This window comes from Miscanthus floridulus, chromosome 7, assembly GCF_019320115.1.
Source record: "Miscanthus floridulus cultivar M001 chromosome 7, ASM1932011v1, whole genome shotgun sequence".
In the NCBI taxonomy this organism is placed as follows: domain Eukaryota; kingdom Viridiplantae; phylum Streptophyta; class Magnoliopsida; order Poales; family Poaceae; genus Miscanthus; species Miscanthus floridulus.
The window spans coordinates 82,066,066-82,137,386 of NC_089586.1; the positions used below are offsets into that span (position 1 = coordinate 82,066,066).

Sequence of the window (71,321 nt, forward strand, 5' to 3'; positions counted from 1 at the left end):
ATCCCTGATGAAGACCGGGGCAGGCGCGGGTCTGCTCTTCATTTCGCCCCTCGGAGTACACATGCGCTACATGGTGCGGCTCTACTTCGCCGCCTCCAATAACGTGGCCGAATACGAGGCCCTCGTCAATGGCTTACAAGTCGCCATCGAGCTTGGGGCACAGCGCCTTGACGTCCGAGGCGACTCGCGGCTCGTCATAGATCAGGTGATGAAGGAGTCAAACTGCCTCGACCCTAAAATGGAGGCTTACTGCAAAATGGTACGACGCCTAGAAGACAAGTTCGACGGTCTCGAACTAAATCACGTCGCGCGAAAGTATAACGAGGCCACCGACGAGCTGGCAAAGATGGCCTTGGCATGGGCCCCGGTCCCCCCAAATATCTTCGCCAGAGACCTTCACAAACCTTCCATCGGCTGCACCTCGACAGTAGAGGAGGGCCCACCTGGGGAACCCATGGCAAAGCCCGACGCCCCCTCCACTACCGAGACCCCCTCGGCCGAGCCCGAGGTCATGGAAGTCAACGCCGAGCCTCCGCAGACTAATCAGGACGCGGATTGGCGAGTCCCGTTCCTCGATTGGCTTGATCGGGGGGAGCTTCCCGACGACCGAACTGAAGCACGACGGCTCGCACGCCGAGCCAAGACCTATGCCCTCTACAATGGCGAATTATATAGGCGGAGTCCCTTAGGTGTCCTTCAATGATGCATCAGTTCCGAGGCGGGCCAAGCTCTGCTTTGGGACTTACACGCAGGTGCCTGTGGGCACCATGCGGCGCCTCGGACGCTTGTAGGGAATGCTTTCCGCCAAGGGTTCTACTGGCCGACAGCGGTCACCGACGCTACCCAGCTAGTACGCTCCTACGAAGGATGCTAGTACTATGCTCGGTAGACACATCTCCTGGCCCTGGCCTTGCAAACCATCCCCATCACATGGCCGTTCGCCGTGTGGGGGCTCGACATGGTTGGGCCTCTGCAAAAGGCCCCCGGGGGCTACACCCATCTACTAGTATCAATCGACAAGTTCTCCAAATGGATCGAGGCCCGTCCGATCAATCGAATCAAATCCGAGCAGACAGTGCTGTTCTTCAATGACATTATCCACCGGTTTGGGGTCCCCAACACCATCATCACCGACAACGGGACACAGTTCACCGACAAAAAGTTCCTGACATTTTGCGACGACCACCACATCCGTGTGGCCTGGTCGGCCGTAGGACACCCAAGGACCAACGGCCAAGTAGAGCGTGCCAACGGCATGATCCTACAAGGCCTCAAGCTAAGAATTCACAACTGGTTGAAAAAGTTTGGCAAGAAATGGCTCGCCGAACTCCCGTCGGTCATCTGGAGCCTGAGAAACACTCCAAGCCGAGCCATGGGGTTCACGCCTTTCTTCCTAGTCTATGGGGCCGAAGCCATCCTCCCCACCGACCTGGAATATGGTTCCCCAAGGCTGCAAGCCTATAACGAACAAAGCAACCACACAGCCCGAGAGGACGCCCTCGATCAGCTGGAGGAAGCCCGAGACGTCGCGCTACTACACTCGGCCAAGTATCAGCAGAGCCTGCGGCGCTATCAGGCCCGACGCGTCCGAGGCCGAGACCTGAAGGTAGGTGACCTGGTGTTGAGGCTAGCACAGAGCAACAAGGGTCGCCATAAGCAGACCCCGCCATGGGAAGGACCGTACATCATCGCCCAAGTCCTGAAGCCCGTGGCCTATAAGCTGGCCAATGAAAAGGGCGAAATCTTCACCAACGCTTGGAACATAGAACAGCTACGTCGCTTTTATCCCTAAATTTCCAAGCATTGTACATGTCGTTTCTCGAAAATACAATTAAAAAGCGCTCTTTAGTTGGTCTTTACTTTTTGAGAAACCCCCCAAGCCCACCGTAGGTCTTGGCAGTACAATAAACACAACAAGGGAGACTTGGCTCTACCTCAGTAGAACCAAGCCTCCCTCGGGGGCTAGATGGGGGACTCCCCCTAGGCCCCACGCACCATTTTTTAATTGCTTTTCGAAAAAATTCCTATGCCAAGTCTCTAGCAGGTTCTGACGAATCATTTGTAAAGACTCGCCGGACCAAGGTCCGTTTCTTAAGCAAGAGGTCGGTAGAGTCACGAGACGGCCTACGCCCCCGGGCTATGGCACTCCCTCACCACCTCTCGCTCAAGGGACGGCTTAGGCCCCACAGGGGTGTTTTGCAAACAAAATCTAATCAGAAGCAACAGAGGGCAAAGGCTCGGAAACATGAGAAAAACAACTAAGAAACACAAATACGTCAAAAATAAAGGCCTCGATGGCCACAAACATTATGATACAAAAATAACCCCTATTCTATCTTTACATAGCCCCGGGGCCCAGATTAAGGCTTAGGGCCTCTAGCACCGGCAGATGGTAGGGGAGGAACCACCTCATCTTCAAAGAGCGTCGCCAGCGCCGTGCTAGGGCCTTTCGCCGCCTCCAACAGCTTCGCGACCGCCACGTGGGCCTCCTCCTCATCATCAGGCAGAATGTAGCCATCACTGATGGTCGAGAGGTCGACGCCAAGGTAGTGAGAGGAGATGACGGCCATCGCCCGCTTGACACCCGTGTGCAGCGCCCCTCGAAGCCGCTCGCGCATCTGGCTGCTCAGCGCAATCAAGCGGCTCCCAAGGGAACTGCCCGACTGAACCCCCTCGACCTCTAGGGCCTCGTAGGCGGAAAGGGTAGCACGCTTTAGCGCCTCGTGCTCCCCGATCTTGGTCTCCAGCACCGTCTGCACCGCGCTGGAAGCCTCGGCGGCCCGAATAATCTCCGCCTCAGACTCTGCACCATGGAAAATGGAATAAGGTCGAGCCAGAGAAGAAACAACCTAAGTTAGGGATGGAAGCCCACGGAGCTCACCCTTGGCCTTCAGCTCCCAGCGTCGGGTCTCGGCCTGACAGGCCTCGGCTTTCTCCTTCAACCGCTGGGCCTCGACCCGAGAGGCCTCGACTGCCCTGGAAGCTTCACTCCCCAGCTCTGCGTCATACAAGGAAGTTAGGGAGCGAACATAAGAGGAAGAAAACAAAACAAGGGGACTCAAACTCACCCTCGACCATCCCCCTCAAAACCACAGCCTCAATTTGTGAGGCCTCAACCGCCGCAAGGGCCTCGTTCAGAGCGCCTTTGGTCAGCCGGTGCGCACTCTCCTCTACCCCCAGCTGCCCGGCGAGGGCCTTGCCCGAGGCCATCGCTTCTTTAGCCCAGGATCTGAAGGCATCCCGATCGCTGACGGCGTGGGTAAGCTCCTCCTCTAGCTCCTTGATCTGCGCCACTAAGGGAGCGAGCTGCGTCTGGGCTGTGGCCGCCTCGACCTTCGCATCGGCACAGCGAAGGTGGAGGTCCTCCACCTCCGCGCTTCATGCCGATAGAAGCTCGTTAGCATCGGCAAGAAGGCCCCTCTGCCTCTGAAGCTAGTCCCAGATTCCCCACTCCCACTGGAGGAAGACCGACTTCCCGAGGGACCGGGTCTCGAGTTCCTGAGGAGGCAGAGCAGAGGTCGTCGATTGCGACAAAACCAAGGAAAGAATAACGTCGCGCGAGAAAGGAAAACACGAACCTGGGCGACTCTGGGCAGTTCGTCGGCCACCACAGACAGCGCCGTCCATAGCGACCGCTCCGCCAGCTCGTGGTACTGCTCGAAGGTACTCCAGCGCCTGCCCTCGGCCGTGTCCTCGAGGGCGAACAGAGGCTCCCCCTCAGGGTCGTCCTAGCTCCGCCACAGTACCCGCGGGTGATCCCACCCGTGGGGCTCGGGTCGCACCTGCATGAGGGCCGAGCTTCCCTCATCTAGGAGCGGCGCCGGCTACTCCATGGCATTGGTCTCCTCGGCGCCGACCACCTCCCGCGCCCGGGAAGTGTCGTCGAAGGAGATCGGATAGACCTCCGCCTCCCGGGCACTCTCCCGCAACAATGGTGGGCCCTGTGCCAAGGGCACGGCCGAGGCCTCCGCTGCCTGCATCTCCGCCTCCTGCATAGATGGCCTCGCCGCCATCACGACAGCCGCGGTGACCTCGGGGGCTCCGGCCTCTGCAATCACGGCCTCGGTGGTCTCGGGGGCTCCGGCCTCCATCATTGTGGCCTCGGTAGACGCAGAAACGCCGACCGCGGACACTGCGGTCTCGGCGGTCATGGGCGTAGGGGCCTCCTTCGCCTCAGCCCCAGAGGCCCCGGGAGCCTCGGCAACAAAGGGCACGATGGCCCCATCCGACTGTGTAGGGGCCGCCTCGGCAACCCCTCCTTGGGCGACCGGTTCCTTTGGGTCGACCCTCGCCGACGCCGTGCCGCGTTGGATGGCGGCTTGCGCCTCCGCCACCCAGTGGGCAGAGGAGCCGGGGCTCACCTTAAGCGCCTTAAGGGGCGCCAAGGGGAGGTCATCCGTAGGCCATTTCCGACAAAAGAAAATTAACCTACAGGGTCAGCGCGAGACCAAAAAAGCGAACGGAAGACACCATAACCCAGCCAAAAATACACTTACCTTGAATGGGGCAGCCCCAGCTTCGCCACAGCAAACCTCATCCACGACGGCGGAGGCGGCGGTGATGGCATCGCATCCGTATCCATCGGCGCCGGTCGGTCCTCAGCGGACCTCGACACCCCTTCGGTCCTCTGCGGGGCCGGTGGCGTCGCCTCCACCGCCACCGGCTCCACCGCGACTGCCGAGCTTACCAGGCTGACGGGGGCGTTTGCCTAACGCCCGCGCCTTGGGCGTGTCGGCCTCGGCCCCGGAGGGGGGCACCACCGGCCCCGGGTCCGCTTCTCCTCCCCTTCCCGGGGGTGCCGGGTTGCTTGCCGACGCCCCGGGCGCCACGTCCACGATGTCAGGAAGGTGGTCTAGGGGGCCTCGCCCTATCTCGCCCTTGTCGTTCCCGTCTAAGGCCTTCGTCGACAATGACGTCGACGGGGATTCCTCCAATGGGAGACCATCCTTCCGTTGCTGACGACGGCGCTTATCCAGCGCCTCGCGTGCAAGGATGTGCTTCGTGCGCTTCGCCGCCTTAGCATCCTTCCACTTCTTCTGCGCGTCGGCATGAGCGCGGTTGATCGCTCGCTGCCCCGCGTCCTCAGGAACGGGTGGCGGGGAGGAGCGCACGTCCCTCATCCCCTGAAGAAACGACAAATGCTCATAAGGAAACAAGGGATAAAGGGAGATTGAGGAGGTTCAGAGGTTACAGCGGCACTCGACTTACCAACGAAAGGAACCCCCACGACGGTCACATCGTGAAGGGGGTGAGGTTGCCGCCCCTCAACTTCGCGTCTACCGTCTCCCCCACCCGACGATGAATTTCCTCGTCGGAGAGGGCGGAGGAAGACATTCGGGTGCCTTCGACGGGCTCACCCGACCTCATCTCGAACAGCCGCTGCCGCCGAGCCATCAGCGGCAGCACCCTCCGGCGGTGGAAGGCGGCCACGACCACAGCGACGGTGAGGCCATGGCCCCACAGCCTTGCCAGCCCCTCTAAGAGCGGCTCCAGCTTGGGCTGGTCGACCTTCGGGACACCCCACTTCCATTTCTCCGGGCAACTGCCCACAATCCGCCCAGTATAAGGGGGAAGCCCTCCGTCATCGTTGCGGAGGTAGAACCAACTCGTGTACCATCGGCGGTTGGAGGACGTGAGTTGGGCCGGGATGTAGAGGTGCAGGCGGTCCTGACGCACTTGGAGAGTGCAGCCTCCGGCCCTTGATGCCTTCCTCTTGCCCGACGTGCCCGTCGGTTTGGTAGTATGCCCCGCCCGGAACAGGTGGAGCCACAAATCCCAATGGGGAGCGATCCCCAAATACCCCTCGCAGATGGCAACGAAGATAGCCGCCTGAGCGATGGAGTTGGGATTAAAATTATGGAGCTCCACGCCGTAGTAGTGCGGGAGCGCCCGCATGAATCGGTCTGCCGGAACGCCAAGGCCGCGCTCGTGGAAGGAGATGAAGCTCACGACGTAGCCATCACGGGGCCTCGGCTCCAGCTCACCGTACGAAGCAATCCACTCTGGCCTACTAGGGTCGGTCACCGGGCGGAGGAGTCCACCGTCGACAAGCGACTGGAGCATCTCCTCGGTGATGTCCGACGGATCCCAAGGGTCCGCCTCGACAACGACAACGTTGCCGGCCATGAGTGCGACGGAGGAATCGGGCGCGGCGGTGAGTTTTTCTCTCTCCCTCCACGCTCTCGCTTTTTTCTAGCTTTCTCCCTAGGCTCGCTCTTCTCTCCTCTTCTTCCCGGCACCCGCTGCTCTAGCGACGGCTCGATAGAGGTGGCAGGCAAGGTAAGACAAGGAAGGGCAAGACTCTTCGGGTATTTATGCAGGGAGGAGGCGAAACGAACGAGCGACGAAATCGGGGAGGTTTTCCCCGTCCGGCGCGGTTAACCACGAGCCGATTTCGGCGGCCCACGCGCCCACGTCTCCCGCATTAAATGCGAGGACAGTTACGTCCCATCCATCGCGTCGTGCTCAGCCACTACGGCAGCAGGCGTCGTTTAGCCTCCCCATGAAACCGCCTCAAAAGACACGCCACCCGTGGCCGAGCCGATAGGGAAGATATTTCCCGTGGCCTGTTCCTTTCATAGGAAGGAACTGGGCTCTGAGCCTATTATGATCCAGGGGTTCGAAGGCTGGACCCCAAAGGGTTTCGACAGCCGCCTTAGGATAATAGAGTCAGGGGCGACTGTGGGCGAGCCTATACGGGGCCGAGACCCAAGCGAGCGAAACGCTTGGGACGCCCAAAGTCGTGTCCGAGACCGACAGGAAAGTATCCGAATGGGATCCCACCGTAGGGAGGCACCGAGCCACCGAGGCCCAATGAACGGCCTCGGCACCCACTAGAGAAATCCTCTGGTACTCTTGGAGTGTGTCTCTGGACCGCTAGTTGTCCCCTAACGAACGGGGTTCAGACCTCCACTCGGACTACCCGATAACAGCTCACCGGAAGTGCCACCGCTCGTGCCCATCGAGGGTAGCGAGGCACATTCCACCCCTCCTTCCGAGCGAAATGGAAGCACGAGGGTCGCATAAAAAGTCAGGGGAACCCCTGACGGCCTTCTCACCCTATGCAGAGGCTAGGGGGCTCCTCCTGCAAATATGCCGAGACCCCACGTTCCGGGCTTGCACCCAAAGGGGCCTCAGCAAACAAACCCTCACGCGCGAGGGGCGTATAAAGTCAGGAGAATTCTCGACGGCCCTCTCACGTAGAGGCTAGGGGCTCTTCCTGCAACCTCGCCGAGTCTAGAATGGGCTCGGCAAACTAACCCTCCATTCGAATGAAAAGGACATGTGAAGATCAGATGAAAGGGCCAGAACACCCAAGACAAAGACAAACAGCCCAGAACCGCGCTAGAGGTTTCGCTACAAACACGATAAAAGGGCACCGAGCCCGTTATGGTCCAAGGGTTCGAAGGTTGGGCCTCCAAAAGGCTTTGACAGCTGCCCTAGGGCAACAGAGTCAGGGATGACATCGGGATGAGCCTACGAATGGCCCAGGCCCAAGCGAACGGTCGCTCGGGGCATCCTAAGTCGTGTCCGAGACCGGCGGGGAAGTATCCGAATGGGATCCCACTGTAGGGAGGCACCGAGCCACTGAGGCCCGCGAACGGCCTCGGCACCCACTAGAGAAACCCCCTGGTACTCTTGGAGTGCGTCTTTGGACCACTAGCCGTCCCCCAGCGAATGGGGCTCGGGCCTCCACTCAGACTATCCGCTAACAGCTCACCGGAAGTGTCCACGCTCGTGCCCATCGAGGGTAGCCTGGCACATTCCACCCCTCCTCCCGAGCGAAAGGAAGCGTGAGGGTCATACCCAAAGTCAGGGGCCCCCTGACGAACCTCTCGCCCTGCGCGGAGGCTAGAGGGCTTTTCTTCTACAGCCTCGTCGAGACCCCCGCAACCCGAACTTGCGCTTGGGGGCTCGGCAAATGCAATAAGAACTACTCATTCAGACATGGAAATGAAGAAAGCCCCTGGAGGAGTAACTCCACTCCCCTAGGGGCTCGGGGGCTACACCCGGCAGGTGCGCTCGCGCGCACCCACCAGGACCTCGAGAAAATAAACCCCAATTCTTATGGGGCAGGTATGAACCAAGCCTCGGCAAACCCTCAGGGGGAGTGCATGCACTCCCCCTGAGGCTCGGGGGCTACTGTCGGGTATCTTAGAATGGGGTACCCCAAGCAAAACATCAAAATGGGTTGCTAAATCCCCATCAAAAAAGAAAAAGCTAGAAGGTAAGTCGTGGGCCCCTCACCCGCCACGACCAAGCCCACCGGGTCCTCCCCCTCCTCGTCTCGAGCCTCGAGCAGGAGGTCTCGGCATCCTGACGCCAACTCCGCTTCGCGCGAGGCTCCCCAGGGAAGGCCTCGGCAAGGAACGCCGTCTCCGCCCCGCCCGAGGCTCTCCACGGAAGGCCTCGGCAGGAAGCGCATTCTCCGTATCATGCGAGGCCTCTCACGCGAGGCCTCGGCAAGGAGCCTGATCTCCGTCTCGCGCGAGGCCTCATTCTCCATATCACGCAAGGCCTCTCGCGCGAGGCCTCGGCAAGGAGCCTGATCTCCGTCTCGCGCGAGGCCTCATTCTCCGTGTCGCTCGAGGCCGACTCGTCCGTGGTCCGTCGCCCCCTGCCTCGGCCGACCCTCCCGATAGCGCGTCACGTCTCATTAATACTTTCAACCACTCTCGCAATCTCAGCCGGACAGCGGCTCAACGTCACAGAATGGCCGACGTGACCCGAAGTCGCATCAGCGCCGTGCCGGCTGGGACAGGGCACGGCGGGGGTTACTGGCCACTGTGTCCCAGCACTGTGTCCACGATCAGTGCCTGGGACAGGGTATGGCGGGGGTTACCGGCCACTGTGTCCCAGCACTGTGTCCACGATCAGCGCCTGGGACAGGGTATGACGGGGGTTACCGGCCACTGTGTCCCAGGACTGTGTCCACGACCCGCCGCCCGCCCAAGGCCTCGGCACTATACACTGGGGCCTCGGCAATCTCAGGGTTCGTGCCTGCCGAGACCCCCCCACCGCAGTACAAGCCTTAGCACCGACCAGGCCTCGGCCTCGTGCACAATCTATCCACCGAGGCTTGCACGTTCGCCGCCACGTCCACTCCGAGACATTCTCGGGGTTCCCATGACGCACAGGACCTGATAGGACAACCACGCCGCTCCAGTATTCCAAGGATGGATCGCTCCTATGACCACGCCGCCACTGGAATGGGCCACAGGGTTCGGACGTGCCACTCCTATTGGCACGATGTCGCATAGTGATACATGTACTGCCCTCATCCTCCCTTCAACTATAAAAGGAGAGGACTTGGGCCTCTTAGAGAGGGAGGAAAAAGAAAGACCAGATAACACATACACACACGCACACATTCCAGCCATTTGAGAGCAACGTCTCAGACGGCCCACTCACACCCTGCCGAGACCTGGGACTAGTTCCCTCTCTCCCTTAGCTTGTAACCCCCTACTATGAGCACTTTGGTGCAAGGAATACAAGTTCTATCCCTCAGACTGGACGTAGGGCGCCGATTGCCCGAACCAGTATAAACCTTGTGTCTCTTTGCATCACCATCCGAAATCGGGAGCACGCAGAACAGATTCACTAGTCGGTCGAGGACCCCCCAGTCCGAAACACCAACACAATGTGATAAAGGGAGCCAAACACTAGTGAAATGGAGAAATTTTGATATTTAACCCTAAGTTCGCACGTCCCTCAACATTTGACATCAAATTCGCAAGCCTTTTAAAATTTAACCCTGTGCATGTGAATTCTTTGGATATAAGGGCCTTTTTGGTAGAGCTCCGATGGCTCCGGCTCTGGCCAGTGTAGCCACACTATGGTGGAGCCAACGGAGCCTCCAAATCGAAGCTCCTTAGGCTTCCTCCTGTTCGCAGAGTATTTCAGCAGGAGCCGAAACCCTTGGATGAGTAGCTACAGCAGAAAATAGTGCGGCACAGTGTCAAAGGAAGAGGAGCCGAAGGCCCGGGAGCTGCGGCACTAAGCATGTGTTTGGTTTGGTAGCCAAATGGAATGGGTTGGGTCCATCCCACTTCTCTGGGTTCGAATCAACACCTCTCTTGTTTGGTTACAGGGATGGGTTCAACCCAGTTTTCTGTTTGGTTGGAGGATACAGCGGGTTCGAGTGGTTCCATTCCTTGTTTGGTTAGAGGGATGAGGGTTGGTAGGGAATATGATCACCTCTTTGGTGAGATTACCACACATTGCAAATATCTTCACTTCCAATAAAGTTCAAAGCATATTCATGAGAGGAAAATAATATGCAATGACACGTACAGAATCCCATGCATCAGGTTCAAGCCTTACTTATAAAGCAAGTTCAAGGCATTACATAAGTCGAAGCCTTACATGATAATAATTAGATGTAGCCTTACACATCAGGTTCAAGCCTTACTTAAATAAAGCAAGTTCAAGGCATTACATAAGTTCAAGCCTTACATGATATAAGTTCAAGGCTTACACGGTTCGATAAGGTGTACCAAAAGAAACCTCCCACTCATCCAACATCACTCTTACACTCCAGGAAACTTATCACTGATGAACATTGAAAACCAATGAAGCTGGTTCTCGTATGACAGGTTATAGAAAGATTTAGCAATAGTAGGGTTGGAACACAAATGAAGATGGTATGCAGATACATGGACCAAATTAAAACCAGGAAAGGTATTTAGGATCTGAAATAGGTCAGGTGGCACCTCATTTTCTGGTTTGCCAGCAGTTTTTATAGCTTCAGCGATGTTCTCACCTACACTTTTGAATACGGCAATCAGCCCCTCCTCCTCAATGTCAACAACCTTGTCCTTCTTGTTGGGTCTAGTAGCAGATGATGGTCTACTAGTAGATGATGTTGCACCTTGAGTGGTATGACCATCACTCAAACCATTTCTAGTAATCTCCTCCTCATCTTGGCTATCGGCCTCATCATCTTCTCTACCTAGTGCTACACTTGAGTCCTTTGCAAAGTTTCCTTTAGCCATGCTATTTCCAAATATTGCCTCCATCTCTTTATAGTGCAAGATGGGCTTGTTCAAAAACTCAGCATCAGGCTTATGATCCTAGAATGGAGGAAACATTGTAGTCAAAATATGAAATGATAGAGTCCAATTACAAAAGAATTGAGCAACAACTTTACCTTCACATGGCCATTGTAGTGCTCATCATCAAGTGTAATCATGCAGTTATCTTCATCAAACAGTGCTGCACTCAACTTCGTAAGTTTAAGTATCTTTGCCCACTTTTTTGCCATGTCTTTAAATGATTCTTGACTTGGTCACCGGTGTGAATAGTGTTGAACTTCTCATTGATAGCCCTAGCACAACCATTGTAAAAATGTTTCTTGAATCCCTTTGATGTCTTCAAACCACTAGCCACCAAATCGGCCAGGTGACTAAGCATGAAAGCAGACATTGTTGATGTCCATGTAGCATGGCCGCTAGTTCCACCAACTCCCTCAACTGCATCTTCCATTGCATGCCATACAAACACAAAATCAGCAAGATGAGACCCACAAATAGGAATTTCAGCAAACATTACACATGATTGAGCAACAAATACCTCCTTACAAATGGAATTCAACAACAAATATAATCTTACAAATGGAACTCGGCCACAAATATGTCCTTGCAAATGAAACTCAGCCATAAATATGTCCTTACAAATGGAACTCAGCCACAAATATGTCCTTACAAATGGAACTCAGCCACAAATACCTCCTTACAAATGGAATTCAACAACAAATATGATCTTACAAGTGGAATTCAGCTACAAATATGTCCATATAAATTCAATTTAGGAACAAATATTAATTAACATTGTTATTTTGCTGGTCTACCCATATTTGATCTGCTAATTGCTGTCTGAAATTAACCATAGCAGCATGCTCATTTGCTTGGCCAATGCGTGTTGAAGCATGGTTATAGCTAGGCAAAGTAACATCCTCTATAAAAAACTCATCATTCCCATCTTGTACGACCCAATTATGAATGATGCAGCAAGCACAAATAATATCTACTTGTGTTGGAAAAGGGAAGAACGGGGTAGCATCATCAAGAATTTTGAATCTTCGCTTTAGTGCCCCAAAAGCACGCTCTACTATCACACGAAGAGATGAGTGCCTAAGGTTGAATAATTCCTTCTCATTTTGCACTAGATTAGTTCCCCACTCATTCAAGTGGTACCGGACACCACGAAAAGGGGGCAAAAATCCAGGTTTGGCTCCATATCCAGCGTCCACTAGGTAGAATTTTCCTATCATTTGATGGATAGATTGGTCACATGTCTATATACAAAAATTTATATGGACAAGTTGAGAGACTGCTAATCTATTACCTTGTGGAACACGAAGGCCATTCTCACGTTCTAAAGCATCTCGTAAAACTAGAGCATCATGTGTTGTCCCCTCCCAGCCAGCCAAGACATAGGTGAATCGTAGATCAAAATCTACGGCTGCCATTACATTTTGTGTGGCAAAGGATTTCCTACCACGAAAGGCATGCTCAATATCCTTAGGTACAGATGCTGTCACATGTGTACCATCAATTGCTCCAATACAATCCTATTTTTCAATATGTTTATATTAGGGACCATATGAATACAAATCTCAAATCTCCAAAAAACAAAACAAGTATAAGCCTCACACCTTAAAGTAAGGATCCCATTTGAAGCTCCCTGCAATTTTGCTTGGTATGTCCATAGACGGGGCCTAATTAGTTCCCCTTGTAGCTCACCAATAGCACGTAATACTTTGTTGAAATAGCGGCTCACTGTTTCTCCTGATCTATCAAAATTAGTTCCAACTAACCTATTCTGAAGGTTATGTCCCACAGTGTTTAGAAACATACCCACTTGTTGCTCAACACACAAGTGGATGGTATCTTTAAGTAAACCACGATCTCTAAAAAGTTTGCAAAACCGAAAATACTTGTCTCTGTTAAGTCTTAACATGTTCAGGCAAGTTGTATCATCCTTCCAAATTTTGTTGTTTAGATATTCTAGTCTAATCCTATCCCTTTCCTCCATAGGCCCATAGGTAATACCAATCCTTCTTGCATCACGCTTACGTTTTCTAGTCTGAATAATCAATGCCATCATCGACAACAACATGTATGCAGCAGCTGCAAAAGTTACAATCTTGGTTCTCTTATCCATCTACAATACAAGAATGATTTTTAAACCAATAATGCAGCCATGACATTGGTTCTGTTCAAAATCGCTTGGCAAATAAATTAAAATTTGTAGACCACACAAGATGAAACATGGGTTCCGATTTCTACCAAATACAGAGATGAGTTCACATGCTAGGGTTTCTTACCTTGGCTGTAGGGGACGAGATGGCCGGCCGTGGAGGCCCAACCATGAAGGGCGACGCCTGCAGGGGAGGGAGGACCGGCTGGAGGGGAGGGAGGACCGTGTAGTGGAGGTGACGAGAGAGGGGCGGCATCGGATCCCGGCGACGGAAGAACGGAGGGCGGTGGGGGAGCGAGGACCGATGATGGGAGGCACGAACGACAGCAGGGAGGGAGGCCGAGACGGCTGGCGCCGCCAGACCTAGGAGGTGCTGGCGCCGCTAGATCTGGGATGGCGAGCGGTGAGTGGCGACTGGCTTCTGCGCTTCGCCTCGTAGAAACGAAGCCACGGGGGTGAGGATAGCGTGCGGGGTTGACCAACGCCAGACGCAAGTGATGCGGGTCCGCGTGGTCCGCTCGTTTTGGAGGAATCCATTCAACCCGCATCTGGACAACATATTCTCTACTGGATCAAACCCAACCCATTTCATTTTTCATCCAAGCACGGGTTGACCTGGGTCGAACCCGCTTCAACCTAGTTAAACCCTCAATCCAAACACTGCCTAAGGCCTCGTTCGGCAGCAAAGGAACGAATCCAGGAGTTGAATCAATCCAGGCCAGGAATGAGTTGATCCCCTTGCTGTCACTCATTCCCTGGGCGGGTTTAATTCCCTAGCAGAACCAATCCCCTTGCTCCTATTTGTTGTTCGGATAGCCAGGGATGAATCCAGGGCTGAGAATCTGATAACATGTATACATATCCAAACGTTTAACTGACAAAAGTGCATCAGAGGCAACTACAAGTCTGCAACCAGCGTAAATTCAAGTGATAAGGAATACAAAAGTGCATCAGCAGCAACATACTCTTACAACAGTTACAATCGATAGTTCCCTTGAAGAATTTATACGATCCATATCACTGATCATCTAACAAACAAAAATCAATGTATTGAAACTTTGAAAGGGGTCTTCTACTCGCTGTATCTTGTAGTAATCTCTTGTTTCCACAAGATCACATCTGGCATAAATCTTAGATTAGATCTCTGAATGTTTAAAATGCAAGGGTTCTACGCAGCAACTTGATAGAAACAGAAACGTTATGGGCACCTTGTACTACCTCGGCATCCTTAGGTTCTCCAAAACCTGAAACGGAAACGTTGGACATTATGATATAGCAATTGTCAACCAATAGAAAGAGGTGGGAGGGGGTGCAAACAAACTATTAGTTTGGTAAAATTAAGAAATATGTACATATGGCAAAAATACATATAATTCTCCATCTTAATGAAAAACGTGCTACGGCACGGTCGTGAAAAAAATATAATGCATTTCTGAAATAGGACAGCTTGGAATTTGATTCTGAAATGCATTTCCTACTGGGACAGTTAGAATGACATGCAGCTATCAATGCCAACTTACATGTGTTGGCTCTTCATTTTCCAAATGCAAACAGAACAAAACTGAAGATATTCTATGTGCACCTAGAAAAAGTGCAATTGTTTATGTCACACATCACGCTGAGTAATTTTTTCAAACTATGAACAGAACATTCCTTGCATTTGTATTAAAGGGCATACCCAGTGCAGAGGTCTGGGGAAGGGTGTCAGTGCCAAGCCTTACCCTTGCTTGTGCAATGCGAGGAGACCGCGACTCGAACCTAGGACCTTTCGGTCACAGGCGGTAAAACTCTACCGCTTGCACCAGGCCTGCCCTTCATTCCTTGCATTTCTATTGATCTAAATAATTGATCTAAAGAACTTCCCTAGATAGGAGGCAAAAAATTAAAGACAAAAGTGTATCTGTTGCTGGCTATCATGTGCAGTTTGAGAATAAATATGCGAGTTAGACTATCATATGCAGATTGAGACAATAGCTGCATCACAACAATGTATCCATTCTACCAAGCTATTAAAAAGACAAATTTATGCAGAACCCCTTCAGCCCCACGCAATATACACACACGCACGCACACACAACCAAGTGAGATCAGTCTTTTGTTTAAGTCTACACTTCATCAAGGGACTGAATGAACAGTAGGGCGCCTATCTACTAAAAAAATAGCCAAGTAGGCCTTGCCTACTATACAGATGAGTTGTGCTCTTCTAAATAGTACAGTTCTTGTTGACAAGTGATCAATGATTTACAATGAGTTGAGGATCCAAATATGCTTCAAACTGTTGTTTGACTTTAATAATTATAAATAGTACAGTCATATATTAATAATAATTTAAACTAAACAATTAGAGCTGGACTGAAAATACTAAAACTCTGAACCCTGAACCTGAAACTCTGAAAGACAGTTTTGACATCAATCTTGGGAGCTTAAGTTAGAACAGTTTTGTTTATGAACATGGATGCCAGTTTACAGCAAGGTTAAGGTACTAAGTTTACTCATCTAAATGACGTAAATCTTACTGATATAAGTCCTTGCTCATAGCTGACCGTAGCACTCTAGAATTTGTAGCCGATCCCTCCCATCCACTAGAAATGAAAGTGAAGTTGAGATCAAAATCACATGCCATATAGAAGCTGTAATAAAGATTATAGTCATCTTATAGAAGCATATATAAACTTATAGTCATATAGAAGCTTTTGGAGTACCTTTTGGAGTTGGTACCGGATCCCAAGAAAGCGGAGGTTCACCTTCCCCAACTCTAAATGGTGCTGGAGAGATCTACAAGTAATAAGAAACCATTTGGCAAATCAAGACATCATCTAGATAATAATACAAGTAACAAAGTGAGCTAATAGGCTAGGTATGTCAACTTCAGTCTTCACTACAGACTGAAACAAAGGGACATTCCTTTCCCTAGCGCGTGTTCGCAAAAAAGAGCAAATCAAAATAAGCTTGCAATGTGAATTCACTCAAAAGGAGCAGAGGTGTAGCTCCATATCTACTTGCATTGGCTGGCTACCCTACCTTTCCAAGGTTTTCCAATAGTTTTCCATAAGAGTGCAGCATGCTCTTTTTTCTATTAATAGCTAATGCTACAGCAAGATAGCAGTCCAACATCAGGAGCAAGCTAGCACCTCCCTACAGCAGTCCAGAAGCAACAATCATAGAGAATGCGTAAATGCTACAATTGACAAGAGCACAAAAACAGACACCAGAAGACTAGAAATATATCTCGATCGTCACTAACTAGGTATTTCACTACTAGTACTCATGTTTAGAAACGTGATTAACAGTCATTACCCATCCAAGAAACTGCAGCCCAGGGTTGCTTTAGAGCAAATGACGTAGTAGCAGCAAGAGATGAGGCTTATGTTTAAAGTTAAAATTTGCAATAAAATTTACAACAGCCGAGCTCGATTCAATTCGATTCAGGAAGGAGGCCATCAGAATCTGATTCGATCGAGGGGCCACTCAATCCAACGTCTTGGAGTCGGGGATGTGGGACCAATCAAATCCCCCAATCCGATAAACCCTCAACCCGAGCGCGTCCTGCAGATCAACCCAGAGCCAAGTCAACCCCTCTTTGGAAGGGAACTACAGTATATTCGTGCCCAATAACCAACGCGAGGAACGCCCCATGATTGATCTATCATCGTCTCTCAATCTGGCGTGTAATTCAATGTTGTAGTACTATATCAAATCCAAAGTAAAACATGACAAACAATTAATGGAAGTTTAGTAGGAAAATTACTTGAACAATTTGTTGCACTGAAGAACATATTTCGAACTTTTGTACTGATGAGAAGGCAAGCTTTCTTAGTTATTTACTCGGTTTGTAAACATTTGAATTCAAAAGGCATAGTTGTAAGCAATATCTTGTCATTTTTAGTTGAACATAAATCAAATATTTAAATCTGGAAAGCAGAAAGTATAATAATGCTCTATAGTTTTGCCATATCATGGTCTGGTGAAAAACTTATCTCTTACACCCGAACCTTGTGATTGCGAGTATGTTATAAGAATTTTTTTTGGTGCTTTAAAGGAGTATCGCATCCAGATTAAAAGTGTTGCAAGAATCAAGTGAAGTATTCCTTCTCCACATCCGGATTTTAGTTACACCAATTCTAAATTATACCTGAATTTTAGTTACACCAATTCTACCTAGAAATTATATGTCAAAATAATGACCGTAGCTCTAGTACATGTCGAGCGTAGATCCAGTGTAAGTTAACCGTAACTAAAATTGGGAATGGAGTAGACAAATCCTAAGGCTGACAAACCCTAAGTTTAACAAAAGAAGGCAGTGGGGAACAAATGACAATCAACAAAAAGGCTAACTTAACTTATAAATGTACATTGGCAATTACTCATAGTTTTTTAACCAAAGAAAAGTAAAGCAGAATTCAATCCTCAATTCCTTGATCATACACAGTAACACAACTGACAACTGTGCACCGTTCTGGGAGAAAAAGAAAAGAAAAACAAAATGCAAGATCAGGCTGCAAATATTGATGAAAGCACCACAGATCCACTACAACCTAAGGGCTAAGGTTCCAGAAATCCATCGTCTCTAGAGACGGTGGCTGCATCATTAGAGCGCGCAATGACTGCTAACCAGGCACATGACCACCCAGCGGTAAACTAGCATTCACCAACAAGTACAAGAGGGCTACAACAGAAAATGTGACCACCAATCTGCGGTCAGATGCCGGCCGGCGGCCCGGGAGGATGGTTGGGACTTTGAGACGGTTTACCTCCTCTGCGCGGCCCCGGCGGTCTTGGCGTGGGCGTCCTGCGACTCGCGCCGGTCCGCCTCCGCCCGCCGCTCGTGCTCCGTCGCCTGCGCCGACCCGCCGAAACACGGGCATTGCCCCATCCGCCGCTCTCCCTCCCTCCCTCCCTCCCTTGGTTTGCTCGTCGCTGGCGTCTGATTTCGTGGTGGTTGCTTTGTACTCGAGAGCTGCTTGCTTTGGGGATATAGTACGAAGGAATCAGGGGACAGATGCAAAGGCAGGGCAGGGAGATAGATGTGCGCACAGGCATGCAGCAACTGGTCCACGGACCTCATCGTCGCCAGCCCAGACCTAGCGACGGATGGAGCGTAGGCGAGCAAGAACCCTAGCAAGAACCCTAGCGCCAGGGAGAGAATGGGGCAAGGGAGACGAGGGCGATAAGTTACCGGCGAGAAGGCGGCGGAGAATGCGGATGTTCGATGGGAAGCGGTCACCGTCGCCTCGTGCCGCGCCGTCGTGTCCCCTCGCGATGCCCCGCGCCGTCGCCTCGTGCTGCTCCGTCGCAAGTCGGGAGTCGCGTGCCGCGCCGTCGCCAGGATAGGTTCCGGACGTAGGAGGGTCCGTCTCCGTTCCGGGGCAAAGAGAGGGGGAAAAGGCCCGGATTGACCGGTTTGCATTCCGGACCGTATCTAACCGAACGGCCGTTCTGGATCTGGCCTGGCTTCGAACCGGGCCTATTCGATCCGGGCGGATTAGGCCACGATCCGGGCCGTTTCGGGTCAAAACGAACGAGCCCTGAGGGATTTGGGAGGATTTCTCTCCTTCCTAATTCCAGCCGGCTGTTTTCACGGTTCAGGACATGGGAAAAGACAACACTACCCCTCCTCCTAATTGAGCTCGCTGATATTTGTCTCCTATCGCGACTCGCGTGAGTCAGACGAGGCCGTGACGCGTGACCTGGGAGCGCCGCCGCCCGAGCATCCTCCTGCGGCCGCCGACGCCCGCCGCCGGCCGGGTCCCGCTGCGCTGGCCAGCGCCCGCCACCTCCTCCGCCTCGTCCTCCCTACCCCGGCCGCCCTGTCCCGCCGGACGGCGCCATCCTCCACCGGACAAGCCTCGACGCTGGCGCGAGCGAGCTACGGGGACAGCACTGGCCGCACGCGCGGGGCAAGCCCGGTGAGCTACAGCCCTCGTGGGTTTTTTCTTTCCTGGTTGCGACGACTGGACGAACGCCGCCGGCCCTCCGCCAGGTCTCCGTCGGCCCCTGCGACGAGCACCCACAAGGCATGCCTTCCCTTCCTTTCCCTTCCCTTCCCTTCGTGCTGTGCGAAACCGAGCACCCAATAAACTCTCCCTGGTTTCGGAGTCAAACCCTAACGTAAGTGCATTCGATTGATATAATTACGAGTATATACTGTTCGCTGCAGATTCGGTCCGGAATGTTGAATGCATAGTGTATTTGCCCCATAAAGAAATGGCATCAGACGAGTTCATCAGCCTTGAGGCACCTTGCGAGGCTGATGCGAAAGATGAAGGGGGAGACATTCAGGTTAAAGCTCCTGATGTGAATGGGGCGGAGCCTCTCGCATCTGAACTCCAACCAGAAGGGGAATCTGGTGTTGTGGGCAGTAATCCCAAGCCATCTGCTGGGAACCTGGATCTTGAAGAGGGGCAAGTAGAAGATATGGACATCGCGGATGATGACATAGTAGTTGGAAAGGATCAGTTATCAGATGCTTCCATTCAGCCCCAGACCAGCGTTCTTGCAGCTGTACAGACTGTGATTGGTTTTGAGGTCAAGCTGAACAAGGGCGACGGGACTGAAAATGCACCAATTTATGAGTCAAACAGCATCTCTGATGAAGAAAGTCGTATCCTATTGAATGGAATATTATGTATTTCTGTTAATATAATTCTGCAGCTGCATGTGTATGTTTTCTGAAGATTCTTTTGTTTTCATTGAATCCTGGGAACTGTACTTGCATAAGAAGCACAGACTCTCTACTTGTACTCCTGGGACCCTAAAACATGTTATTGCAACTTGGGGGAGATTTATAGCTGTTGTTGTTCCTTGATATGTCATTTTTAGCCTCGAGAGGAGTTAAAAGAGCCCGTGTGGAATCAAAGGAGCCTTCTATTCGTGTCATCTACACTGACTTGACAAGGTTAATTACAAGATGCTTTCCATTCTCACTATAATATCAATGGTATCATATGGCATTTTGTGGTAGCAACTTTCATGCTCCAGAAAATATTTTTAAACCATTTGGTTATGTTTTTAATAGTATTGGTATCTTAATATCTCAGGGAAAGCAAAACAAAGCTTATGCAACTGATGCAACAATGGTCTGAATGGCAGACCAGAGGGCAGCACCATTTGAAGGTACTGTTCCCTACAATTATATACGCTTCTAATGTATGTGCCTCCATTCATTTTTATTTGTTTGTCCTTAGTCTTTGACAGTGCCATAGATGAGTTTAGCTGTTTCTACTGTGGGAATATGGGGGAGTAGAAATAAAGGAACATAACAGGACTTGTTCCAGTTCTTGCAATTTTGAAGCCTTCTTACTCGCTCAATTGTTTCTTTGCAGCGATTCAGTATTGTCCTTTTAACCTATCAGTACAAGAAGATAATGCATTCAGAAAGAATTATTTAGAAATGATAGAATTGAAGCTTATTTTGTGATATTTATTTTCCTTCTGGAAATAACAGGAAGCTGTGGAAGGGACCTTAGAAAGTGGTGAAGAGACTTATTATCCAGCATTACATGTTGGTTCAGAGAAATCTTGTGCTGTGGTATGTATGTCATTATGTTGAAATTGACCTGGCAATGTCCAGAAACAATAATATACGATTACTTTGAATATGTCATTGGTGATTTATTTTGTGTTGTCTTCCTTTTTTCTCATTATGCTTTGGCTTCAGATGGATGTTATTTGGACATTAGCATGACCTTCGACATACAACCTATCTTAATTATTTGTGATCTAAGAAACTAAATGTAGAGGTGGTCATACTTTTTGACTTTTGAAGACTGCATGCATTTTAGTTTCCATTTTTTTCTATATCTATAACAAAAAAACTACAACTATTTTGACTTTTGAAGACTGTTTTCTATAACAGAAAACTTCTTCTTTTTTTTTTTTTTAAAAGCAAAGTTTAAAAATCTACTACTATTTTTGACGCATGTTGCAGGAAGCAACTTCTGGAATGGGCTCCAGAAGTTGTAATTTCTTGCAACATGTGTCAAAATAGCTATAGGTACTCTAGAAAATTCTAATTGATTGACGTGAGAACTAAGATCAACTCCAAGAGTCTCTCTAGACTTCAATCTCTATATCTCTATTTGGAGAGCCATCCCATGAATATTCTCTTTATATATATGTCTCCAATGGACTTTCTAAGTTTCGTTATCTATACTACAATGCCTTGTCATAGTTTTTCTTGTGAAAATTTGATGACAGAACTACCATATATTGAATTTATAGAGTGATTTAGCCTCTTCATTAGTGGAGAGCGAGAAGGGTGGTTCTGGAGAGTGGAAAGAGTGGTTTACAAAGTCTATTGGAGCCTGATTTTTTATTTTGTTTTGGAATTATGTAATTTGTGATAAAAAGCCATGTAGAGAGCCTCTTAGAGATGCTCTAATGTATTCTTGCCTTCTACGTTTTCCCATTTGCCTTTTTTTATGTTTCTTCTTTCCATTGCCAAGGTATTCTTATTCTTGGTAAGCTAACTCTTGCCTTAGCTACCTGCTAAGGTGAGGATGTCCTTTATTGGCATCTGATAGTGCATCTAACTGTGCTAATTTGAAAATTTTCCCATGTATAAACCTTAAGTTTGCAGTAGGGACTTGCATGTTTTTGGTCCTTGATCCGTCTTCTTACTATTTATTTGGTGACATTAGCCCCTTTAGATACACTTTGATCCTTTGAGACATGTTGGAAATTAAATCAATCTTATCCCTTCCCAGAATGGCAAATATGCTACAACTGTGTTCGTATTCAACAGTAATAAACTTTGGAATCTGAATCCAGTGTTTGTTCCCACTTGCAGCCATATGCTTTTATTATTTTTCCTTTGAAACACATTGTTTTAGTACCAGATATTCTAACATGGGCATAGTCTCCTGTCCTTTGTTACTGATATGTATCTAACATTTGATGTAATCTTTAGACAATTGGCTGTATGATTCATTTCTGCTTTTCGTGGGATACTTAACTGGAATATAGTTATTCACCTTGTTTTGTTTTCTTATTTTTCTTATCCTGACAAGTCATTTTGGGTGGATAACCAAGCAAGGGAAAGTGATACCGTAGATGATGATTCTGTTCCACTGTATGATCGGGAGTTTACCTTGGGCTCGACTCCTCTGGGTGATTCATCAAACACTGAAAGGTAGAGGTTATTATATTAAGAGTAAAATTCATGGGCGATCTCTAAACTTGCACGGTGGTATCATCTGGGTCCTGAGCTCTTGCATTTTGATTTATGGGTCCCTAAACTTGTATGACAGTGTCATTTGGGTCTCCAACTCTCGAATATTGATATTTGAGTCCTAAAACTTATATGGCGGTGTTATCTAGGCCCCTGAACTTGCACATCAACATACATATGACACTAATGTGGCATGCTAATTATGCGTTGACATGCAAGTTTAGGGACCTAGATGACACCACTATACAAGTTCTAGGACTCAAAAATCAAAATTCGAGAGCTGGGGATCCAGATGACATTGTCATACAAGTTTAGGGACCCATAAATCAAGATTTGAGAGTTAGGGACTCAGATAGCACCGCCATGCAAGTTTAGGGTCCACTGGTGAATTTTACTCTTATTGTTAACTGCTTTGTGTATATCTGTACTGTCCTTAGTCGTTTTGATATTGCCTGACGTGTAAAGAAAACTTTGGAGCTTGTCAGTTATCTTATGTAATGATGCATGAAAATGTTCTACTTCCACATGAATTAGGGATTTTCCTGCATTCCATTTAGGGGCTTCAATCATTGTCAATTTTTTAGATATTTACTGTCTCGATATTCATCAATCAACCATTTTCATATGTGTATCTTAATATATCTGCTTATTGTTAGCCAAAGACACAGGTATTTGGGGCAGATTTTCTCTATTACTTAGCCATGCCACAAACCATGGCAGGATTTGATACATATAGGAGTAGCAAACTTGCAACTTAAGAAAGGATTACAGCATATTCTAAGTAGATGCTAAAGCAAGATAAGAAGATAAGGTGCTGACATATGCACCAACCACTCCTAAGATAAGCATCCTAGATAGATAGGCACAAGAGTTATAGAGGTCAATCACTTATGCTATTGTCTCAAATTTATCCCTGCAATTATTTAGAGGAAAAATCTTGGCAGTATTAATGTATATGCACTCAGACTCAATAGGCTAATGGATAAATTGTCCCTCATTTGCTTGTCTTGTGGCAAGTCTGGGTGCCTTGTTATTAATTAGTTGTAACTCACCGTTATTGTTTACTAGATATAAATTACAAAATTATGCCAGAAATGGTCCTTTAACAGCTGATAATAGTTCATGTGGCAGTATCTTGTTCTCCCATTGTCTGGCTATAATACTTAAAATTCGTGTGCTTAGTTTTTTTTGTTCTGGCATTTTGTTATTATTCTTCCAAAGATAGACTTCCATTTTTGGCTTTTGACAACCGTTCTCAATTTCTCATTGTTAATGTTATAATTACATTTTCACTTGGACCAACAACTGATGTACCTTGTTTCTCTGACAGCAGGGCAGATAAGGACGATTCACGCTGCTTCAATTGTGGTTCTTATAGCCATGCTTTGAAGGATTGCCCAAAGCCTCGGGACAACGTCGCAATTAGCAATGCCCGAAAGCAGCATAATTTGAAAAGAAACCAATCTAATGTGAACCGTGTGCAAAATCGATACTACCAGAAAACGCCTGGCAAATTTGATGATCTGAAAGCTGGAGTACTGGGACCTGAAACTAGACAGTGCTTGGGGATTGGGGTAATGACTATATCAGTTGCAGTCTAAGTTTGAACATCCTGATTTCACTGATAATATGGTTATGTTTGACTTGTCAACCAGTGCGAATAAGTATTCTGATGCATTTACAGTGAGATAAAAATGACATTTATTTGCATTCCTGTTAGCAATGAAATACTACTACATTTTAGCATTCATGAGATGAAAATCATTAGTTACTCTCAATACATGACCCATGAGAGTTCGGTTAGTTTTGCACATCATGTTTGTACACTTAATGAAATAGCATATATGTGTTGAAATAGCAACTTTTGTCCATTCAAGTGTCGTGTTTATTGTGTGGATAGCTGCATGAGGTTCCTGTTGTTCAAGGTTAAGTAATTTTGTGGAGTGAAATACCCTTTGTCTTCTTTACCATCAACCATGATTAATAGATTTCCATGTCCATACTTGAAAGATCCAGATCATGTTTATATGCAACTAAATGCATTTGTTGTGTTGGCCTGCTGGTATAACATTTGCAATAAGCTTTTCCTAGTCACTTTCCTATTAGCAAATGATGCAAGAAGCCTCAACAAAGTGGTAATAACACTGCAAAGTTAAGACTTGTTGTCGCACTTGATCTGGTAGCCCTCTGAGCAGACATTCATTTTGCTACAGGATTACTAGTCCTATGTGTTTTTCATTTTTATTTTTGGGATCGAATGATCTCTCATGCTGAACAAATAATTGACTTAACTCTACAAAGTTTATTTTGAATTCAGAATGGTAGAATCACATTGTAAGATTAACTATTTTTTGCAGGAAAATGATCCCCCTCCTTGGCTGCATAGAATGCGTGAGTTAGGGTATCCTCCGGGCTACCTAGGTAAGCCCAACTTCAGTATACATTTTAATATTTGCAGAGTATGCAAACTTTCTTTTTCTGATGTTCATAGTTTGGACTACTCTAGTTAAAAGGAAAACCACAAAGTTGCATTGGGTTAGTTCTTTAAACCATTTTTTTACTAGGCCTGTTCAACCAATCAATTATATACATCGTTTTATCTTACACGCACCTGCAATCCAATTAGCTTCATTCCTAGATGGAAATCATACAGTGAACAGCATCACCATCAGGATGGCATGTGAATTCAAAGTGTGTGTATATTTGTTTACATTAGGCATCGCATAAGTTTTATAGCAGATGTTTTCATCATGATATTGTTGCTCACTGATTGTGCTTTTTAGATGTGGTTGACGATGAAGATAAACCTTCGGGTATCACCATATTTGGAGATGGTGAGGTGAAACTAGAGTACGAGGAGGGAGAGCTTTCAGAGCAAGCCGAGGCATCCCCACCTAAGAAAAGGATGACAGTGGAATTCCCTGGAATAAACGCCCCCATCCCAGAGAATGGTGACCATTGGCTGTGGGGTAGCGCCCCGCCTCAGTCCTCAGGCCGCTACCACTCATTGGATTTGAGGGACTACCGTGATAGAGGACCTCCTGGTGCTGATCATTATTCATCGAGATACCATTCCCACGATTATGGGCCTTTGAGCCCAAGCTTAGGGAGGTCACACTCAGACAGGGGGTGGAGAAGCCCACCTCGTTATGATAATCTGCCAGCAGACGATGGTTCCTGGACCCCGCATTCATACCCCAGCAGGCAGTACTCGGGCCACTACAGCTCGAGCTCTGAGATGTCGTCACGCCATTCCAGGGATAGAGACAGAGACAGGCATGACAGCAGGCACTACCACCACCGCAGATGAGTCAAGCCTGCAGCTGATTTGTATCATATCCTTTTGCTGAAGAATCCTATACCTGACGCTTTTGATCTGACGTAGCAGCAGTCCTGTTACAGTTTCTGAAGCTTCAAATTTTCCTTCCAATATATTTTTGCAGCACTGCTCCCAAATCCATGGCAGGCGGTGGCCTTGTCTCATCTGGTACCTGATTGAGCTCTGCTTCTGTGTTGTATGTCGCCTTTCTCGCATCTGCTACTCGCTCATTTCTTGACAGTTATGGCATATACTGTGGAATGTAAATCTTAATCCTGTTATGGGCAAAAGAAAAGATGGATTCATGAATGTAAAAGCATGGTAGCAAGATTATACCTTCACTGAGACAGAAGATTCTAGCTACTGCTCGCCTATTATTGTCAGAGCTCTTTAAGAGCTTTGGCTAGCTAGATTTTTTCCCCGTCTGCTAATGCTTGTGCTTGCCTTGCTCGGATCAAGCATTTTTTATTCATGCTGTGCTTTTAGGCTGACAATTCATTGTAGTGGTAGGCAGCAGAGTATGTTGACAGTGACAAGTTAGCAGTTTTCTTAAGCTATGCTCTTGCTTGCTGGTCTTTTGCCGATCACATACATGCGACTGCGAGTATGGTGATTGTGGGGAGGGGCGATGGACCCTCCTGTTTGTTGGTTGTATAGGGTCATGACATTTTTTTGGGTAGGTTCCTAGGTGTCAGTCGCTCGGAACAAAAGGTCGCTATGGCAGCGTTGACCATGGCCAACGCCCCGATTTAAGAGTACATGACCAAATGTGGAGGGCGATGAGGTCGACCATGGCCATGGGGGATGCGGTCCATGGATTGGCGCTCAGCAGATAGCTCTACCTGCTGGTGGTAGATGGTGATAGCGCTAGCAGATAGCAACGTGCATGCACACGCTTGGTAGTACTCAAACTTACATAATTACAGTAGTAATATAAATGTTATGCTATGAATATTTTGGGTAAACAAACTGAGATACTGGAGGTGGTAGCTAGCTAGAGGCGACCACAGTCATAGTAAGCATGCCTAAGCGACTTGCTCCCCAAGAGAATGAGCACGGCGACGCAGGCCAGCTTGGCGACTGGAGACGGCGAGCGTACCAGCAGCGCCCCCATGATGAAGGACTCGAGGGACAGCAACGCCACCCGCGGCCTCCTCTCCCTGATGTACTCCCCGATCGCCTTGCCGATCATCTTCTCGCGCGCCGAGGCCGGGGCGTCCTTCCCAGCACCGTCAGCGTCTTCCACGGCCCGCGCCAGCGACCGCGCGAGCACGACGGCGTCCTCCAGCCCCGCTGAGCCGCCCTGGCCGATGAATGGGCCCATGGCGTGCATCGCGTCGCCGGCCACGGTCACGGTGCCCTTCTGGAAGCTGCCGAAGATGACCTCCCACGGCGGACGGTACCAGAACTCCGTGACGAAGTTGAGCGACTCCGGGTCCGAGTCGCGGACGATGTCGATGATCTCGGCGGGGCATTCTACGTCCTGCATCTCCTTTAGCGCGACATCCCTCACTTTCTTCAAGTCCTTGGTGCTGACATCTGCTGGCTCATTCATGACATCATCAGGCAGGCACTCGTTGTTTTATGAAGAAATGGACCAGGTTGTCCGTGAGGGTGAATACCTGTCGGAGGTTTGGGCATTGTTATGAAGAAATGGACCAGGTTGTCGGTGATTGTTAATCGCCCGATGAAGAAATCTCCGACTCGTAGGCGCAGGAACTCGTTCTCGAAAGAATGCCCATGCGGAAACCACGTGAACCCCCGGAGGACTGCGCGTGGGATGGTTCTCACCGGAGACAGTCCAAGATACTTAGCCACCACGGAGTAGGTGCCCTCGCACCCGATCAGGACCTGAATTTTGATTTGGCAGAGTTTAATTTCAGGCAGAGAATAATATTGGAGATGATCATCAACTAATGCGTCGGACTGGGGCGTCTGTCTGCAACTGCAAGTTTACCTTGGCCTTCATGGTAGTACCATCCGCCATTGTAAGGACGGCGCCATGGCTGCTGGGATCCGCATCGATGGCAGCAATGCGGCAGCCGAAGCGGATCATCCCTGCAGGTATGTCCTTGGCCAGTGCCTCGATCATGTCCTTTCTGTTTAAGCATCGGAGCTCCGTCCTGGAGTAGCAAGAAAGAAATCAATAAGATTGCATGCATGCTTATGCATTGCTGCTTGGTTAAGCGTATCAGGACAGGAAGGCAGCAACTCCTTGAGTACTAACCTTACTGGAACCTTTTCTCGGCTGGTTCTGTCTCCCTGCTGCCACACGTCATGATACCTGAAATTGTTGCCCATTTAATTTCTTAGTGCATCGTCGGTGGTCAAATCAAGCGATACAGATTCCTAATTTTTGAAGTCTGGTATGTAGTAAATGAAGCAAGGATATGTACACGGTGATAAGATGGGCAGTCTCCCTGAGCTCTGCAGCGACGCCAAGCTGCTCCAGGACTCGCCATCCGTTGGCGTGGACGCCGATGCCCGCGCCATCTGCTCGCAAACTCGTAGACTTCTCCAACACAAGACTAGCAATCCCTTTCCTGGGTGCGTGCAAGTCATCAGCAGTCACTCAACATCGCCCGTACCTTCAGAACTCGAAACTTTGATACAAGGACGCCACGATTTCATTTGACCACTGATATACAATACTGACGACTCTGAAATGATAGTGTTTTCAGTGAAATAAACGTCTTCGTGTAGGCAGGTAGTGGAGGCATCCAGAAGCGTCAACAACAAAAAAGACGGTCACTAGAACTACCCCTACTCACTGGTAAATAATCGCAGTGTCGTTTATCAGCAACGATGCTACTTAGTAGTAGTAATTAATTTAACTAATTAACGAACGAGCAGGAGGAGCAAATGAACTCACCGGTGAAGTGCAAGAGCGGTGGCTAGGCCGCAGATGCCGCCGCCGACGATGACGATGCTATGGGCCTCCGCCTCCGCCATGCCTACTTCTACTTGGTCCGTCGTCCGTGGGCGTCTGCTCCTTTGCTTCCTTCCTCCTCTTCCGTGGGCAGGGGCAGGCATCTACTTATGGACGAAGCAATCCAGCGCACTGCAAGCCTTCTCAACCCCCACGTCGTCATCATCATCGTTGAATTGAATGAATGGAAACGAAACGGAAGCTGCGCATGCCCAGATCAGGCGCCACCGCCACATGTGCGGCGAGCCGGCGACACGTGCCGTAGCCTGCCGCGCCACTTCTTGTGCCATGGCCCATGGGGGACACGGTTCTGATGAGTGGCGTCGGCTCTCGTCTGCGGTCTGCCCGTTGCCGATCCATCTCTTGTCCCACGTGAGCAGAGACACAGGTGACAGGTGGAGGTTCGGTGGTGGCACTGTGGCAGGAATGGATGTGCAACGACAGCCGTGACGCCAGCGCCCGATGCTCTCTCCTCTCCCTCTGCACCGCTCAGACCTCACATCGTCGACGCGTCCGATCCAAGTCCACTAGCTAGTAGCCCGGAGCCCCGGACCCAGTGGCTTGGGCAGCACGGGACGGGAGAAGCAACCAGACAGCCCAAAAATAACTAATTGCACAGTTTACGACTAATTTACGAAATAAATCTTTTAAGTCTAATTAGTCCATGATTTGATAATGTGATGCCACAGTAACACATGTGCTAATAACGGATTAATTAGGCTTAATAAATTTGTCTCGCGGATTACCGACAGATTCTAGAATTTGTTTTTTTATTAGTATCCGAATACCCCATATGACACCTCCATATGACACCTGATGTGACACCTCAAAACTTTACACCGTGGATTTAAACAAGACCTCAAACGCAAACCACTCAAATGTGCCCATTGAGGAATAGTAGGATTAGTCAGCCGCCGCGGCGAGCTGGAGGCGACTAGTCGCCCGACCACGACGCTGCCGCGCCGATGGTGGGCAAGGCAAGCAGCCGAGGACGACGCCACAACGGGAGGAATGGCCATAGACTACGTCACCTTTATTACTAGTGCGAGACTCGGTCGCACTAGTACGTGATTTCTCTTGGCGTCACCTTTTTTTTTCACTGGCGGTTGGGAAATAGGTGGCGCCAGTAGAGAGAAATGTGTGGGCCAGCCTCAAGGACAGCCTGTGTAAAAGCCTTTACGCTGGCGGTTCGTGTAAGAAAACCGCCAGTGTTAACGGCCTATTTACACTAGCGGCTTGCTTACATAAATGGTCAGTGTAAATAGACATTTACACTGGCGGTTGAACTATGTGAACCACCTGTGATACTCATTTTCAGTGGTGTTTTTTTATGTAAACCGTCACTAATACATCTGCTATAAATACTCCTTCCTCCTCCGACCAGCACGGTTCAGCCGAGCCACCTTCCATTGGTGGCGAACTTGGAGGTCCAAAAATCACAAAATATAAGGGGGAGGTTTTGCTCTTCATTTCTTCGGAGGAGGTGGCTTAAGAAGGTTAGTTAATGCCTCTCATAGATCTTTTTGCATTAGTGCTTCTCACTTTGAGCTTAAACTAGATCTAGCTAGCTAGAGAGAGAGAGAGAGAGTTTCATGCTTATGTTTTGAGAGAGAGAGGTGTTTTGCTCTTCATTTCTTCGTAGGAGGTGGCTTAAGAGTGTTAATTAATGCCTCTCATAGCTCTTTTTGTATTAGTGCTTCTCACTTTGAGCTAAAACAAGATCTAGCTAGAGAGAGAGTGTTTCATGCTTGTGTTTTGAGAGAGAGATAGAGAGTGGTAGTAGATTTTTGTTTAGGATTTCAATACATGGTATTTTAAAAGGTTTGGATTATAGTGGTGCACCTCTCATAGTTGATTCTCCATTATAAATTTGATTCAAAACTAGACCAAGGGTTTCATGGGGAGAGAGAGAGAGAGAGAGAGAGAGAGAGAGAGAAATGGTAGTATTATAGAAAGAGAATTGGTATTATCACTTACTTTAATGATTGTTATAAATAATGTGGGAGTTAAAATATGTTATGAAAAAATAGAGAGAGTATGTGTTTCATGCTTGTGTTTTGAGAGAAATATTGTTTAAAAAGATTTTAAACAATCTAGTTTATTCACCAAACTAGATGTTTTGAAATTACAATAATTTTTAGTTTATTCAAATAACTACAATAATTTTAATTTTCATCAAATAATTTTAAATATGCCCAATTAATTAGATATTACCATTATAATTTCTGTACAGCTAAAGATGGAAAGATCGTTATGAATGTACAGCTTATCAAGATTACACCCGTCATACCATTTGGAGGTTCGTAAATTTATTGATGCCGCTGGGAGGCATGCATGCAGACTGAAGACGAAGTACATATGTTGTCCTTGCATCGAATGCAAAAATGTTGCTGTATTTGAGGATGCAGAAGAAATCAGTTCTCATTTGGTTCGCCGTGGTTTTATGAAGGATTACTTGATTTGGGTGAAACATGGAGAGGGTAGTTCCGCGCCTTCTGCAGAAGCCAACCTAGTTTATGCTGATGGACTGAATATGGATGATGGGACACGACACCATAGGCCCCCGAGTGATCCTGTTATGGTGGATCTTAGTGACGATGATGATGTCGGCGTCCAAAATACGTGTGAAGACGTCGACAAAGTTCAAGTCGTTGATGAAAGTGAACAAGCAGAGTTTTTTAGGCCTTATTGCACCGTTATTCCGATACTTCTATGTTCCTTATCAAAGGAATGGAGGACTTGAAGAAGGCAACAATAGAGTATTTGTACGAAGAGTCTAAGGGTTGTACCGATGAATTCACCACTCCAAGAGCTGTCCTTTAGTTTTTGATGCTAAAGTCTCGGTATGACTGGTCTGATGCTAGCTTCAATGAGTTTTTACGTGTTCTTGCAAAACTCCTTCCAAAGGGAACAAAATGCATGCTAACACATACTATGCAAAGAAGCTAATCAGTCCACTGACTATGGATGTCGAAAAGATCGACGTGTGTAGGTATCATTGTACCCTATATCGAGGTGACGATTATAAAGACTTGGAGACTTGTCCGAATTGTGGTGCGAGTAGGTACAAGACCAATAAAGACTATCGGGAAGAAGAGAATGGAGCTTGCGTAAAGACAGGGAATAAGCTCCCCATTTGCTTATGCAAAAATAATTTTCTGTGATATCTATTTGGATTCATTTCAATTTTTATACAATATTCACTGGCGGAAAATATATGGCGGGAAATAAAAACAATTCACTGGCGGGAAACATATGGCGCCAAATTTTGAATTTTTAAAAACAATTGTTTTGCTAATAAACCGCCTCTGAAAAAAAATATTACAGAGACGGCAGATTTAGGTGAACTGCCTGTGCTAAAAAAGCTACACTGAAGGCTGACTTAAATGAACCACCGGTGAAAATGCTTTAACACTGACGGATTGTTTACTTAAACCGCCAGTGTAAACACCATTACCATTGACGGTTGTTTTAGAGAAACCGCCAATACAAAGTTATTTCTACTGGAGCATCTTAACTAACCGCTTGTAGTATTGTTGATTTGTACTAGCCTTTTATACTGGCAGTGGGTTCAGCCGCTAGTAGAAATGCCTCTGGAACCGCTAATGCTGAGCTCCAGTGTACCAGTGTCGGTTGGGACAACGAAGATTCCGGACCAAGTCCACTTCTCTCTTTTTTTTTTTGAGGGATCTCAAACCTCGTATGAGTAGAATACATTTCTCTCAGACCCTACTAGTCGAATTTTGCCATGTCAAACCTTGGGCGCCGTCCGTCCAGCTTTGGCAATCTACAATAGATTTACAAAACAACTAATAAACACAGCGAAGCAGGTTTAGAAAACAACAACGTGCAAGTTTGTTGTGCAACCTGTCCATTTACATTCGAGTCTTCGACCGAATACAAGTATCCACGTTATTTTGGCTAATTATTATCTTTTTTTTGGTAGGTGACACTCCATCACTGTTGATAAGAGTACTGAAAGCGTGTTTGTGAACATGTTTTTTTTATGTTTTACAAAACCCTTTTTTTATACAACAACAAATAAACTCCAAACTGTAATCAAAACAAAGCATAAGCAAATGGGGAGCTCATCTCTCTTTCTCCCTTTTCATTTCTTTCTTTTGTTTCTCATGTCCATGGCTCACACACATTACTGCCATGTCAAATGGGGATCCAAATCATGGTGAAAGGGAGACACATTTCACAAGCATAAGCATCTAGCTCATTCCCCAACACCAATGGTGTGTTTGGATTGACGGTCACTACGTGAAAAATGATTTGTAGCAACGAGATAATTTTTTGTAGGGGCGGCTGGTGATGTAGCTGCCCCTACAGTGGCATGCTCGGGAGCCACAAGATCAGCCGCCCCTACAAATAGAACAACAGAGGCGGCTGGTGATACGAGCCGCCTCTACAAATGGGTCGTATTTGTAGGGGCGGCTCACTCACCAGCCGCCCCCCGGTGTTCCTATTTGTAGGGGTGGCTGGTGATTGAGCCACCCCTACAAATTCCCGCGTATAAATACTTTCGATTTGTAGGGGCGGCTCATTCACCAGCCGCCTCTATAAATGACCCACATATAAAAAGGCTGCAACACCTTCTTCCTCCTCGGGTCACTCACTCCAAATATCAGTAGGTTGGCGGAGGGGCCATCGAGACAAGTGACATCTTGGAATGCTTATGACATCAATGGGTATACATACTATACCCACGCAAAGGATAGTAAATATGTGAACCAAAATAGCGGCATTCGAATAGAGGCTCTCGATGGATTGGGACGAAAGATCCAATACTTTGGCATCATTGAAGAGATATGGGAACTTGACTATGGAAGGGATATAACGGTGGCCCTATTTCGATGCCGCTGGATCAAACAACACCAACTGAACGAGATAGGATTGAGAGTCCTAGACCTTGAAAATCTTGGCTACCAAGATGACCCTTGGGTGCTCGCTTCACATGTCGCACAAGTTTTCTATATGTCTGGCCCACAAAGTAACCTCCCCCCCGAAGAAGAAGACGAAGCACGTGGTTGTCTCCGGGAAACAACACATTATAAGAGTTGATGGCGTGGACGATGTTGAAGCTTACAATAACTACGATGAGATGCCGCTATTCATAGACTTTTCTAAGAAGATCAGTGTTGTGAAAAAGAATCTACCCAAAGACATATTGCCATGGGAACAAAAATGTGTCAAGGAGAAAGTCGTTACAGCGGGCTAGCTAGTTGTTGAACATGGAGTGTTTGTGTAAGTGTATGTTTATAAGACTTCATTTATATATGCGTGTGAGACTATATATTTATATATATGTGTAAGACTATATATTTTTGTATGTGTGTGAGACTACATTTATGCATGTGTGTGAGATTACCCTTTGCAACATCCAGATGAATCTATTTTAACATCCACTCTATTACTACTAAAACTTTATGAAATCACTTAACACTTTATGAAATGAAGAAATTGTCAAAATAAAAGTAGGAGATCTTGACGAGTGATACAACTTTTATATTCATCACCTTTACAGCTGAAATCATTTAGTGGTTGAAAATCAGGTTTAAAGCTGTCATTTTCTGAAATTCAAAATTTGAACTGTTCAAATTTTGTCAAATAAAAAGATGACCAAAATAAAAGTTGTAGATAGTGATGTGTTCAACAACTTTTATATTCATCACCTTTACAGCTGAAATCATTTATTGTTTGAAAACTATGTTTGAAGCTGTCATTTTCTGAAACTCAAAATTTGAATTGTTCAAAACTAGTGACAAAGATGACTAGACTCAAATGATAGAGCATGATTTTAAAAAATTTTAGGGAAAAAAAACTATCACATTTGGAGTTAGTATGAGGGAGAAAAACTAGTTAGAAGTTTTAGCCACAGATTAAAAAGAGAAATCACACTTGTTCATCATTGATCATCATGAACAGTTGTGATTTTTCTTTTTAATCTCTGAGTAAAATTTGTAACTAGTCTTTCTCCTTCATACTAACTCCAAATATGATAATTTTTTTCCTAAATTTTTCTAAAATCATGCCCTATCAAATTACTGTGTTGATTTGATCATTCTTTTCATTTGACAAAGTTTGAGCAATTTAAAATTTAAATTTTAAAAAAATAACAAGTTCTAACAAGATTTTCAACCATTAAATGATTTCAGCTGAAAAAGTAATGAATACCAAAGTTGTATAACTCATCAAGATCTACAACTTTTATTTTGATCATTTCTTTATCTGATAAAGTTATAGTAAATATTGTTTACAAATCAACATGTTTCTCGTATAGTTCATGAAACTATGAGTCATATGTGAATTTATGAACAATTTTTACTAATACTTTGTCACATGAAGAAGTGACCAAAATAAAAGTTGTAGATAGTGATGAGTTCAACAACTTTTATGTTCATGACTTTTATTGTTGAAATCATTTAAGGTTTCAAAATCTTGTTTGAAGTTGCCATTTATTGAAATTCAAAATTTCAACTGTACAAATTTGGTCAAATGAAAAGATGATCAAAATAAAAGTTATACATATTGATGAGTTCTACAACTTTAGTATTCATGAGTTTTCAGCTGAAATCATTTACTCTTTCAAAATATTGTTTCAAGTTGAATTTGTTTGAATTTCAAATTTTGAATCGTTCAAAAAAAGTCACATGTCAAGATGACCAAAATAAAAGGTGTACATGTTGATGAGTTATACAACTTTTATGTTTACAACATTTTCATTTTATTTCATTTAATGTCATAAAATTATAGTCGGAGTTTTAAAATTTAAATTTTTAATTTTTGTTTTTTTCTATATTGTTTTGACTACAATTGTTTATATATATATTTCTGCATATATAGGATAATACAAAATATTATATTTGTGCATATATACAATTGTTTTTATATTACTTTATGTTTTTGTGATATAAAAAATACAGAATTAATAATTAAATAAAATTGAAAATATTTGTAGGGGCGGCTAGATCAGGAACCGCCCCTACAAATGCAGGGGCGGCTGGATCAGGAACCACCCCCTACAAATCGCCCTTGGTATATAACCAGCGGCGCTCGGGTGACAAATTATTGGGCGCTCTCTTCTTCCTCCCGACGCCGTCAGGCTGCCTCTCCGCACCCCCGAGCCACAGCTCGACATCCCCGTCGCCGCCGCCTCCCTCTCCGCACCCCTGGGCCACAACTCGACATCCCCGACGCCGCCGCCTCCCTCTCCACACTGCCTCTCCGCCTCCTCCCGACGCCGGCGCCCCCTCTCCGCACCCCCGGGCCACAGCTCGACATCCCCGGGCCGCCACGATGCCGCGCGCCCTATCTCCACGGCGGCTAGGGTTTGCCAGATCGACTTCGGTGGGGGCTAGGGTTTGAGCTCCGCCGGCTCGGCCGCGTGCTGTAGCTGGTGTCCCCACCACCGGCGCTCCCTCTCCGACCTCGACCACCGAACTCGCCGGCCCGCGCGCGCTCTCCGTCAGGTCTTCTACAGGTACTCCGAACCCCTTCTCCATTCCCCGGCTAGCGATTGAAGGAGCTTAAATTTTTATTTTTGTCACTGTTTAGTGTGAGAACAGATATGAAATTCGCTCTGGTTGGCCATTGTCTGTTTATTTCACATACAAAAAAGTCCAGCTGAGCGTGGTAATTAGTTAGGCAATAGAAACATGATATATGGGTTAGAACTTAGGCTTATTAGAACTATGTAGAAGGCAATATGTTTTGCTGTTTATATGAAACTATATCTATATAATTGGGAAATAGTATTGGGCACCTAATTATATCACTCTGTGAATGTTGACAGCAATACTAAATTATGGATGAGCGTGATTGGATGTATAGTGGTTGGAAGCGTGGTAGACCAACATGTGATTGGGTTCAGCATACAAATCAGTTCTTGGATTTTGCATTCTCTAATCAGTCTGTAGTACAAGAGGGTACCATAAAATGCCCTTGTACTGTGTCTAGGAATTATTTTCGGCACAAAAGGGGCAAGGTAGAGCAGCATTTATGTCAAAATGTGGAGTCAGAGCTATTTCATCCGCTAGCTAGCTTTGTTGCTGATACGTACCGTACGCATGCATGCATGGATTGAATACCTATCTATTGCCTACTGTTGAGGGTGGCAGTTTAGCCTGTTTTTTTTATGCTCTTTGTTTTTGCTGATTCGGATGCGCTTCTTTTTGGGATCGACTCAACATGGCCGTCTGCATTGTCTTATTATGAATAGATAGCCTGTCCCCGAGGTAAATAGAAACTGACACTACTCAATATGACCACTAAAATATATACTTAGGGTGAATCTAGTATATATCGTTGCTGGAGCATTGCTGACACAACTCATGCATGCTTAAGGACATAGCATCTCCTATATATGCTATATAAGCTGAAATGAATTTTTACTTACAAGTAGTATTCAATAATGAAATACAACAACAAACCATGATAAAGCTCAATATAATTATATGTATATAAACAAACTCATAATTTGGTAGCAACTTCTCAAGTACCTTGCTCGAAATTAAACCATTCCAATTAATATTGTTCATATGATAGGATAACTAGATTGGAAAATTAGTTAAGAAGCTAAGATTGAGTCGATAACCTGAATGAATTTATGAAATTGACAAGAGGGTCAAATCGTTTTAAGATAGTTTCTATCTTGATAGAAACATGTTTCAGGGTACTTTCCCTTCATCCTTCAGCAGCATGAAAGCACTGTTGGACCTTAATCTGTCCCATAACAATTTTTCTGGTCCAGTGCCACAATTCATCGATCAGAGGTCGGATAGTTCATGTGATCTTTTTTTAGAGGTAGCTTTGCACATTCCTGTGCATGCGTCCTTTCTAGAGCAGGTCGGAGAGTAGCCCCTCGTCGTTGTGCATGTACTGTCCGTGCTTGATTTTGGTTGGTCAAAAGCTTGCTTGATGCATCCGTGAAATACCAAATCAATCATTGGCTGTATATTTACTGGAAGTGTTATATTACTTCATTTTGATTAGAGTAGTATGTATGGTTGAGAGCTTATCTCCATCTGTACCTCTCTCTGGTGTGTGTGTGTAGCAGCAGCAAGGCTGCTCGGCCAAGCCTGCTGATCCGCCAGGCCATCCAGGCAAATCGGCCAAGTTTTTTGTGCAGCAGCAGCATCTCCTTCCTATGTTGTGCGTTGCCTTGTGAAGACTAATTTTCTGATTGCAGCTCTTGGAATTTTCAGTCCAGCAAGCTGTTTCGTTCGTATCTTCCGCATTTGAGCTCTTGAAATCTCCTTCCAGTTTGACTTACTAAGTGGCTCCTGCTATACTACTATCCTACTACCCCTCTACTACTCTCAACTGCACTACTAAGTGGCTCTGCTCGTGTACTACTCCTGCTATACCACTGTTCTACTACTACTCAACTACTCTCTACTCTACTACTACTGAACTACTCTCTACTCTACTACTACTCTACTGCTATACTATTGTCCTACTACTGTCCTAGACTACTCTACTGAACTACTACTACTCTACTTGCTACTGCTCGCTACTCCTACTACTACTAGCTGGCTGCTACTCTACTCTCTTCCCTAGTTGCTGGCTGCTACTCTACTCACTTCCCTATACTACTAAGTGGCTGCTACTAAGTGGCTCACTTCTACTACTCTATCTACGACTACTACTGTATCTAAGTGGCTGCTGCTCTTAACTACTGGCTGCTACACTTCTCTACTCTTCCTCTATTCTACTCCTCTACTATTACTCTATCTACTATTACTCCTCTACTCTAATCCATTATTTACCACATCTAAGTTACCAAATTTTGATCTGCAGGGGTCTTCCAACCATGTGGCAGCAGTCAACTGTTTTTTGGCTATTTTTCCTATCCTCTATGTTTGGGAAGCAGCAGCTGCTTTTTTACGCCTTTTCCTCTCTATATTTGTTAAATAGCTATTGTTTTTTTGTCAAATCTCCCCTCTCCTCTCCTCTCCTCTCCTTTGTTTTGCTGATGAGGAAATTGTTTAAGTCCATACATTATATGGAATATGAGCTGATGATCAAGAACTTGTGAGGAACTTGGCATTATTAGCAGTCGCCCCTACATTACCTTCTCCTCTCTTCTCTGTTATGATGCCTTGATGCTCCAAGTTCAAGATCAGATGATGATTGACATGTTTCTGAGGCCTCTACTACTGCTACTACTCGTTTTTTTGATATATTGTTGTTTTATAGGACTACTTTGGTTTATAGACCTTTTTTATTTCTTATACCTTCTCGCGTACCTCAAGCACACTTTCTTGCATCTATTAGAACAAAGCATGAAATAATGTCGCGGACACCGGACAGTGCAGCCTAATGCCCCGAGCATGATGAGCAGCCAACCTATGAGGAGCAAGCACTAGAGGACCAACTTACTCAGGAGCAGTTCAATAACGAATTAGAAAAGGATCTAGAAGTGATGCTTACTCAGGAGCAGTGTGACGAGGAGGAAGGGGGAGCAGAAGAAAGAGCAGGAGAGGCTGCTGAAGGCGAAGAAGAGGATGATGATGATGATGACTCAGAAGAGGGATATGTAAGTCCCGAGGATCCTTTCCCACGTGAAGCCAGAAGGAGGCCAATGGAGGAAGATTTGGACAAGGATTTTGACCCAAATGAGGAGGTAGGGAAAAAGCCTTAGCTTGTAAATTTTGCTAAAGCTTTAGCTGTATTACCTCTGCTAACACTTTGACCTATCATATATACAGGTCCCTCCTAAAACTCGGAAAAGACGATGTCGACGTCCGCGACATCTCACTAGACAAGACAGAGTAGAGGAAAGGAGAACAGAGGCAACAACCACAGAGACGGATCATGATGCCTTTGCTCCATAACCTCAAGACACAACCACGACTACCAAGCCTAAGAGGAAATGAGGGGATAGAAAAGCAAATCAATATCCAAATAAGGCATGCTATGTGATAATGGAGGTCGGACCAGCAAGGGAGGTCCTTGAGCCGAAGAAATTAAGAGGACGATTCTATAATGCGATCGGGGCCCTAGTAAGAGATGAATTGAACCCAGCAATCCCTAACTGAAAAGAGGTACCAGAGAACAAAAAGGATGAACTATGGGATAGGTAGCTGAAGCTCAATTTTATATTTCCGAAGGGTAAGCATGAACTGATAAAAAAAATTGCTTTTAAGATGATGGGAGAGTCATTCCGACGTTGGAGGTCAGAGCTCAACAAGAAGTATATCCAAAAGGGGTTAACTCCCTTCAACGAGTTCGGCAACATAACTCCTAGTCAATGGGAGGAGCTCGTGGCTCAGAAGACTTCACTGAAAGCATTAGAGCTTAGTGCCCGTAACACCGAGCTGGCGAAGAGGAACAAACACCACCATCATCTAGGCCCTGGTGGCTACTATGCCAAGGAAGAGTATTTTAGGAAGATGGACGAAGAGGCCACAACTACTGGGAATATCAATGTGATGAATTTGAAGGTACGCTCAAGGAATTGGATATATGCGAGGAGTACAGAATCATCCGGCGGTAATCTTAAGTTTGATAAGCCGGAGACCCAAGAGGCAGTATCAAGGATACTGAAATATGCTGAAGATAAGGAGAAGGGCTCATTCAATCCTTCTAGAGAGAGGGACGAGTTTAGCCTTGGCTTGGGAAACAAGGAGCACACAGGTCGCACCAGGGGGCTAGGGAAAAGGACGACCTGGAAGCAAGGATTCAAAGAGGACAAGCATATGTACAAAAAACATGGTAGAGACCTGGAGACTAATCTTGAGCTCTAAGTGAAGACTCTAGTTACGAAGGTGCTGGAGGAGCAAGGACTGTCTACGGAGCCACGAATATTAATGACGCCGCCAGGAGAACTGGCATTAGTTGGCAGCCCTCCAAAAGTTCATAGCAGTCAAGGTTCCACTGCAGCCACAACCCCCATCGATCGCATATGGGAACCAACTAGTTGCACCTTGGTGTTTCTCAGCGCTCGACAGAACATTGTGATGGAGGTGGCAACGGGTGTGGCACATCCTCCCGGTAGCTTATACCACAATAATAAGATACCACCGGACTACACTAGGGTCGAGGTGCATACCATAAAGCCTGAGTTCATACAGTGGAGGATAGACTATGCAACTCCCGAGGGGCTGGTGTTACTCGGAGACGTTATGGGGCAGTTTATCCTCTGGCACAAATGGGACATTATATTGACTGCTTCTTAGCCGCACCCCCTCTCCTAAATTTGGAGCGAGTTGTTGAGATCAGGGAGATATTTTCACTGTCTCGTGATCACCACATTCCTGAGATGCCACATTCTTTCCCGCCTCCTAGCGAGCATGTGCCTGATAAGCCACAACCTTCTCCAGCTCATACCGAGCAAGTGCATGATGAGATGCCACAGTCTTCTCAACAAGCACAACCGATACATGAACAACGAGTGCCTCCTGAAGAAGGTGATGCACAAGATGAGGACATGCCTGAATGGGAACTTCGAAAGAAGCATCCAATCACCATAAGACCAATTTATGTTCCGATGAAAGATATCTCGTCGGTGTCCAAGTGGTATTCCCATGACCAGTTCAAGCCTGAGAACCAAGTTAAAAAAGTCACATCACGGGGTTCTGAGGAGGCCGTCACTAGCAAACTCCACCAAACAGCAAAGCAGTATCCAAATGTTGATGCCATCAAATGGTCAAAGGATTGTCTAAAAACATATGAAAGAGGCAAGCCCTTCCTACCAAACCGGGACCTCTGGCGCCTACCACTTGGAATGAGAAGATTCCATGATTGGTACTTGCGTGTTCTCCCAACAAGCATAGACCTCATACAAGCATGCTTCCCTACCGACATATTTGGAAGCCTAGCCGGGAAAATTGTCTTTGACTTCAATGACATGCAGACATGCTTTCACCTCAGAGCAATGGAGATAAATCTAATTCGTACATGGTGCCTATAAGTCCTTGTCCTTCCGATATGATATGAATGTAATCTTTGAATTTTGTTGTAACTAACCCACGCCGTGATTTGTAGAATGCAAGTGCACGTTGTCAAACAAATGCCAAGTATGAAAGCTAGGTATATAGACCCTTAAGCTATAGCACAAACAAATTTTAATTACCCTAAACAGTGGCTACTGGATACCAAAGAGCTAGCTGCTAGAAAGACTCTTCGGGAGAAAGAGCACATCCGTACAGCGAAACTAAGGGAAGAGTCCCTTAAGGTTGCGGCATACATTACCCTGGCTTTCAAAATTCTCCAAAAACACTCTACTATATGGCTACCATACAACTTCGAGTAAGTTCAACTCTATACTTAAAGCTTTGTTCGATATATTTTATTCGATGCAAAAGAGCTTATCTAGTTCTATAATTAAATCCATGCAGCAACCACTGGATTTGTATAGGCGTCGATGTTGGGAGGAGCATGGCATGGGTTTTTGATTCAATAGATAGGGACCCGGTGACATACAAAGACTTCATATCGATTCTCAAGACGTATACATATCGACAATCCTCATTAGCTTACATGTTTGTATACATATTTGTAACGTTCACTTTTGGATACTAACAAGTTGTATTTGCTAAAATAATTCGAACATGGCATTTAGGTTCTATGTCGCTAAACATCACGGAAGGCATGATCCAGCAAGGAAGGAAAAGCTGGCTATAAAAACAATATGTGCGGTAAGTGTAACTTACTTCTTCAGTACTCCATTATATGGCTGTCAAAAGCATTACTTAACATTTTCATATGCAAAACACACAGTGCCCCAAGCAGAAGCCTGTGAGTGTACATTGTGGATACTATATATGTTCTATGATGAGTAACACCGGTGCCTACAGGAGACACCCCTTAAGGGTAAGTTTGAACCTCTTCACCCGTAGTATAAAAACTTTGTACATGGTATAAAATATTAAACCAAAACTTGTTCTCTTATAGTGGAAAGAAGAGAAAGAAATGAAAAGAGACCCATACAAGGATGACCAACTCTTAGAGCTCGTCGGCGACCTTTGTAACTTTATATTGAACCAGATTGTACACGTCAAAGGCACTTACCATGACCGAGAGTTTGACTTAGGTAGAAATCCTCAGTACCAACACTTTCGTGAGACTAAAAGACTAGCTCTAGGACATTGATAACAATGTGTATGAAATTTGACATTGATTTTACCTTGTGAATTATGTCTATTTAATGATGAATTATATATATTCTTGTGAATTGAACTTGTAATTGTAGTTTATATAATACTCTTGTCTTTGTAGTTTATATAATACTCTTAAGCGAACGCGGTTTGGAACATTGGTCGCGGGGTGTTCGGCTGGATTATCTCGCTTTCCTCGCTCACGTTGGTCGCGGGGTGTTCGACAACACGAACACTGGCCGCGGGGCGTTCGGCGGAATGTTGGTCGTGGGACGTTCGGCAACGTGAACGTTGGATGGAATACGCGGAAATAAATAGTGTTCTGGTCGAAATTGAATTGTAAATTTGAATTTTTTTTGGAAGAAAAATGTACTGTAGGGGCAGTTCTAGACTGAACCACCCCTACAAATAGACATTATAGGGGCGGCTGGTACTACAGCCGCCCCTACAAATCGATTTGTAGAGACGGTTTGGTAGGGGCGACTGGCCAAACCGCCCCTACAAATGGTCTTCAGCCGCTCCTACGAAACGTTTTTGTAGTAGTGGGTCCGACCAATATGGAATCATCCAAACCTAGCTTCGAACATGACTAATTTCTTTGGTTTGTGTCATAGATCGAATTGATCCATCACCAAGACATCGTTCTTCTTGGCCTGCTCCACGAATGCACTTTATAGGACGTACTAGTTCCGCCTCGTGAGATCACCAGACGATACCATTCTCCGTAGCATGAATCCATGACTTAGGACTATACTGCTGTCCAAACAGGTCACAAGCTTCTTCCTTAATCATATCAAATAAGTTATTGATGTGAATAGGTTATGATCTAGCTATTACCAAGGTATAGATCACATGGCATAATAGTTTATGCATTTCATCGTAGGGATATGCATTGCTGCCGGATCCCTACATGTTAATGTCTTCAACTAAAAGCAACCAAATATAATAAATTACTAAGGATAGCATCATCAAAAGGACAAGTATGTACTAGCAAGGACAACATGTTTGAACAATTGAAATGCACTAGCTAGCATGGTCAAACCCAATAGAAAAGCGTGTTATCTTGAGTTCTTGTTCTCAACTAATATAATCTTAAGCTATAGGTAATTAAGATTGACCTACCTCTATTCAAATACTTCATATGATCTGCTTATGAAAATCGTTTCTCAAGCAGATAGATCAATAAGGAACCACACGTGCAGATGTCAATTCCACAATAGGTTCCTTAAATGAACTTCTTATGAAAATCATTTCCAATAAGGTTCAAAAGAAAAAAAAAAGTTATCACTGATCCAGGAGGTCGTAGGCTAATCTCGGAAGCCACACACATGAAAAAAAAACCTTAATGTATAAGGATGTTTGACTTTAGATACAAACTTGGGGCTTTATTACTTCCAGGTGCGCGTGCACCCGTTAACATTTCCGTCTGCTCATAGGGTATATTAGTCCATACGGTGCAAAGATGGACTTGAGCTTGGATAAGACAAAGTTTGAGGAATTAACACCTCAAATGAAGATTAAAGAGAAGTATTGAAGACCCTAGAAGACAAGCAAGAATCTCAAGACATCAATGAAGAAAAGCCCAGACAAAAGGACACGAAGAAATACACTCAGATGAGCACCATAGAAGTTCACCGAAGCTTTCAGGTGTGCACTAGAGCTCTCCAGTGGGGGCACTAGAGCTTTCTAGTGAGGCCCAGTCCGAGACACAATGTGAGGACAAATCGAGTGTCATCCACTTGACCAACTCAATTTAAGCAAATCAACATCGGTGACTCCCCTGGAGATATAATCCACATCTCCAATACCATGAACCTGGTTGAGTATCATACCACAATAGCCTCCGTAACTCAAGATCACATCTCATCATCGAAGTACATAACTCAGCGGAAGACATATATTACAAGTCTTGTTGAATATTATGAGTAAATTATACAACATAGGACTAAGTGTAGTGAGAACCAACGACCATCTTACCAATTACATCTACACTAAGTTACACCCTCTCACTAGTAACGGGTGGTCGCCTTGCCCATGGGAGTCATCACCATAGCTCGGACGGCTCCTGCCAAAGTCCTTTGCCATCAATGACGACGTGAAATGGTTGCCGAAGTCCTTTACCTACAAAACAACTTAACGGCATCACTGTGAGTATATTACGTACTCGCAGGACTTAATTCCAACATATAAATATTTGGTGGATGCAAAGGGATTAATAGGTATTTGTACATTTACATAAAAGCATGGCGTTTATTAAAAGGATGGCATGCTCATGATTCATAATTAATTTAATTAGCAATTATAAGTTCATAACAAGTAGTAATTAATACATAATTAAAGTGATCAACATTATAATTCATCTCATAATCAAGTATTATCATCAAATTCATCATTATGCTACAAAGGGTATAGAAATAAGAACAATCGGTTCCGTCCTGAGGAACTTCAGGCTTTCAAGACTCTGCAGAGGTGTACAAGTTATACCCGCACGGAAGAACGGGACTAACCACCATACTCGTGCCCAAGTAAGGGTTGCCTCACGTCTCCAACCTTTTACTAGTGAGGCCAAGGGTGCTCACGAACAATTTGGAAGGATACCAAGGTGATGATTTCTCATGCCCCCTTGCGCACCTTAAGGCCACCGATGTAATTCCATCACATCTACACCGCGTCACTCCCCGCGTAAAATCCGTGAGAAAGCCGGTCACCACTAGCTACTTGGCTTACCAGTCTCATACCCGGCATGTGGTCTGTACGGGTGGTTACTCAGACCTGCTATCCCAATGAATAGTCCTTAAGTGCTCCGCGAGCTACGTCACTTGAGATCCCACACTCACAGTGACCTTACCCCTCTCAAGAGTAGAGATTGCCAAATTAATCATCATAATTATATTTCAAGTTAGGGTTGGTCCTTAGTCATATTTAGACAACTATAAATCAAGTTAATACCCTTGCAAGTTTTTAGTAATTAATTATCCCGGTGAAGCTCCTACTCTCGCGAGAGTGAGTTCCCTTCTCACACTCGACTTCTATCGTTACTAAGCAAATAAGTAATTAAGCGTTCCAATCCTCGTTGAATAGATGAAAGGCTCTAATTAATTAATGAGTGGTTCTAAGTTAATGAAGCAATATTAAGATGTTATTCATATTCAAATGAAATGCATAACTCATAATGAAACACATAATGAGTATCCAAAGTAGGGTTCATAGTAGTGGGATGCCTACCTGTTGGAAGAGCGAGGTTCCCATAGCTTGGAACATCACTTGACGTCTCTCCGATGTCACGTACCTATATGTATGCTCATGTATGAGATACGCATGGATGCATGAAGTAAATGGAATGAGATGATATGCATTGGTGTTACTTGATTAGAGTCTAACCATATATACTATGTGTAGGTGGCATAGGGTTTACAGGCTGTCGGTATGAATCATCGGATGGCCCGGTGTGACTGTCGAAGCATCCGCTAGTTCAGGGACTTGGTGAATTTTTGAACGCTGAGTTCATCGGACTCTCCGCGATGGGTAGCGGACTCTCTGGTACTGAGTCTGTGCTCTCGGGAAACCTTACTGTTCTCTGTTATAAATCATCGGAACGTTCCGTCGGGACGATGGACCATCCGTCAGATTAGGTCTGTAGGGTACTAGGTTCTGCTAAGTGTTCAGGTCCATCGGAGCATTCCGCCAGAGGTGACTGATCGTCTGGTAGGAACTAACTGCTCTCAGATTTCTCTAAAAATCATATTTATTCATCAGCAAACACTCCGGTGAACTTATCAGACACTCCGCTGGCTCAAGTCTGTGGGCTCTCTGTCTCTGAACCATAATTCAACAAATAGTCCGCCAAGCTTGTAGGACCCTCCGATGAATTATAGTGCGTTCTGTTTAAGTGTAGACAGACATCATCGCTAGTTGACGGACCCTCCGCCATTGAGGTCGGACCCTCCGTCAAATTATAATATGTGAGACATAAAATAAATGCTTAATTGCAATAATGTAATGAGATGATGCACAAAACATGTTTCATAAACAACACATGCTTAAAGAAGGCTAACAAAACAAGTTTCGTAATTTTTGGAGGCCTAAAGATTAAGTGATACATTTGACAAGCAAAAAGGTATTTAATTTTTAGTTAAAAATTAAATTATATTTTTGGTGCCAAAGTCATGTTTAGATGATAGACAATATTCTAAGTACCGTAGCAAAACTTGTTTCACAATTTTTGGAGTTCAAATGCATCTTCTACGAATTTTACAAGTTTGAGCTGTGTTGCTGTGCGGTTTATCGGACACTCCGCCAAAACGACGGACCATCTGCTAAATCAAGGCTGCTCTCGGGTTTGGCTATAATTCAACGGAACCTTCCGATAAACCATGAACAGTGAGCAGTGCAAGATGTTGGAGATGGTCCCCGGGGCATCCGGACACCAAATCGAGTGTGATTTGTTTTTATAGCTTTCTAGTGATATAGGGAAGCTACTCAAGGTGATGGATGTGTCATGCAAGTGCTGTGGGGAGCTCGTCCACCAAGAATGGTGAAAAGCACCATTGGAGGCCATGGAGCTCGGTGGAAAGCTTGCTAGAGTTAGGGGAAGTGAGGGACGAGGGTTGGGGCTTGCTCACCATGGCCTTGGGGTGCTCCAACTACAGCAGTTCGTGTTGGCGAAGCTTGAGGGAGTAGATTGCCTTGGGGGGCCTCCATGGGCTTGAGGAAGAAGATGACGCTTGGGGTGGTCCTCTGTTGCCTCCTGCTCGACGGCACCCCTTGCTGGAGCCGGAAAAGAACCTCCCTGGATCGGAGAACTCACACAAGAACTCACACGAACACGAGAAGCCTTTTTGGTGCTGCCAACAACCGCAGCGTTTTTCTGACTCTATATTGCAATATATACAAGACGCTACACACGGCCACTGCCGCTGCCACACACACCACGAACTCCGACTTGACCGCGCCATCCCACGATCGAGCTCGCGCCATGCGTGCCACTACGATGCCTAACACCAAAAAGAAGGGACTGCCGCTGCATGAACTAGCATGCGTCTGGCTTACATGGACGCGCCTGAATTAGCTAAGTTCAGGCTCTGATTATGACATGCCAAGAATAGAAACTAAAGAAGGAACGTGGCCGAGCTAGGATTATCTAACAATCTCCTCCTAAGACTTGCTTGGCTCACATGAGGTTGACGATGCCAATCTTGCTGCGGAGCTCGGCAAATCTTGCCCGCCCAAGCGACTTCGTTAGGATGTCCGCGAGCTATTCTTCAGTGCTCACGTGGTCCACGCAGATCTTCCCATTCTCCACACATTCACGAATAAAATGAAATTTTGTGTCAATGTGCTTACTTCTGTCATGGAGAATAGGATTCCTGCTCAGAGCAATCGCTGATTGATTATCCATCTTCAGCAACGGTGGCTGGACCTTGTCGCCGGTGATGTCGCCCAACAGCCGCATGAGCCACACAGCCTGACACGCTCTGGCTGCACCAGCCATGTACTCTGCCTCGCATGAAGAAAGAGCAACCGTCTTCTGCTTCTGGGACTGCCACGTGACCGGCATGTCATCCAGGAAGAAGATCACTCCACCGGTGCTCCTCCTTCATCGATGTCGCCTCCCAAGTCGCTGTCACTGTAACCTGTCAGGGAGTAGCCTCTCAACTTGCCATCAGAGAGGCTAGACTTGGGGTAGCGAAGACCATAGTCGATGGTGCCAGCGATGTAGCACAAGATGTGCTTCACGGCGGCATAGTGATCTTGCTTCGGTTTCTCCATAAACCGACTCACATAGCCCACCGCAAACGTGATGTCTGGCCTTGTATGGACCAGATACCGCAGGCACCCCACCAAGCTTCTGTACATCGTCGTGTCAACATCCGGTGCTGAGCTCTTGGCAGAGAGCTTCAGCCAGACCTCCATAGGGACATGGCAAGGATTGCAAGCTGCCATCCCTGCCTTCTTGAGCAGCTTGCGGGCATAAGATGCTTGCCCGAGTGTGATGGTATCCCTTCCTTGCTTGACCTCTAGCCCAAAATAGAAGGAGAGAAGGCCGAGATCACTCATCTTGAACAAACGGTGCATCTGCTCCTTGAACACCTCAACGTCTATCGACTTCGCTCCAGTGATGATCAGGTCATCCACGTAGACCCCGACCACCACACGCGACGTCGTGTCACCCTTGGTGTACATCCCATGTTCACTGCTACACCTGCTGAAGCCGAGCTTGCGTAGGTTGCTGTCTAGCTTTGCGTTCCACGCTCTGGGCGCCTGTCGAAGCCCATACAACGCCTTCTTCAACCTGAGCACTTTTCCTTCATGCCCTGCAGCAACAAAGCCAGGTGGCTACCGAACATATACCTCCTCCTTCAGGTCTCGATTCAGAAAAGCTGACTTCACGTCCATATGATGGACAAGCCAGCCTCTCTGAGCTACAACAGCGAGCAGCATCCGCACCGATTCCATGCAGGCGACAGGAGCGAATACCTCATCGTAGTCGATCCCCGGCTGCTATATGTACCCCTTGGCGACGATCCGAGCTTTGTGCTTGATGACGACTCCTTGTTCATCACATTTCAGCTTGTATACCCACTTGAGGCCAATCGGGCGGTGACCTGGTCAAAGATCAGTCAGCGCCCATGTCTTGTTCTCCTCAATGGACGACATCTCCTCCATCATGGCCTTCCTCCAACACGCGTCCCCACACGCTTCCTCAAACGTTGCTGGCTCGTCATCACCAGTGGTGAGCAACAATTCTTCATCGACCGTGAACTCCCGCTCTGCCAAGCCAGGAATGTGCGCTGGCCAGAGCATGTTGTCCAGTGCTCTGAACCACAGAGGCGCATTGTCATCATGATCGTTGTCGAGGTCCGGAGCTATCGGGGGCGAGACAAACTCCACTAGCACTCCTCCCCTAGCAGAGTCTCCAACCCTGCTGGGTGTGTGTGTCGGTGTTGCTGGTGACCCTAGGGAGGGCTTCGTGTCAAAGCCCATTGTAGACTGTGTGTCCGCCGCTCTCCCTTGCTGCGAACCAGCGGTGACGTTGTGGCAGGGCGTCATCGTCGTGTACTCAACGTGGAATGGCTCGGTGTCCGCCTGCCCACTAGACTCGCCGACGCTGCTCCAATCCCACGCCCTTCATTCATCGAACACCGCATCACACAAGATGATCACCCGCTCGGTATTCGGGTTGTAGAAGCGGTACGCCTTGGACCCCGGTTCATACCCGATGAAGACCATTGGGGTACTCTGATCGTCCAGCTTCTGTTGATGTCCACCGGCAACCTTCACATGCGCGACACATCCAAACACACGGAAGAAGTGAACAGAGGGCTTCATGCCATACCAGACCTCGTATGGAGTCTTTCCTTCAATGCTCCTTTGAAAGCTCTAGTTTGGTTTTGGTTAATTGATGAAACCCTAAGTGCTAACCTAGTTTATCAAAGTGATTATGAGATAGGTAGCATTACTCCAAGTGATGAAGCAATGACAAAGATCATGACAATGGTGATAGCATGGTGATGATCAAATGCTTGAACTTGGAAAAGAAGAAAGAGAAAAACAAAAGGCTTAAGGCAAAGGTATAAAATGTAGGAGCCATTTTGTTTTAGTGATCAAGACACTTAGTGAGTGTGATCACATTTAGGATAGATAGCTGTACTATTAAGAGGAGTGAAACTCATATCGGAATGCGGTTATCAAAGTGCCACTAGATGCTCTAACTCATTGCATATGCATTTAGGATCTAGTGGAGTGCTAACACCCTTGAAAATATTTGTGAAAATATGCTAACACATGTACGCAAGGTGTTTGCAGGGTTAAGATGGGTTTGGGTCCCTTGAAAATTCGGCGCTTTCGGGAAAATGAAATGCCTATTTTCTATTACGCCGGATGCAAAATTCTTGGTGGTTGGCACATTTGAGCAAGGGTGAAGAAGTTAGAGTTGAAATGGAGTTGGTCAAAATGATGCTGGCGTCGGTCTACTGATCGGACGCTGGGTCACTCAGCAACCAGACGCTAAAAGGCTGCGTCTGGTCGAGCTGGCAGAGAGGTCGCCAGTTTCGGTGTTGCACCGGACGCTGGACCTAAGATGCACCGGACGCTGGTTTCTACGTCCGGTCAAACTGACCGGTCTGCACAGTGGCTAAGGGTTGAGCACCGGACGCTGGATGCATCCGGTCAAGGTGGACCGGACGCGTCCGGTCGGAAAAACATGCCTCGGGGAGCTTACTGGAAACGACCGGACGCTGGGGCTTCAGCGTCCGGTCAGTTTTGACCGGAGCATCCGGTTAGCTTCGTAGCTGTTGAAATCTGACGAACAGCGTTTGAAGCTGGTGACGCGTGGCGTCCATCGGGCGACCAGACGCTGAGGGCCAGCGTCCGGTCAGTATGACCGGAGCGTCCGGTCAGAGCGCGTTTTGCCCAGTGAAGGGGTATAACGGCTCTATTTGATGGGGGCTCTATTTATTTCCCCATGGCCGGCTCAAGGGACATCTCTTGCACATTTTCATTGACATAACAACCTTGTGAGCTTAGCCAAAGCCCTCCCACTCATCTCCATCATTGATCCATCATCATTGTGAGATTGGGAGAGAATCCAAGTGCATTGCTTGAGTGATTGCATCTAGAGGCACTTGGTATTCGTGTTGCGCTGCGGATTTCGCTTGTTTCTCTTGGTGGTTGCCACCACCTAGATGGTTGGAGCAGTGGTGGAGGATTGGCACAAGTTGGTGATTGTTCATGGCCATCTCCGGTGATTGTAAGGGGAGTTGTACCTTCCCCGGTGGAGTGCCGAAAGGTAACTCTAGTAAATTGCTCGTGTCATTAAGTTACCTCACTTGTGGGTCGGTTCTTGCGGTGTCCTATCATGTGGACGAGGTTTGTGAAACACCTCTTAGCCGCCGAACCACCAAGTGTTGGTCGACACAATGGGGACTAGCGTGTTGGCAAGCACGTGAACCTCGGGAGAAAAATCGGTTGTCTCTTGTCATTTGCATTCTCCCGGTGATTGGCTTGATCTTCATCTTGTGATTGGTTCATCCCCTACACAGCGGTATAATCACCCTACTTACTTGTTTACATTCTTGCAAACTAGTTGATACAAGCTCTTTAGTGTAATTAGAATTGAGAGCTTGCTTTATTATTTACATTCATCTAGTTGAGCTCCTTAGAGTAGCAAGTTTGTGTGCCTAAGTAATCATTGCAACTAGAATTGTTGGATAGGTGGCTTACAACCCTTGTAGAGCTAGAGCAAGTTTGCATTACGCTATTTGTCATACTAATCAAATTGCTCTAGTTAATTTGTAGATTTTTAAATAGGCTATTCACCCCCCTCTAGCCATATTAGGACCTTTCATCCTTGTTGATGACCGATTGAGAATGAAGACGGCTGTGGCGACCGCCTCCCCCCACAACCAGCCTGGTAACCCTTTCGCCTTCAGCATGCTTCTAGCCATCCCGAGCACCGTCTGATTCCGCCTCTCCACCATGCCATTTTGCTGTGGTGTGTACCGCGCGGTGAAATGACGATTGATGCCCTGATCGGCACAGTACTCGGTGAACGTGCACGCCGTGAACTCGCCCCCATGATCTGTGCGGAGCGTGCCTAGCTTCCTTCGTGCTTCTGCCTCGGTGCGGGCCTGGAGTTGAATGATGGCCGGAGCTGCTTGATCCTTTGACTCTAGTAGGACAAGCCACATGTACCTGCTCTTGTCATCGACGAGGAGGAGGAAGGTGCACTTCCCTCCGGGTGTCTCCAGCATAATTGGCCCGCACAGATCAGCATGCATGAGCTGCAGCAGGTGAGATGCGTGGTACTTGCTTGTCGCCGGGAACGAACGACATCGCTGCTTGCTTGCCAAGCAGCTGTCGTAGACTTGATCGACATGGTCGATTGGCGGCAGACCATGCACCATGCCACCCTTGGAGAGCGCACAGAGCCCCTAGAACCCAAGGTGCCTGAACTTGGCATGCCATTGCCAGGCCACTTCGGTGCACCGCGCAACGAGGCACACGGGTTGTGCAATATTGATCTCGAGGAAGTATAGCCGGCTTGCCGTGCGCTTCACCATCACCAGTAGCCGGCTCCTCTGGTCCTAGATCCGTAGGACCCCCTTCTTGATCCGCACCTCATGATCATCCTCATCAAGCTGCCCTAGACTGACAATGTTTGCCGTCAGCTTGGGGATGTAGTAGACCCCAGCCAACAGACGGTGTTCACCATTCTTGCACTCGAAGAGGATCATGCTGCGCCCCTCAATGGCGACCACGGAACTATCGCCAAACCGCACGGTGCTATGGATGCCGGTGTCGGGCTTGGAGAAGAACGCGCGCTGACCCGTCATGTGATTTGTCGCACCAGTGTCGAGGATCCAGCGCGTGCTCCTGCCATCGCCCTTCTCCCCGAGCTGGACAAACAACTTGGGCTCATGGAGGTGAATCTCCGATGCACCGCCCGAAGAGGGAGGCTCAGCAGCGCTTAGTGAAGCCAGTGACACCAGTGCAGTGGGTGTCGGATCCTCAACTTCGAAGGTCCAACCCGCACTCCCTCCTCCCTCGATTGGAACCAAGAGATCACCAGTCGTCTTTGCCGATGGCTGCACAGTTGGGGAAGAGGTACAGTGAATGGAGGCCATGCCCAGCATAAGTGCTCCCTCCTTAGGCTCTTCATGGGCTTGGGCCGCGTGGGCTGCCTTGTCGCGCTTCTTCTTGCGGCACTCACGGGCCCAGTGCCCCGTTTTGCCACAGTAGGCGCATTCATCACCGGCGAGCTTCTTCTTCCCGTTGCCGCCGGTGGAGGACTTGGAACCGGCACCGCCTTCATGGCTCTTCGGCGCTCCATTGTCGTGTCCACGCCTCTAATTTGACGACGACGGCCGTCCACCTCCAGAAGCACCTATGCCCGAGAGCTATAGCCGGGACACAACCCGCGCCACCAACTCCTCCTCCGTGTTGTTGAGGCGTGCAGTAGATGTGCCTACACCCCCGCTGGGATCATGTTCGTCATCCGCCGCCTTGAGTCTCCCCATAACCTTCTCGATCGAGAGCTCGTTGATATTGAGGAGCGTCTCGATGGAGATCATGAGTTGCCTGTACCTCGGTCGTGCGACGCGGAGGTATTTGGCAACCACCTTCGGCTCTGGCTTGGGGTCGCCAAGAATTGCCAGACGCTGTACCAAATTTGACAAGCGTAGGGCAAAATCTTCGACGAACTCACCATCGCGGAAACTGATCTATTCGTACTCCGCCCGGAGACTCTGCGCCGTCGACTTGCGCACCCGATCATCTCCGATGCGCATGGTGCGGATCGCCTGCCATGCCTCCTTGGCCGATGACTTGGTCGCCAGGGTGGGCACCATCTCCTGGGGAACGCCGGAGCAGATCGCCTCCAGCGTGGAACGGTCGTCGTGGAAGTCAATGTCGTCATCCTCGATGGCCTCCCAGAGATAGCGCGATTGCAGCTTTAGCTTCATCAACAGTGACCACGAGTCGTAGTTGCTCTTCATGAGCTGCGGCCAGTTGTCGGAGCTGGACGTCTCTCGAATGACGTGCTCGACAACGGCTTCATGCAGACGCCGCGTTCGTGAACGGCGTGCTCGACGCGGACGCGAACTGCGCGGTGGTGAGCGGCTTGGAGACTGGGCACCCGACCCATCCCCTTTCTCCTTCCTGCCCGCCGACGATGGCGAGCGCCCGTGCGATGGCATCAAGACAAGCTCTGATACCAAATGTTGCCTCCTGCTTGATGGCACCCCTTGCCGGAGCCGGAAAAGAACCTCCCTGGATCGGAGAACTCACACAAGAACTCACACGAACACGAGAAGCCTTTTTGGTGCTGCCAACAACCGCAGCGTTTTTCTGACTCTATATTGCAATATATACAAGACGCTACACACGGCCACTGCCGCTGCCACACACACCACGAACTTCGACTTGACCGCGCCATCCCACGATCGAGCTCGCGCCATGCGCGCCACTACGACGCCTAACACCGAAAAGAAGGGACTGCCGCTGCATGAACTAGTATGCGTCTGGCTTACATGGACGCACCTGGATTAGCTAAGTTCAGGCTCTGATTATGACATGCCAAGAATAGAAACTGAAGAAGGAACGTGGCCGAGCTAGGATTATCTAACATCCTCTACTCCAACTCTAGCAAACTTGATGGCATGGATGAGGTGCAGCATGTCGCCGGCATCGCCCTCCAGCTAGGGGTGGTCGCCCTTCTCCTCCTCTCCTCTTCCTTCCTCTCCTTTCTCTCTTCCTCCTCTCCTCCTCTCTTCTCCTCTCTCTGTTCTTTCTCCTGAACGTGAATGAAGGGGATGGGAGAGAGAGATGGCTGGTGGGAGGGGTGTTAGTGTGTGAGAGAGGTGATGACAAGTGGGCCATGGGTGGATGAGAGGGTGACAACACATCACATTGCATGGGATAGGTGTCAGCGACCCAAAAATCGTTACACACAAGTAGGAAGTGTGCATCGCATACTTCCAGCGTGTCACCGGAGCTTAGCACTAGATTTTTTTTGAATCTACTTAGCACTAGAATTTTGCAACAAAGAGGGTGCACAGGTGGTTATGTGGCATAGAGAGCATTGGGCTCTCCCGTGCATGCATTAGATGATGCACTAGAGGTATATGTGGTATCCAGTGAAGAATTGATCCCCCAAACTATGCACTGGAGGGGGAACTTTTAAATAGTTGGCAATGGCTAGTTGATGTGGCAATATGGGCACCAAAATTATCTGGTGTGACCATGGTACCTTCCTGTGCTCACTGCTTTTGTAGCCAGAGCTTCTAACGTCTAGTTGAGGGTGTTAGGGCTATCTATACCCCTCCCATCATCCATTTGGAGTGTGTTGGAGCTAGTTGAATGCATAGTTGAGTTGAGGTTCATTCATTAGTGTTCTATCCACCAAGAGTGCTTAAGGAAGACTAAGTGATTAGCAGAAGTGCTATGTGTAGTGCTTGGACTAGTTAAAGGTTGTTTTAGCTTTTGCTCTAGGTTTAAGCAGCCTTGTGTTTAGTGAAATTTGCACACCTCAACTATGGGTGCTTTCACACGCCAAGTGTTGTACTTTCACACGCCAAGTGTTGTACGTACAAGGCTTGTAAGTCTTGCGAGAACGAGACCCTCCGGCATGTGGAGTGGCCACTAGTGTTCACTAGGGGACACGAGACCCTTGGAGTTTTGGACAAAACCTTGATAGCGAAAACGACGAGGAGCAGTCCACACTACTACAGGAATTTTAACCGTGGCGGGCAAAATAGATTAACCGAGGCGGGCATAACATCTGCCTCGGCCAAAAGGTCACGGTTAATCATTCTTTTCCAAGGCGGTTGAAATGCCCACCTTGGTTAATCAAATAAAAAAACAAAAAAGGAAAAAAGCCTGCAGCCCAACCGGGCCTGGATCTAGGCCTCGCTGCCACCCCCTGCTCGCCGCCACCGCCGGGGAGCTCGATTCGGAGGAGCCGCTGCTGTGGATACTGCATGAGCCATGAACGCGCCACCGCCACTGCTCACCAGATCCACGTGTCTGACACCGTCGGAGGGTGCCCCGCGCATGCCCCATCGTAGGAGACCCACGCTGGCCGAATCCACCGCCGCATGGACCGGATCTAGCCGAGCAAGGAGTGGAGTGCCGCGAATCTGGCTGGGGAAGGAGGGGAATGCTGTGGATCTGGCTAGGCCAAGGAGGGAGTGTCGCCGGGATGAGGAGGGAGTGCCACCGCAGGAGAGCCCCATGTGCCCGCGGACGTCGCTGGGAGACGACACTCGCCACCGGGGCTGGAGCTAGGGACGGTGCCCACACGCTAGGGTTGGGGCCGCCGCTGAGATGGGAGGAGCGCCGTCGGGAGGGGAGAGGTGGAGGGTTGCCGAGCTGGGAGAGGGAGTGGGAGGGGAGGGGAGGAGAGAGGTGGGGCACCATACGACGGGGTTGGGAGAGGGAAGGGCGCCATGCGGGGAGAAAGGGGCGCCGCGCGTCGGGGAGAGAGGGGCGCCGCGCAGGGGCGCTGTGAATGGGAGAGAGAGAGAGAGCTAGAGTGAAGTGAAACCCTAATTCCTTATATTTATATGAACCCGGGAAGAACCCGATTTGGGCTTTTTTTGGGCATCGAGAATATTAACCGAGGTGAGCCTTTTAAGAGGCCCGCCTACGAAAATGGGGGTATTTTTTGAGGCGGATCTCTTATAAGGGCCGCCTCCGTTAATGTATTAACCGAGACGGTTTGTTTACGTTGCCCGCCTCGGTTAATGCTTAACCGAGGCGGTTGCTGGGCCGGCTGCCCGGCCACGATTAACCGAGGTGGGCAACCTGGCCCAACCGCCTCGGAGCCTATTTTGAAAATGCCTCGTATAAGATTTTGTGTAGTAGGGCCAGGAGAAGGCAACATGGAATCCTTTGGTGCCTCGTAGTTAGAAATAGTAAGATGATGTACATTTCAAACAACACACATGCAGATGCCATTCCATAGTAGGTCCTTTATATGAACTTCTTATGAAAATCGTTTCTAATAAGGTTCAAAAGGGAAAAGATTACCACTGAGCGAGGAAGTCGTGGGTTAATCTCAGAAACTACACATGCTTGGAAAAAAGAGGTAAAGTAACTTTGCGTGTTAGTTATTGATTTTCAACCTTGAACTAAGAAATTGGATAACTAATATCGAGATAAATTTGGTCCTTTGGCTAGATCAAAAGGTGGTTTTCTATTTTATAAAAAAATAATAATATTTTGATTTTATCTCTAAAAATTGTATTAATTTTAAATCAGTAAAATATGAAACTAGTACTAGTTTTCTAAAAATGTTATCTATCTGTTGGTTTTCTATTTACAGTTTTTATCTTATTTGTTTTAAATGAATAATGAGCACCGGTACAAGCAATAAAGCAAGAGGAACATAAATAAATTTCTTTAAAATAACTATATGTAGATCATATATATGTAGATAACATTTTAAGAAAAAGGGTACTAGTTTTTTTAGATTATTCAAAATAAATCATTCATAGATTTTTAGATAGTGAACCAAATTTTTATTATTTTTATAAAATAGAAAACCACCTTTTAAACCCATTGTAGAACCGAATTTATCCAATTTTGATAGTTAGAGAGCGCCCATTAACCAGTTTCGTAGTTTAAGGTTGAAAATTAGAGTACCGTACAAGTTAAAGGTTAAAAACATACTTTACTCCGGAAAAAAACCTTAATGTACGAGGTTGTTCGACTTTAGATATAAATTTGATTGTACTTCGCAAAAATGCTGTTCGTTTTCGGTCATTTCGGAAACAAACTCTTCATCCATAGTTGTTCATTTGCTCTCAGTTTAGTAGTGAACATGCAATGTCAATTCGAGAGAAAAAACATGCAATGTCAATAACAAATTAACAATAATAATCGAACTTCTCACACGCTAAGATCATCTCATCTGGATGAAGCATTACACACATGACAAACTGACGGATGTCATGATGATCCAAGGAAATGCATTCTAGGTAGAGGCCTACAGGCGACCGCAGTCATAGTCGGCATGCCTGAGCGACCTGCCTAGGAGTGCCAACACTAGTGCACGTATGGCAGTGATGAAGCTAGAAAAAAATTTAGGAGGGGCTGAACAAAAGAATAGAGGTTTTTTTTATCTTCTCTTAATCTTAGTCCCTCCTACCTAATACATGTATGCATAAAATTTTAAGGGGGGCTTAGTAAAACTCCACGTGCTCAGGATGGGTAGGGAGGGCTGAAGCCCCCCTAGCCCCACCGCTGGCTACGTCCCTGACGTATGGGTAGCAGTCTCGGTTGGAAAACCCCCTCTAGTCCTGGTTTCCCAACCAGGATTGTCATTCCGGGACAAAAGGCCCGCCCTTTAGTCCTAGACCTCACAACCGAAATTGAATGGGGTCATTTAGTCCTAGTTTCTTATATCAACCGGGACTAAAGGGCCTCCAAGCCGACGTCCCAGGGCGTGTACATCCAGTCCCGGTTGGTATAACCAACCGGGACTAAATATTACTTTTTCTTTTCTTTTCTTTTGCAATTTCTTTCCATTCAATTTATTTTTGTTTCAAATAGTTGTCGTACACGTATTATATGCTATACTATTTGTCGGATTGTTTTGCTTCGGCAATATCGAGCAACGTGATCGCGTAGACAGAATCAGATGGTAGCACACGAGACACAGAGATTTATACCGGTTCGGGGTATGGTACACGCTAATCCCTACTCCAGTGGTGCGACTGCTCTTGTATTCGTATGCTTAATTACAGTGGTTGTTGCTCCTAGCTACGAGTAGATTGGAATGATGGAGGTTAGATCCCGAGTTTGAGGTCCCTAGCCTCCTTTATATAGGCAGGAGAGGTAGGGTCACAGAGAAGGCGATCAGGCTAATAGATTTTGTTCCTAGTTTATTACAACAGATCGATCCTAGCTATCGTCCAGATACGCCTGTCTCAGTTTGCCTTGATCTCCACGTTGGTTGACCGCGTCAGCCGTTGCGGGCCTTCCCCTTAACGGTTGTCGGGCCGATAGCTTGGTGGTAATCAGATATACGGGCGGTGCAGGTACCCCTGGCACATATCTCTGACACTATTGTACGTCATCCAATCCATAAATAAGAACGAAACTAATCAAGTAAGAGCTTATATATTACAATAATTTAAAACAATCATTACAAACTAGATGTCCAACTTAAAATATTCCATATTGTTGTCCAAGTACACTCCAAAGTTCATGCAAATATAAGTGCAGCTAGATCAATGCCTTCGACTTTTTCGTATTATCAACTCGGTGAAGTGTAGATCACCAATGTGGTATCCACAAATGTCATTGATGTAATCCAAGGCATTAAATAGTGCACTCTTCCTTGCTTCAAAAGTACGAGCATAGGGTCCACTAAAGACGGTTAGCGGTGGTTGAGAAGTCGATGGGTCAGATGATCCCCTCTTAGTCGCAAGCAGCTTTTCCTAAAATCCTTCTGTAGTGTGTGTTGGTCATTCATTGGCATATTTCCAATCATAACCCAATGCATACATTGTTTGGTTAAGAATGGCTTCAAAGCTGCAACATGCATAGGTTAAGTCATAGTCCTCAACATGTAATTAAGTGTTGGCAGAAAAAATGGATATGAGAACCAAGCTTTCCAATAACAACAAATCTAGATACAAGCTATGAGTTCGACTTCGACTAACCACATCATTCCGGTTGTTTTGAGCCATCCTTGCACAAAAGCCCGCAACATCATGATAAAGGCCCGCATCCATACCTTGTATTGACATGGGGGAATAAGTAGGCAGATTGTACTAAATATCTGCAAGCTTATTTACACATGCTAGGACAACATATTTTTGTGCAATAGCCTTATCAGGTGCCTTTATGGATACCTCTGAGATTTGTACAACACCTATACCCCTCCTAGCGGCGATGGAAAAGCCAACTCGACATTGCATCAATCTACCATTATCTACCTCAAAGCTCTCAACATCCATTCCCTAAACCCCGAAATTCGAGAGTGTCTCTTTAAGCCAAATGATTTGATCAATTACCTACGGTACATTTAAGAAACACATATATATACATATAAAAAAATTATATTGTGTACAAACGTATATCGTTGCTTACTATGTTAGGATGATTGAGCGATACATTCTGCAACCTTGGTTCGAATCCATGAGTAATATAAAAGCCCCAATCTGGGACAATCGGTTCAGGAAGACGTCTAGCCATCTCTTCTCACTAAAGTTAGTATATAAAAATTTATATCACTTGAGTCAATTCATACACCAAAATTCATATATATATATATATATATATATATATATATATATATATATATATATATATATATATATATATATATGAATGACTATTCTGTGCGCGCACACAGAATGTATAGCAACAGCGCACATCCCCCTAACACGCGCGCCTCTGGGATGCAGGAGCAAAAGAAGTGGCCCGCGCGTGGTTGTCCAGCGAGCGTGGGCCGCGAGAGCTGCACACGCGCCTAAACCACCTCGCACGGCCCGCGATTACTATTTTTTTCTGTCTGTTGTATTTTTTTTGTTCTGTCCGATGTTTGTTTGTTGTCTTTTTTTTTCTCCGTGTTTGATCTTTCTATTTTTACTGTGTTGCAAATAGATACACAACAAAATACAGCTCAAAATACTACCTAGAAATCTTCAAATCAAATAAAAAACATAAAGTTACAATCAAAAGCACACATAGTCGTTTTATTTTACGAGTTGCATAGACATACATAGCGACCTACAATAATTCGGAACAGGTAGTTACAAACAAAATCACTATGACTTACAAGTCATTGTGTATGTGTGCGTCGCGGACCGCGGGAGCCTAAAACCTCAGCGCGTGTGCCGCGATCATTATTTTGGTTGTCTGTCTCTTCCCGTTCGCCGCTCGCACACTAGACGGTGGCGGGTTCCCAATTTTTTTACAATTTAGCCCTTTTTTGAAGAAAATTTACGTTTGGCCCCCTAGGAGACTTAAACTCATCTTTGGACCCTGGGGGTCAGCGTCAGGACTCATGGCGCCGAGGTAACACGTCTCAGCGCCATAGATCTTGACGCCAAGGTGCCTGGCCGTGCACAGCAGGGCATCCAAGGTGGCGTTCACGTGGCCGGTACCTCGGCGCCAGAACACATGGCGTCGACCTCAGCGCCACAGATCTTGGCGCCGAGCTTGGCGCCATGTGTTCTGGCGCCGAGCATGCATTCAAAATCTGAAGCCAAGTTTCCCTTGCCAACGCTGCTCTCATTTCTTCCTCACCCCTCTCGGTTTCTTCCTCTCCTTAACCCGCCCAATCTCTTGAATCGACGAATTTGACCTTGAATACTTAGATTTGATCCATACATCTTCACGAGCAAGGTATCCTCTCTCCCCTTATCAAATATTACGCATTGATTTGGTATATATTACGTCTAATTTGCAACCCTAGATATGTTATTACCTTGAAGTGATTTATATTTTTTTGTATTATGTAACGGTAGGATGCCAAGGCGTGGTAAAGCTAGTAAGCCAAGGTAATCTCTTATCATCGTGTTATATTATGTTTTCATTTATGTGCAACAAATAGAAAAAATCCTAGGTTTAGGGTTTAATGTTCATTGCTTTCGGTTCTTAGAACAAATTTGATTCAATTGTAGTTATGGCCGGATGACCGGAAATGCCTTCGACCCGTTGCCTCTGCCTAGTGGTGTTCCAGTGCCCATGTGCTTTTGCGGTGATCCTTGCAAGGTAGCCAAGTCCGATGAAGAGGACACGTATAGGCAGAGGTATTGGATGTGTGCCATTTTTGCGTTTGAGCCTACACTTCGTCAGCGCCGCATTAACAAGATGGTGAGAAATTGATGTTGTTTAATATTTATTTTGTGTCAAATGAAGTCTTGCATGATTTATTTGTTTTGTAACAATTGCATTTGTTGCAGACCCCTCCACCGCTCTGTGATTTTGAGCAGTGGATCAACGCTGAGATCAAGCCGGAAGACAAGGAGTGGATGCAAAAACTATTACGGTGGGAGGCAGAGGACAAGAAGATGATGGAGAAGAGACACAGAGAGGAGGCTCTAGAAAAGGAGCACAAGGAAAAGGAGGAAAGGAGGCGTGTTGTTTCGCATAGGGAGGAGAGGGAGAGGAAGCTTGAGCGTGCGTAGCGAGCGAAGACAGCGATGGAGGAGAATCCGGATGCCCAGAGAAAGGGAAAGTGGTCTCATTGCACTCATTAGTCTTCATAACTTGCTAGTTCTATGGTATATTCACGAACAATGTCGTCTAATCTTGGACTTTGCATTGTGTTGTCATGTAATGCACTTTTAGTTTATCATCATGTACTTTAAATGTTGTTATGTTGATTAATGTACTCTATTATTGGACCTTTCATAGTGTTGTTGGTTTTATTATTTGTTGTCATAATATTGAGTTTAATATTGCATAGGTAGTGAAACGAGCTCACGTAGGCAAATAAAACATAACAAAGTAATGGATTACCTAATTCAACACACACAACACATGAAATGGCATGTGATAACATGTACCAAACTAGGGTACAGAGGTCCTAGACTAAACCTAACATGCCTTAGGTAATTGAAGCAAACAACAAGCACATGAAATAGCATGTGAGAACATGTGCCAAACAAGGGTACATATTTCCTTCGACTAACCCTAACATGCCTTAGATGATTAAAGCAAAAAAATAAACACATGGATGTGGCCCATTAAAAAGATTGGTTTGTCCTAATAGTGTGGCCACATAGCAAATTATGTTGCCCCTTCTCCAAAGTATCCTCCCATTATTGGTGGTGGTGGTGATAGGGGTGGTGGCGGAGGACCCTTGTTCCTATGATTATTAGGTGCAATATGGATCATTGTAGAGTGCCTCCTGTGAACTAGCACCATTGTTGTCATCTTCCTGTTCGTCGTCCTTGTAACCACTGCTAACTTCCCTTTCTAGATCAAAGATATGGTCCTGCAGGTAGTAGATGTACTCCGCATGCAGATAAATAGGTCGAGGATCGACCCACCTAGTGCACCCACAGTTTTCTTCGGGCAAGGAAGACTGCAATAAGTATGTCATGTAAGTTGTATAGAAGAGAAACATATTGAAGAAACAAATAGTAATAGCTATTGCCCATGCTCGCGGACATTTGAAGAAATGACGACCTCCATCTATTCCCTCGGTGAACATCTACACTAGGCAGTCCTCACCATGCATGCATTTTGGCCACTCTTCTTTCCGTTCATCGTATCCTCTCAGTGGTGCCTCTTTGGTGAAATCACTTTTGCTCTCAACTGGGAACCTCTCATAAAGAGCTTCCTCAAAGAAATCAGGACCAAGAGAACCCTCCCACCTAATGGTAGTTCCCTTCCCCTTTCCTCTCCCTCTAGACAACCCTCCAAACATTGGTACTGCAACAAAAGAAAATGCTGAGGAGTGCTCTTCTTCCTTGTTGTGTGTGTGAATGAGAGGGAGTGAGGGTTTACTTATAGGTTGAGAGGAGGAACGGAGGCCTCTCAATTTGCCATGTTAGCGATCAGTGTGCCTCTTCACCTCAGCCCTTGGATCAAACAATAATAAGATGGATGGTGGAGATGGAGTGGAGTTGTGCTTCCTTGCATGCCTTCCTATCTTGAGCAAACCGCCATTCCTATAGGTGTACTATTGTCTGAAAAGCCTAGATTAATTCACTGTTACTGAAAAGCTTAGATTCATCTACAAAGCGTCTATATGATACGATTGGACTATACACGTTCTAATGAATTTAAATTTAATATGTGTACTACATTTGTGCCTTTTTAGCAGTGTAGTTGAAAGCTCTAGTTTGGTTTTGGTGAATTGATGAAACCCTAAGTGCTAACCTAGTTTATCAAGTGATCATGAGATAGGTAGCACATTCCAAGTGGTGAAGCAAATGAAAATCATGACATGATGATGGCGATGCCATGGTGATGATCAAGTGCTTGGACTTGAAAAGAATAAAGAGAAAAACAAAAGGCTCAAGGAAAAGGTATAAGTTGTAGGAGCTTTTTTGTTTTGGTAATCAAGACACTTAGCGAGTGTGATCATATTTAGGTTCGATAGCCATACTATTAAGAGGAGTGAAACTCGTATCGAAATGCGGTTATCAAAGTGCCACTAGATGCTCTAACTCATTGCATATGCATTTAGGATCTAGTGGAGTGCTAACACCCTTGAAAATGTTTGTGAAAATATGCTAACATATGTGCACAAGGTGATACACTTGATGGTTGGCACATTTGAGCAAGGGTGAAGAAGATAGAGTGAAAAGGAGTTAGTCGCTTGTCACAGAGTGACCGGACACGTCCGGTATGGTGACTGGACACGTCCGGTATTAACGACGAACTCAGCGACCGACGCGTCCAGTGTGAATCAAGCAAAGTCGTTGTTTAGTGAAAAAGTTGATCGAACCCTGGTAGCATCTAGTCCGAAGTGACCAAATGCGTCTGGTCATACCTGGGTGCTTACTGGACTCGACCGGATGCTGTGTCTTCTGCGTCCGGTCCAAAGTCACCAGACACGTCCGGTTGGCCTCGGGTGCTCTCTAGACTCAGTCGGACACTGTGGCTCAGTGTCTGGTCATTTCTATTTCAGCGTCTGGTCTGAGCGTCCGGTTGTCAGCAAGTGTGGGCAGCAATGGCTACTTTGGTTTGAACTAGACACATGGTGGTTTGGGAGCGACCGGACATGTCCAGTATTCACGAACGGTGCATCCGGTGCAGCGTCCGGAGCACTCGAGCAGCGCGTTCGGTCGATGCGCAGTCAGCCCAATAATTGAGCCAACGGCTCTATTTCATGGGGGCTTCTATTTAAGCCCCATGGCCGGTTCTAACTCACTCTCCTGGCCATTTGCATTGACATAGCAACCTTGTGAGCTTAGCCAAAGCCCTCCCACTCATCTCCATCATAGATTCAACATCTTTGTGAGATTGGGAGTGAATCCAAGTGCATTGCTTGAGTGTTTGCATCTAGAGGCACTTGGTATTCGTGTTTTGCTGTGGGATTCGCTTGTTACTCTTGGTGGTTGCCGCCACCTAGATGGCTTGGAGCAGCGAGGATCGTCGAGCAGAGGTTGGTAATTGTCTCTGGCTCATTGTGAGGGGTCTTGACCTTTCCCCAGTGGAGAGCCAAAAGCTACTCTAGTGGATTGCTCGTGGCTTGTGTGATCCTCATCTTGTGTTGGTTGTGTGGCACCCTATTGAGGGTTTGGCGTGTGATGCCAATTAGCACGTGAACCTCCAAGTGAGTGAATCGCCATAATGAGGACTAGCTTGCTGGCAAGCAAGTGAACCTCGGTAAAAAAATCATTGTGTCATCATTTGATTCCGAGGTGATTGGTCTTCATTGGTATTCATCCTTGTGATTAATTAGTTCACTCCTCGACACGGCGATATAACTATCTTGCTCTCTCTCTTTACATTATTGCAAACTAGTCATCAAGCTCTTTAGTGTAGCTAGTTGTGAGAGCTTGTTAGTTTGGTTAGTGTGGCTCTTTAGTTAGTCTTTGAGAGCACACTAACTTAGTGTAGTGACATAGCCATTATGTGGATAGAAACTATAGAAACTAGAGTTGTGGTAGGTGGCTTGCATTTTTAGCAGGCTAGCGCAACACTTGCTTCGCCTTATAATTGTCTAACCGGTTTGTTAAGTGTTGTTGTAGAAGTTTTTAATAGGCTATTCACCCCCCCTCTAGCCATTAGGACCTTTCAGTAGTATAATTAATGATTCAATGAAAAAAACACAAAAGTGTCCCTTGTTTCAGGAGCATCCTTGGTTACAAACAGAGACATCATTATATAATCCAAACATTTAATCGTCCAAAGAGCACAATACAACCACATCGAACATCAAAATCAACATAACATATCCTGCATAGTCCAAATAGTCCACAATGTCCAAACAGTGCCAAATAGTTATAGGAAAGTAACTACATACTTTCCAAATCTCCACACATGCAAAATAAGTAAAGTCCATGTAGCCCAAATAGTTTGTGGCATCGAATCTCCACACAAGTCATCATCACTGGTTCATTTCTCATGTTCTTGTCCATTTCTTAGGTTCTCTCATAAATCCTCTTAGCCACTGCCTACCTTCTGTGTTTGTTGTTGTTTTTAGCTACTCCAACTTCTCCTCAAAGAATGGCACCTCAAGCATGCGAGCAACCTCCTCGAATAGAGGAAAGTTGTCCTTCGTACCATCTTTCCGAAGTAAATTCTCGACAAGGTGTCGAGTGCACCAACGGTGGTGCAAAGGTGCATACCCCAGAATCTACTCCTGTATGGCACTGAGTATGCCTTGGTGTCTATCAGATATGACACCTACCTCCCTATGAGGGCCAATGACATGGATCCTAACAAGCCACAAGAACCATCCCTAGCTATCTTTGTTCTCCCTCTCCACCAAAGCGAAAGCCAAAGGAACCAATGCATTGTCTATGTCACACGAAATGGCTACCAAAAGTGTGCCCATGTACTTGCCGAGCAAAAAAGTACCATCAATGGATAACACTAGATGATAGTGCCTAAAGGCCTCGATGCACTGGGGAAAGCACCAGAATGCACAAAAGAATATCTACCTCCCGTCCTTCCATTCATTCGGCTTTGGGATATACTCATAATGCATGCCTAGATTTGCTGCTTTCATTGCATTGAACATTACAGGCAACTGCTCGTACCCCTCCTCCTAGTCCCCATATATCATCTTCTAGGCTCGTTGCTTTGCCCTCCATGCTTTCCCATACTTTATGTTATACTTAAATATCTCCTTAGTCATCTCCATAAATGTCCTAACCTTCAAGTTGGGCTGACCCTTCAAAGTTGTGTATAACTTTCTAGCAATGAGGGTAGAAGTCAATTATCTATGCTTCTGTTTTAGATCTATCTAGGCACAAGTGTGTGGACCTACAATTTTGGTGATCTTGAATTTCCCTGTGGCCTTCTGTTTGCGAGCATAGACCCTCCAATTGCAATCTGCCATCTCGCACACCACCATGTAGTGGTGCTCCACATAGGAGTGTCTCACCTTGAATGGTCTCTTACGCCTCATAGAATATTCATGTAGCGTCTGGTGCACTCGAGCAGCGCGTCCGATCGATGCACAGTCAGCCCAATAATTGAGCCAACGACTCTATTTCGTGGGGGCTTCTATTTAAGCCCTATGGCCGATTCTAGCTCACTCCCTTGGCCATTTGCATTGACATAGCAACCTTGTGTGATTAGGAGTGAATCCAAGTGCATTGCTTGAGTGTTTGCATCTAGAGGCACTTGGTATTCGTGTTTCACTATGGGATTCGCTTGTTACTCTTGGTGGTTGCCGCCATCTAGATGGCTTGGAGCAGCGAGGATCGTCGAGCGGAGGTTGGTGATTGGGCTTCGATCGTGGTGATTGTGAGAGGTTCTTGACCTTTCCCCGACGGAGAGCCAAAAGGTACTCTAGTGGATTGCTCGTGGCTTGTGTGATCCTCATCTTGTGTTGGTTGTGCGGCACCCTATTGAGGGTTTGGCATGTGATGCCAATTAGCGCGTGAACCTCTAAGTGAGTGAATTGCCACAACGAGGACTAGCTTGCCGGCAAGCAAGTGAACCTGGGTAAAAAAATCATTGTGTCATCATTTGATTCTGAGGTGATTAGTCTTCATTGGTATTCATCCTTGTGATTGATTGGTTCACTCCTCGACATGGCGATATAACTATCTTGCTCTCTCTTTTTACATTATTGCAAACTAGTCATCAAGCTCTTTAGTGTAGCTAGTTGTGAGAGCTTGTTAGTTTGGTTAGTGTGGCTCTTTAGTTAGTCTTTGAGAGCAAACTAACTTAGTGTAGTGACATAGCCATTGTGTGGATAGAAACTATAGAAACTAGAATTGTGGTAGGTGGCTTGCATTTTTAGTAGGCTAGCGCAACACTTGCTTCGCCTTATAATTGTCTAACTGGTTTGTTAAGTGTTGTTGTAGAAGTTTTTAATAGGCTATTTACCCTCCCCCCCCCTCTAGCCATTAGGACCTTTCAAGTGGTATCAGAGCCAAGGTCACCGTGATTTGAGGCTTAACAACCTTCGGTGTAAAAATAGCTCAAATGAACAACACCAAGAAGCCACCCCAATTTGATGGCTCAAATTATCCCTATTGGAAAGCTAAGATGACAACTTATATCAAGTCAATCAATAGGAAGGTTTGGAAGGTGGTAGAGACAAAGATTGAGATTGAAGATGAAGAGGCTCCCATCACCGCCAAAGAAATGCTACTCCAAAATAATGACATTGCTCTTAGTGCCATCCATGATGCTTTAGATGAGAGAACTTTTGAGCAAATCAAGAACATTGAGAGAGCTTATGAGGCATGGAAGAAATTGGAGGAATCATTTGAGGGCACTCAAGCCGTGAAGGGTGCAAAGGCATATATTCTCAAAGAGAAGTTTGTAAGCTTCAAGATAAAGGAGGATGAGAGTGTGCCGGAGATGTTCCATAGGCTTCAAGTGCTTGTCAATGATCTCAAAGCACTTGGAGAAGAGGTGAAGGACAAGGACTTCTCCCACAAGTTCTTGAGATGTTTGCCTTCAAGATTTGGCACATTGGTCACTATTCTAGTGAGGAGTGGTTTGGACACCATGACACCAAACCAAGTATTAGGAGATATAATGACTGATGATACATATAGGGATGATGATGAGAAGGAAGAAAAGAAGGAGAAGAAAGATGAGAAGAAGGATGAGAAGAAGAAGAGTGTGGCATTCAAGGCCACATCATCCAAGGGCAAGGTAAAGCAAGATACATCAAGTGAAGATGATGGCTCATGGGATGATGATGATGATGATGATGATGATGATGATGATGATGATGATGATGATGATGATGATGATGATGATGATGATGATGAGAAGATGGCTCTCTTTGTCAAGAGATTTGGGAAGTTCATGATGAAGAAAGGATACCGTGCTAGAAGGAAGAAATCTTCATCCAATAACAAGGAAGAGTCAAGAAGGTGCTTCAATTGTGGAAGCAAAGATCATCTTGTTGTTCAATGTCCATACAATAGTGACAAAGATGATGACAAGAAGAACAAGAAGAAGGACAAAAAGTAAAAGAAAGAGAAGACGGACAAGATGACCTTCAAGAAGAAGAAGGGTGGGTCATATGTGGTCACTTGGGATAGTGATGCTTCCTCAAGTGATGATGATGATAGTGATGATGACAAGACCACCAAGAAGTAGGCACTTGCAAGCATTGCTATCAATGAGAAGCCTTCTCTCTTTGACACTCCATCATGCTTCATGTCTAAGGCCACTAAGGTACAAATTTGTGATGATGGAAGTGATGAGGAACATGAAAATGATAGTGATAGTGATGATGATGAACCTACTAAGGATGGACTATTTGGCATGCTAGAAGATGCTAAACAACACTTTAGCATTAAGAGAAGGGGATGCAAAAGCTTGCGTAAGGAACTAAAAGCCCTTAAGCAAGCCTTTGATGAGCTCAATGCATCTCATGAGAGGCTAGAGGAAGCCCATGAGAAGCTTGGCAAGGCTCACAAAAAGCTTGAAAAGGCTCATTCCTCTTTGCTTAATGAGCAAAATAAGAAAAAGCATGTTGACACATGTAATGTAGGCTTAACTTGTGATTTAATTGATGAATCATCATATATGTCTATCATTGTTGCTCCCACTAACCATTCTTGTAGTACTTCTACTTCCACCTCATCTAGTAGTGATGGTTTCACTTGTGATGCCTCACTAATGGTTGAGAATAAGAACCTCAAGAAGGAGGCCAATAAGCTCACTCACACCTTGGCTAAGGCCTATGGTGGTGAGGATCGCTTGCTTATGTGCTTGGGTAGTCAAAGAGCTTCTCTCTACAAGGAGGGATTGGGCTATACCCCTAAGAAAGGCAAAGTGGCCTTTGCTCCTCACAAGACTAGTTTTATGAAGAACAATGGTCGGTTTTGCACTAGTTGCAAGCAAGTTGGTCATAAAGAGCATGAATGCAACAACAAGAGCAAAAATGCTAATATATCCTCTATTAAGATTGATTCTTTCTATATGCTTACCAACGATGCAAATGGTGTAAAGGCTAAGTTCATTGGTAAACCATGGATGGGCTCAAAGAAGAAAGCCATTTGGGTACCTAAGAGCTTAGTGACTAACCTTCAAGGACCCAAGCAAGTTTGGGTACCTAAAAAGAATTGATCTCCTTTTGTAGGTCAATTACAAAGCCGGAGGAAGGCATTGGGTTCTTGATAGTGGGTGCACTCAACACATGACCGGTGATGCAAGAATGTTCAACTCAATCAACACCAATGGCAATGATGGTTATGATAGTATTACATTTGGTGATAATGGCAAAGGCAAGGTCAAAGGGCTTGGTAAGATTGTAATATCCAATGACATGAGCATTTCCAATTGTTGCTAGTAGAGAGCTTGAACTTCAATTTGCTATCCGTGGCTCAGTTATGTGATCTTGGATTCAAATGCATATTTGGGGTAGATGATGTAGAGATCATAAGTGTAGATGGCTCTAACTTGATCTTCAAAGGCTTTAGATATGAGAATCTATACTTGGTTGATTTCAATGCTAGTGAAGCTAAATTGTCTACATGCTTGTTCACTAAGTCTAGCATGGGTTGGTTATGGCATAGAAGGCTTGGTCATGTTGGAATGAAACAATTAAATAGATTGGTTAAGCATGACTTGGTTAGAGGCTTGAAAGATATGTTTGAGAAGGATAAGCTTTGTAGCTCTTGTCAAGTTAGAAAACAAGTTGGAAACACCCATCCTCTATTGTCACCCATTGAAAGAGAAGACACCATATGAACTCTTGAATGGTAGAAAACCCAACATTGCATATTTTTGGGTCTTTGGTTGCAAATGCTATATCTTGAAGAAAGGCACTAGATTAGGCAAGTTTGATAAGAAATGTGATGAAGGATTCCTACTTGGTTATTCCACTATAAGCAAAGCATATAGAGTTTGGAATTTGGATAGTGGTACTCTTAAGAAAGTTCATGATGTTGAATTTGATGAAACCAAGGGTTCACAAGTAGAGAATGAGAACTTGGAAGATGTTAGAGGCATTCAACTTTCAAATGCCATGAAGAACAT

General features: G+C 46.3%; 3 protein-coding genes, 1 long non-coding RNA gene and 1 pseudogene across 7 annotated transcripts; 1 reads left to right on the top strand and 4 right to left on the bottom strand.

Moving 5' to 3' along the window:
- Window positions 1–11,818: 11,818 nt before the first annotated feature.
- LOC136463591 (protein ALP1-like) lies at window positions 11,819–13,164 on the bottom strand (annotated as a pseudogene).
- A 5,514-nt stretch (window positions 13,165–18,678) lies between these two features.
- Window positions 18,679–26,029, top strand: LOC136467172 (uncharacterized). Of its 2 annotated transcripts, none has more exons than XM_066465761.1 (9): window positions 18,679–19,214; window positions 19,358–19,801; window positions 20,020–20,095; window positions 20,238–20,313; window positions 20,645–20,728; window positions 22,209–22,330; window positions 23,700–23,943; window positions 24,727–24,790; window positions 25,153–26,029. In XM_066465761.1, the coding sequence occupies exons 2-9, from the start codon at window positions 19,405–19,407 to the stop codon at window positions 25,677–25,679; spliced, it is 1,590 nt and encodes a 529-aa protein (XP_066321858.1). In that variant the 5' UTR covers window positions 18,679–19,214; window positions 19,358–19,404; the 3' UTR covers window positions 25,680–26,029. The 2 variants fall into 2 exon arrangements, with proteins under 2 accessions (XP_066321858.1, XP_066321859.1); XM_066465762.1 differs by having other exon boundaries at window positions 18,680–19,214; window positions 23,703–23,943.
- Window positions 26,030–26,588: 559 nt separating this feature from the next.
- Window positions 26,589–28,998, bottom strand: LOC136467173 (monooxygenase 1-like). 3 transcript variants are annotated; one of them, XM_066465763.1, is made up of 6 exons: window positions 28,561–28,998; window positions 28,085–28,231; window positions 27,916–27,972; window positions 27,646–27,811; window positions 27,311–27,539; window positions 26,589–27,230 (listed from the first exon to the last, which is right to left on the bottom strand). In XM_066465763.1, exons 1-6 carry the CDS (start codon window positions 28,719–28,721, stop codon window positions 26,683–26,685), a joined length of 1,308 nt encoding a protein of 435 aa, XP_066321860.1. In that variant the 5' UTR covers window positions 28,722–28,998; the 3' UTR covers window positions 26,589–26,682. The 3 variants fall into 3 exon arrangements, with proteins under 3 accessions (XP_066321860.1, XP_066321861.1, XP_066321862.1); XM_066465764.1 differs by having other exon boundaries at window positions 26,589–27,227; window positions 28,561–28,992; XM_066465765.1 differs by lacking the exon at window positions 28,085–28,231 and having other exon boundaries at window positions 28,561–28,996.
- Window positions 28,999–44,631: 15,633 nt separating this feature from the next.
- On the bottom strand, window positions 44,632–47,557 carry LOC136463592 (uncharacterized). The gene is made up of 3 exons (XR_010761043.1): window positions 47,345–47,557; window positions 45,948–46,011; window positions 44,632–44,843 (listed from the first exon to the last, which is right to left on the bottom strand). It is a non-coding gene; the product is annotated as an uncharacterized lncRNA (long non-coding RNA).
- A 5,250-nt stretch (window positions 47,558–52,807) lies between these two features.
- On the bottom strand, window positions 52,808–54,217 carry LOC136465745 (uncharacterized). Its single transcript, XM_066464359.1, has 3 exons — window positions 53,990–54,217; window positions 53,639–53,881; window positions 52,808–53,569 (listed from the first exon to the last, which is right to left on the bottom strand). Exons 1-3 carry the CDS (start codon window positions 54,215–54,217, stop codon window positions 52,808–52,810), a joined length of 1,233 nt encoding a protein of 410 aa, XP_066320456.1.
- Window positions 54,218–71,321: the final 17,104 nt, after the last annotated feature.

Coding starts and splice junctions, on each gene's coding strand:
- LOC136467172 (XM_066465761.1), top strand. CDS start 19,405: ATGGCATCAGACGAGTTCATCAGCCTTGAGGCACCTTGCGAGGCTGAT. Junction 20,314..20,644: donor GAGGGCAGCACCATTTGAAG/GTACTGTTCCCT, acceptor TGGAAATAACAG/GAAGCTGTGGAAGGGACCTT. Junction 23,944..24,726: donor GACAGTGCTTGGGGATTGGG/GTAATGACTATA, acceptor TATTTTTTGCAG/GAAAATGATCCCCCTCCTTG.
- LOC136465745 (XM_066464359.1), bottom strand. CDS start 54,217: ATGAAGAGCAACTACGACTCGTGGTCACTGTTGATGAAGCTAAAGCTG. Junction 53,882..53,989: donor TGCGCATCGGAGATGATCGG/GTGCGCAAGTCG, acceptor AATTTGGTACAG/CGTCTGGCAATTCTTGGCGA. Junction 53,570..53,638: donor AGGAGGAGTTGGTGGCGCGG/GTTGTGTCCCGG, acceptor TCGTCAAATTAG/AGGCGTGGACACGACAATGG.
- LOC136467173 (XM_066465763.1), bottom strand. CDS start 28,721: ATGCCTGCCCCTGCCCACGGAAGAGGAGGAAGGAAGCAAAGGAGCAGA. Junction 27,973..28,084: donor ACTGCCCATCTTATCACCGT/GTACATATCCTT, acceptor CAACAATTTCAG/GTATCATGACGTGTGGCAGC. Junction 27,231..27,310: donor AATGCCCAAACCTCCGACAG/GTATTCACCCTC, acceptor TGAATGAGCCAG/CAGATGTCAGCACCAAGGAC.